This window comes from Corvus hawaiiensis, chromosome 14 (genome assembly GCF_020740725.1).
Source record: "Corvus hawaiiensis isolate bCorHaw1 chromosome 14, bCorHaw1.pri.cur, whole genome shotgun sequence".
Lineage (NCBI taxonomy): Eukaryota > Metazoa > Chordata > Aves > Passeriformes > Corvidae > Corvus > Corvus hawaiiensis.
In genome coordinates, this window is record NC_063226.1 from 6,506,356 (window position 1) to 6,577,987 (window position 71,632).

At 50.1% G+C, this 71,632-nt stretch overlaps 1 protein-coding gene across 1 annotated transcript; it reads right to left on the reverse strand.

Annotated features, from left to right (window-relative positions):
* Positions 1-5,361: 5,361 nt before the first annotated feature.
* Positions 5,362-42,718, reverse strand: AR (androgen receptor). Its single transcript, XM_048319137.1, has 8 exons — positions 41,602-42,718; positions 24,001-24,152; positions 15,573-15,689; positions 9,679-9,966; positions 7,430-7,574; positions 6,529-6,659; positions 6,170-6,327; positions 5,362-5,901 (listed from the first exon to the last, which is right to left on the reverse strand). Exons 1-8 carry the CDS (start codon positions 42,510-42,512, stop codon positions 5,746-5,748), a joined length of 2,058 nt encoding a protein of 685 aa, XP_048175094.1. The 5' UTR covers positions 42,513-42,718; the 3' UTR covers positions 5,362-5,745.
* Positions 42,719-71,632: the final 28,914 nt, after the last annotated feature.

The following is a 71,632-nucleotide window of genomic DNA, read 5'->3' on the forward strand; positions in this document are numbered from 1 at the left end:
AATCCGACTGTGAAAGAAAGCCTACAATGACCCAATGTACAACCTCATCTATTGGCAACTGACCCACTGATTCCCGGTGCCTTTGCTCGCTGGCAGCCGTCACACCCACAGCGATTTCATGCACAAAATTGACACAAAAGCCAAACGTAGGCGGAGGGTAGAGCTCCAGCAAACCGGATTCTGCATTTATTGGACTCAGAACAACAGCAGATTTTCAGGTTACAAAAAGAGCTGGACACCAAGCGTGAGGGGCCGCCCCGTGGCACGGCTGAGGGCTTGCGTGGGCCCCAGGCACGGCTGAAAGAGCCAAAAATGAGAATTTTCATTTACCCCCAGCGCAGTGTCATTGGTTTCTTTACCTGGGTGCCAGGCAGGCCCCTCTGTTCGGTTACACAAATAAACGTCCTTCAGTCCTGCACGGGGACTTGTGAGTTGCAGTTGTCCCTAGGGCACCCTGCACTGCACCCCGCTGGCCCCAGCAGCATCTGTCACCACAATCCAGCCGCCATGGTACCAGAACACTGTGGGGCTCTCTCTTCCTTATCCAATGCATTCAGTTCCAATTTAAAAAAACTAAAACAGCTGTGTCAGAAATCCACCTAATTCCTTCTCTGGGAGAATTTACCCTCCAGTAATGCTGTAATTTGGGCAAAGCACTGCGATTCCAAACTGAGCCAGACCGGGCTGTGTGTGCTACACCTGCATCACATGGTTTGTGGGGGCTCCAGGGTCACAGCCCCACCGAAACGGAGCCAAGGCATCCCCAGTATCATGCTCAGCCCTCACCTTGGAGCCAGGTCCCAGGAAGAAACCAGCATCGTACCCCAAAGTCTCTTGCCATTCCAAGGCTGCTGGCTCTTTTTCTTCTGGCAATCCTGTGCATTGGCTTCCCTCTTTCCCTCAGCTCTGGTGGAAGGAGCAATTGCAGACACTGGCCTTTGTTAGTCCCAGGAACACAGTTGTGGGCTGGGAGGCCCCCCAGGCAAAAAGGCACCAGCAATGAGCTTTTTGGCTTATTACAAAGAAAGTAAAATACTTATTATTCACTCTTATTATTACAGAGACATGTTAACAAAGAGAAACAGCATAAAATTGCCACAGAACACCAAACATCCAGCACAGAGAGCAGCTTTTATCCACTTGCTAAGGGTTCATGTGGGTGCAGAGATTTGCTCTGTGAGTCACAAGCACAGCGTCCCTCTGCTGCTGAAGGGAGTGAGTGCAGGGAGCAGGTGCCAGTGGGCAGGGGAGGCTCTGACCCACCCACAGGGGCTAGGACACCCTGCCCAAGGCCATCCGCAGTGTCCACAGGCAGCCCTGGGCCTGGAAACAGGTAGAACACAGACACCTCCCTGTAATCCCAGGATTCTGCCCAAATGTGTGAGGACACTTTGTGCAAGTGAAGGAGGGCAGAAACAAGGGACACTCTTGTTCCCCAAATGCATTGTCCCTATTGAACCTCAAGCAGCCACAGGAAAGCTGGAGAAGCTGATACCAACCCCAGCCTATGCCAGTGTATGCCCCGTGCATGCCATGAAACAGGGGACCTTTCCAAACTGGGCAGCACCAAGCCAAAAAAATAATTAAAAGTCTCCATTAAATTGGCATATTCTGACTCAGTACCTCAGTATGCAACCAGAGAGGACTCTTAGAGCATTCACTAAATAGATATCTTTAGCAATAGAATATGGGCCATGCCTTTATTTTATATAGAGACAGATATTTTGAGCATACATTATGTTATTGAAACATCCTGGACAAGAGCTCAGCAAGGGGAGGGACACCACGGGGACTGTGGGGCTGGCTTGTGATGGGAGGTGACTGTGGGGGCAGCAGCTCTCCGGCTGGCTGGGAGGAATATAACCCTTCAGGTACGCCTCCACATTCCCTACAGACCATGGGGACAACCCCACGGCCCAGAGCAAGGAGTGGTACCATGGGGAGGGTCCTGCCCCACGTCCACCTCCCTCACCGAGCACCCAGTTCCCTGAGCCAAGCACAAAGGGCCTCTTGGACATTATGGCAATGGCATGCGGATGCTGCCGGTTCTCCAGACTCATCCACAGCCTCTCCAAGCAGACAGCTGCTGCCCTGGCTCTTGCTCCTGCTGAGCTGAGCTCCCTGCTAAGGTAGGGGGTGATGGCAGGAGCCGGTCAGGCTCAGGTGGGCACAGGTGGACAAGAGTGGGCACAGGTCCGTGATCCCTGCCCTGGGAATGCTGCATTCCATTGCACCATTTGATCTGGCTCACTGCTTCTGGCATGACACAGGGCTGAGGAAAAGTCCCTCCTGCCCTCACTAAAGGCAGCGTCCTTTATCCCACACCCTCTGTTATGGAACAGTGGTCATCCATGCACAAACACTGCTCCCAGGGAGATACCAACATGTGTGTCCCATGTCCTCCATCTGCTGCCTTGGGCAGGAGCTGATGGGCTGAGCCATGAGCCAGACTGAGCCAGCTCAAAACCCCCCGCACCTCTGAGATGAGCCAGAGCAGAGCCAGTGAATCCACAGGGGAACATGGACATGATTGGCTCCCACCTGCGACACCCGGGGGTCCCCACTCCAGGGCTCAGCCAGCCCGAGGGGAGCCTCAGGGACAGCTTTTTTGGGACTGTGAACACGGTGAAATTCTTCTTGCTTTATTAAAGCAAAAGTAGGCAAGAAAACACAGAAGAAAACAAAAAGCAAAAAGATAAATGGCAGGAGTTGGACTTTGGTATTTTCTTAATTTGGTATTTCTCTTCTTCCCGGTTCCTGCAGCAGCTCATGAAAATCCACGTGGAAACAGCATTAATTCCCCCAGCAAATACACACACAGGTGCTGCGAGTCCTGGCTCCCACATCTCCAGGTAATTACATTGTAGGAACCCAACTTTGATGAACACATTCCAGAAGTTCACTGTGCTACTGAAGAGACAGAGAACATGACCTCAATGCCCCCAGCTGCCTCTCTGTCCTGGTCTGGGGGTGCTCCCCATGAGCTCCTGCCCCGCTCAACGCTCACTGTCCAGAGCAGCTTCACACCGGGTGACACACATGGGGCAGGCGATACACGGGCAGTATCCTTTCCCCACTCCCCCACTTCTCATTTGCATGGTGCTCCCACCAGCAAAGCAGGGTGGGTAAATCCCTGTTAGGTTTGGCCTCTTCCCGGTCTCCCAGCAGATGAACACCCAGCAGGACACTGCCACACTCATTAACCAACAAAACCTTCACTGACGGGAGCCTGTGTGAAGCACAAAGCTCTCTCAAATTGCTGCTCCAACTGCTTGGAGCCATCCTGAGCTGATAACAGGGATCGGGCATCACTACCCATCTGCTCACTGAGCTCTGCTGTGAAGAGCCAGGGAAAATTCCAGAAGACAGGGATGCACCAGCTGGAGTTTTTTACTGGTTCATTTGCAAATATCTGTAGCTCAGGCCAGCTCTGAAAATGCCAGCAGTTCCCATGCCACACCCTCTGGCATGGGGGAACCTCTGAGAGCAGCATCCCACTGGCTGCCAGCCAGAAAGTTCACCTATGGATTCTGTTGCTGCCTACATGAGAGGATTTAAGGAGGAGGAGTGGGATCAGAGCCATATCTAGCAGAGGAAGGAAAACCATTGCAAAGAAAGATCCTCCCCTTCAATTTGGGCTTTTTCCCTACTCCTTCATATAATGAAAAGCACATAAAAAGGTTGGAAAGTATCCAGAAATTGTTCATTTTACCGCAAGTATGCAAAGAAGCAGCTGCACCACGACGGCATTGCCTGGAGAGCTGGGCACAGCGTGGGCACAGGGCTCCAGGAGGGCACAGGGCTCCGGGTGGGCTCACTGCCCTGAGTGGGTGCACAGGTTGCTGTTTGCCTGTGCTGGCACAAGGATCCCTTGTAGATGTCTGGGTTGGTAATGCCAGACCATGTCACAGCCCATGATGGGATGTGTGACCCTGGCATGAGCCTGTGCATGTGGGGTCACTGACAGCCCTGACTGGGTCTGAGCAGGTGGTTTTGATGTACTCAGGATGTGCAGGAAGAGGGGAGCTAAAATACCACAGGGCACATAGGCTTGGCCGCTGTGTGTGTGCTGGGGGCAGACCGAGTGTGTGGGGCAATGCACATGGGATGGTGTGTGTGGGGTGGTGGGTGGGTGGGGTGTGTGGGGTGGTGTGTAAGGGATGGTGTGTGGGTGGGGTGTGAGTGTGTGGGGTGTGTGGATGGTGTGTAAGGGATGGTGTGTGGGTGGGGGGTGTGGGTGGGGTGTGTGGGGATGGGGTGTGTGGGTGGGGTGTGTGGGGATGGGGTGTGTGGGTGGGGTGTGTGGGTAGGGTGTGTGTGGATGGGGTGTGTGGGATGGTGTGTGTGGGGTGGGTGGGGTGGTGTGTAGGGATGGTGTGCGGGTAGGGTGTGTGTGGGTAGGGTGTGTGTGGATGGGGTGCGTGGAATGGTGTGTGTGGGGTGGTGTGTAAGGGATGGTGTGTGGGTGGGGTGTGTGGTGTGGTGTGTACAGGACCATGTATGTGGGACAGTGAGTGAATGATGGTGTCCCCCCAGGCTGCAATCAGCCACTGCCATCAGCAGGAGCTGTGTGTGCTGCTCCTGAGAGCAGGAGGTCTCTTGGAGCTTCCCTTCCAGCCCCGCAAAGTGCCGTGGTGGCACCAGCCAGTTCCCACAGCCACCTCCCCATGGACAGGATTCAGAGAGGAGTCCCATAGTCCCACAGGTCCCGTTGATCCTGGCCTTGGTCTTGACTCCACAACACTCATCTGCTGGCATTGCAAAAATAGTTGGGGACAAAATATTTGGGACAAATGAAGGGAAGGAGCATAGCTGGAATCCCGGGTCTGCAGAGCCACGGCGGGAGCAGAGCAGGTGCAGGACTGGGCAGGGGATGCAGGTGCCCCAGGGGAGCCAGGCAGGTGTGAGGTCCGAGGGCATCAGGCACTTTCAGAGGTGGGTTTGGCTTTGTCAGAGAGCATCAGCTGGTGAGGACAAGACTGTGACTGCTGAGAGCCTGGGGGTCTGCAGGGCAGACCAAGACCCACCTGGACAGGGCATAGGAAAAACATCCCAGGTGGAAAACAGGAGCCAGCTGCCGTTGGGGGATTTCCACGGTCATCTTCCTTAGCAGGCCTTCCACTGCAGCCTGTCTGCTCCATCACTCGTGCCTCGGCAGCACAGGCAGGTCCCAGGGCCAAGGTGACCAGAGCAGATCCCACAGTGGCTGCAGGGCCTGTGAACTCCTCAGCCACAAATTCGCCTCGTCCTCCAGCTCTGCTCTGCTTCTCTTCTGTAGTGTTTGAACTCATCTGCTTCCCAGCACCATAATGCAAACAAAACGTCCGGAAGGAGGCTGGCAACATAACTCACACCCAAATGTGGAGCTGCAACCTGCTTTGTGTTCTTTTAATAAAAATCACCCCAAACCCACCAACTGCTGGCACTTCTCCTGTTGGCCTGTGGCCCTGGGCCACCAGAGTCACAGTGACAGAGGAGAACACTCAGACATGGTGCCGCTGCCCCCGCCAGCCCCTGTCCAGCACCGTGAGCAGCCAGAGCCAAGCAGAGGCCAGCACCGGGGGTTTGGTTCAGAGGTACCTCAGAAAAATAGAAATCTCAGGAATCCCAGCAGGTCTGTCACTGCCTGTCCCCTTGGCCACGGCAGCAGAGGGATTCCCCAAGGCACTGCAGGACAGTAGTGCAGAAGTAACAGGCAGGAGATGGCTGGAATAGAGGTGGCAGCACGGGGATCCCTCCGAAAGATCACTGTGCGTGGAAGTAGATAGGCTTGACTTTTCCAGACAGGATCTTGGGAACCTGCACAGAGATGATCTCGGCCATCATTTCTGGGTAGTCCACGCTCACCATGTGTGCCTTGATTAGAAGATCAAATGTAAACTGATGCAGGTCCTTGGCAATCTGGGGAAGGAAGGGAGCTGGTTAAAAAGTCCCTGGGCAGCGCTTTCTCTGGGAAGACACACAACAGAGGTCCCACCTTCCCTGGGAAAGGGAACCTGGATGATACCATCCAGCACTCTCTCCAACTGCATCTGAACTCCTCCCATGATGGGGAGGTTGTTCCAGGGAATGATCATTCTCACTGTGAAAAGTTTCTTTCTTACATTGTTTCTTATGCATTTAGATGGACATGATGTGTATAGATGGACATTTCCCTGTCCTCTCTTACCGGATGCACGGAGTCCAGGACCTTGGTGAGCTGATAAAACCTCCGGGAGCAGGAGGTGGGGTTCTTCCTTTTGCAGGCAATGATACGGTCAAGTTCCTTAATGTAATTCATGCGGAGCTCATCGAAGAGCTTCTGATTCTTCAGGCCATCCACTGGAACTGGGTGGGATGGGAAGGAAACGGTGAGAGGAACCCAGAGAGTGACAACAACAGGAGAGGAGGAGGAAGGCTGAAGCAAGGGACATCCCCAGGCTCCTCCTGCTGATTCAAAGTCCAGGCACAAGAAAAGCACCAGATGCCTCAAGGGCAATGCAGCAGCAGGTGCTGGAGCTCTGTGGAGGAAAGGGTGTGGGTACTTACTGATACTGAAGAAGAGGAGAGCCTTCATACAGAGGAACTCCTGGGGTGTGATCTGAAGCCACCCAAATTCCTGGGAGAGGTGCCGCATCCTGATGCACTGGCTGTACATCCTGGATTTGTGCATGCGGTACCTGGCAGGGTGAGATGGGTATGGATGGCACGGAGACCAAAGTGCACATGTGTGATGGGGAGGGCACTCCCTGACCCAGCAAACCCCCCCTGCCTGGCACACCCTGCTGCCAAGGGCCTGAGCTCTGTCCTGGGGATGCCACATGCCAGAGTGGAGCATGATCCAAAATGCCTGTGTGTGATCCTCTCTGGACACAGGTGGCTACCAGGGACTTGCAGCGTTTGTCTGAAGAGCAACTGCAATGATTTCCCAAACATTTCTATCCGTGAGGGATATGAGGCCGAGCTGGAGCTCCCAGGAAGGTGGGGGTTTGCCTGCTGCTGTGCTTGGTTATTGGGTTCAGGCTCTTCCATCTGAGTGCCAGCAAACCCTCCCCAGCTCTAAGCTGATGGTACATCGAGGAGAGCCCACCAGGAACTTACAGTACATTTTGTCTCTGTCTTTGCTCACTCCAGCAGCCCAACAGAGCTGGAAGCTGGAATTCAAACTCCATAGCAGAAAGGCAGGTCTGTATGGAGCAGCTCCTCAGCCCACACCAGCTTCTGCTGCTGCCCCAGTGGGCATCAGCCCATGGCAAGGCTGAGGGAGCAGGCAGGACCCAGAGAGGCATCCCAGTGTCCTCACAGCTCCTGGAGGTCCCCATGGTCAGTGGCAGTGGGGAGCAGGCTGGGCTGGGCAGGGCTGGGTGGCTCAGAGTGACTGCTCTAAGTGTAGTTTGTCACCTGGGCTGACCCAAAGCCCAGTGTTAGACTCTGGTTGTTTTGCACTTACTCATTGAAGACCAGGTCTGGAGCGAAATAAAGCATCCTGGAATTGACATTGGTGAAGGATCTCCACCCCATAGCAAACACCATCAGGCCCATCCAAGAGTACTGGATTATTGACATCTGGTCATCCACATGCAGGTTGCGAAATCCTAATAAACAATGAGGGAGGGATATTACGAATTACTGTTGGGTTCCTGCAGTTCCCAGGGCTGCTTCCATGCAGACTCCAGCTCTCCTGCAGCGCTCCTCTTAGGACAAGGTGGTCAGTCCACAGCCCAAGCTCAGCATGTCCCAGGACATGAGCACACCGGCCATGACATGGAGCTCCCACCCTGACCGGGAATCAAGGATAGACAAGCACAAACCTGCTTGTGGGAAGAAAGGGGAAGAAAGGGGAAGAAAGGGGAAGAAAGGGGAAGAAAGGGGAAGAAAGGGAACTTTGGACACAAGGAGGGGAGAAAGTCCCATTGGGACTTCACCAAATTTAATTAAGTTAATTTAACTGCACCAAATTCCAGTTTCTGTCCCATACACACTGCATGGATCTAATGACTGTGGAAATGAGCACGGAAACCTCAGCTACATTGCAAGAGAAACAAAAATAGCACCTAAATTCAAATTAGCATCCCAGATGGTGGCTCAGAGTTAAACCCCAGGCATACTTAGACCACCTCCAACACTGCTTTTTTCTATATACTTGTGCATAGGCAAATATAAGTGAGTTTCAAGACAATCATGCATTATTTCAATCAAATATTAAAGCAATTTAACAGCTCCAGTGTATAATTACAACCCACTGAGGCAAGGATCTCTGTGGCTTGGAGAGCTCTTCAAGGCAAACAAGCTGGAGAATGAATCTTGCCCAGATGCTACCCTGGCACAGTCTGCGCCAGCCCCAGGGGGCAGCAGGGCAGCAACTGGCACCGCTGCACACTGAGAGGTCAGGCATCAGGTGCAGTTCAGGAGAGTAAAACCCTCTGATAAGGGGGTGATTATGACAGAAAACATTTTCCAAAGCACTTTTCATCGGCACTGCTGCAGTGGTACAGCCTCAGCCCCAGATGCCAAGTGGTTTTGGTGGTGTCTCTGTGTCTGAACTTGATGTCTGGTGTAGATAAGCCAAAGAGGAAGCAGGATTTGTCCCTGGTTTTACAAGCCAAGAGACTCAAGAACAGCAGAAACAGAATGTGCTACTCAGTACTTAAGGGTATTCAGACCAATGTCCTGCTGGGAGCACCAGTCCAGGGGGCTGCTAAACTCCTGGGAACATCAGACACCCGACCACAGTTCATCACCAGGGTTTGACAGAGAATGGCAAAACTACTGTGCCTCAGTCTCCTTGTCTGCTGTATCACCCCACACATACAAGGAGTGGGATCCTTCTTTTCTTTGTGTTCCCTGAGGAGTGGGCCCAGAATGGAGAAGGCAGCAGGAACTGGCCCCATGCTCCACTCTCCAGGATGCTGGGAGGTGAGCTGGGTCCAGCTGTGCCCAGACAGAGCTCAGCCCTCTGCCATCGCACTCACTCAGTTGCAGGATTACAATGTGGAACAGGCAGCATGTCACCAACCAGTGACCCCTTGCAGACCCAGCTCAATAAACACATCAGTCACTGGGATGCTCCATTTACTGCACCTGCTGACCAGCATCTGGAAAATTCCTGGCCTGTATTACCTCTCTGAAGGCATCATAAATATATCCCACTGGGTTGTCACATGGGCAACCTGAGTGACTGCCAGGAAAGAGCCTTTTGGGATTCTGTATTGCTCTTCTGCCATGTTGCGATTTACCCTTTTCATCACTTCAGGTGGGTCCTGGGACAGAGCTAATCTTTGTCTAGAGGGCCGTTCTGCAGGGCTGGCAGACATGGCCTGGAAGTGGAGCAAAACCTCCACGGAGAGAGGGGGAGAAGAGCAGGACCCCGAGGCCTGACCAGCAGCAGCCTTGTCATGGGGAGAAGTGCCCCGTGCCCACACTGTATCACCAGCCAGGGGCTATCTGAACCCAAGGTGTAAGTTCCAAAACACTCCATCACCCCTCAGTTCCCTCTCCCATCACCAGCCCCTCTAGACACAAGGCCCACACTGCTACAGGCTGCTTCCCAGGCAGGGGACACACACAGTGCCCATGGAGATGGTCCCCCAGGAGCTGTGTGATGGGACATGGGCTACAGACCACCCCCTTCACACCTGCCCCCAGCAGTGCAGATGGGGCTTTGGAACCGGGAGGGGATTTGTTTGTTTTCCTTCTCACCTGGCAGCGCCTTTGCCCATTTGACCACGTAGACCAGCTGCCGCTCTCCAAGCTCATTCAGGCTGGTCAGCAGGTTGGAGAAGGAGTCAGGCTGGCTGTTGTCATGGCCAGCACACACCACACCAGGCTCGATGGCCTCCAGAACGTTGAGGAAGATGGGCTGGCACTCGTAGCCATCGATGCGTGTCATCACCAGCTTGGGAGCTTGCTCCTCTGTGGGGCTGGATGAGCTGGCTCCCTCCATATCCTCCTGTGCCTTCAGGTTACCCAGCTTCTTCAGCTTGCGGGCTGAGGGAAGGACACAGTTTAAGGTGATGCTTTAAAATATACTAAAACAGAAAGTCAGGGCTTCTTGGCTCCACCATTTATAGTTATGAGGCAAGGAAAAGTGATGACCAAGCAGCAGCTCCTCCCTCAGTGGACACTGCCCAAGGAGCGCCCTGGCATTGCAGTTCTCACCTAAGGATGAGAGGAGAACACACTGCGTGACAAAATCCATTTGCTTGTTAATCTCACATGGAAAAGAACCAACATCATTTACATCCTCAGCCACAACCGGTCTCTAACTCCCACTTAGAAACAGAGAGGAAGATCCAGGGAAGAGAGAGAAGAAGTTTTGACTCGACTCAAACAACTGCTTTTGATGCAATCAAAAAGAGGAACAACACAAGATGATAAACTCAGTACACGGTCATGTTCCAGGGAAAAAAACCCTTGCACTTGGATGCCCAAGTGGGATTGTTCCATCCTAGACCAGGGTAGAAGAGGGATGCATCCGAGACAAAAGCCTTTTCCCTGCAATGCCTGCTGCCCCACAGCCAGGCTCTCGCAAACACTCTGCACATACTGCATTACAGAAAACACATTTGGGAAGCCAGCAGGTGGTTCCAGGGCTGTTTTCCTGGAGCCTCCCAGCCACCCCACCGAGGGGGAGCAGACCTGAGCAGGGTGGCCTCACTCTGCTGTGCAGCCTCACGAGCCCTGTCAGCAGTGCGGGCAGGCTGTGGGGGGACTGCAGCAGCCGGCGACTGCATCTGTGCCAACACAAAACGGTGTTTTCCCCACACACCTGGCTCCTAACCACAGCTGCTGGTCTGCCTGCAAGGCCCACCAGCACTCCAGAGGCACGATGCCAGAGGTCTTGGGGAGTCCATGTTCCCCTCATTGATACCAGCCTGACAGTGCTCAGCACAGGTGGGCTGCTACTGCCACCCCTCACCGACTCCAAACCGCCACTGATTAGAGAACAAAAGCCCATGGCTTCCTTCAAGCAGGGAATACAACATCAAACCAGTTGTCCTTGGGGTTTTGGCTCCTTCATTATATGATACTTATCTCGAATTTCCTTTCAGCTGTAATTAAAAAAATAAGCAGCAAAACATAAAAATGTCAAGCCAAAGTGCAGCTCTGTAAATTAACTCCAAACGTTGATCTTTAAGCATTGTACTCTGGATGATCTGCTGTACAGGCAACAAAGACAGGCTTCTCCATAAAAAGGGAGGAGAAAGGATTAATAAAAATAAAGGAGAGCTAGAGGAAAACAGTGCTGCAGCACAATGTGATGGCCTTTGGCCATCAGCTACTTGTTTGATACAGCCTCCTCTCCCTCGCCTCCAAAGTCACAGCCCTGCCAAGGCCATCACTAACCCATATCCCCAAGTGCCAAATCCACACATTTGTTAAATCCCCCCAAGGATGGTGACTCCACCACCGCCTTGGGCAGCCTCTGACAGAGTTTTGATTTAGAAATAACCAGTGACCCAGGTCATGTGTGTGAATGAAGCCAAATCCACATGTACGAAACACACACACGGTTTGGTTTAAATGTTTGGGGTTTTTTCCTTAATATTTAATTATCTAGTATTAAAAGGTCCTGAGTGAAGTGAGAAGACAGCAAGTACCTACCGAGCTTGCTCTGAGACTGCAACCACAAACAAGACTCCTCTGTGACAGTGGGTGATAACTGCGCTATGAGAGGGGGCTTGGGTTTGTGCATTTCAGGAGCAGCTGTCCCACAGGCCACTGCAATACTGACACATGTCCATACCAGGACATTTCTCAGGCTCAAGGCTGGCAGGATCCTTGCAGCACCTTCCCTGGCAGCAGGCACAGGTGCAGTGGGATGGTGGGCACAGGTGGAGAAAGAGGTAAAGACTTCAAGAGGTAAAGACTCGCTTCTACTCAGTCACCTGTGCCAAACCCCTTTGTGATGGTGGCTCCTACTCAGCAGGTAATATAAACAAAAATTTAAAAATTGGAATTAAAGACATCTGTAATGTTTTTACTCTAGGATGAGCTAAGCTGGGCAGAAGTCTACATTGCACTTCTTCAAACCAAGGTGGGAGGAACCTTAGGACGTGTGACCAATATTGGGATTTTCCTGCTTGGCTGTCAGCAGAGACGAGGGGCCCAGAGAGCCTCAAGGAGCAGCTGCAGCACAGCACTGCCCCAAGCCCTGCAAGCTGACCTGGGGGTCTCTGGGGAATTCCCAGATGGATTTGGAAAAAAGCTTAAAGGACACAATTATATGGTGTAACAATAAAATACTCACCAGCGCAAGAGCCCCCAGGAACACACTCAAGAGCGATGGCCAAAGTGATGCACATTTGAAGCACCTCCCTTACAGGCACTTCTAAAGCCCTGAGGAAGGAGCACTCTGGGCTCCAGCACCAATTTTCATGAGTGCCAGGACTCAGGGAAGTTACAGGGACCTGGAGGAAGCTGCTCTCACACTGGCTGCAATGGAGAGATCCTGCAGCCCCTGGCAGCACACGTCGAGCTCAGCTGCCAGCGGGACACTGAGGAGCTGAACAGGACTTGATTTATATCCTGTTGCCCTTTGAAGTTTTTATGAACTTCAGCATGTGGCTTGTCAAAACCTGAACCTGTCAAGCTATCAATCTTGTCTGGCACAATACTTTCAGTTGATAATATTACTGGTTGTAGCAGACACATTTAAGAGATCTGAGTCAGTCAGGTCCACATGAAAGAAAAGAACTTGAAGGATACAAGAGCAGACAGTATTGCTGAATGATTGCAACCCCCTTAGTGATACATCTCGAAGGCAATTATAAGTGTTGAAACAACATCAGACAGGTTTGTTTCTTATGAGGGTGGCTCATGGCCCTTTGCTAGTGAATGTTTACATTCACCCCAAAACCAGATTTAACCATTTTTACTCAACCAGCCTGTATGGCAATGTATGGATGGGAAAATAGGGATGAACAGTAAGAATGATCACTGAACAGATAGACTGAGGTCTGCAGGCAAGGCCTGACAGGTGTTGGCAAACTGCACAAGCAATGAGGACACTAAAGACGACAACATGCCTTGGAGCAAGGAGGTAAGGAATGTCACCTGGGTGGCTGTGTAGGAGGCAAAAGGGCTATTGAGTCACAGGTGACAAACACCCAGTGTGGGAAAGAAAATCAATAAAAGTAGGGGTTTTAATCATGCAAACAAAGTTGTAATAAAGATCCAATTGCTGTAAGTCAGGGACAGACAAGATGAAAAATAAGGTACACCCAACACAACACTGGTCATAACTACTGCAATGGCTCTGCAAAAAATGTGTCAGATTGCCCCTGGCTGGAATTGCTCACATCAACACCCACTGTGTCTGTGAGACATGAGCTCTGCTCTGCCCCCAGCAGCTAAACCTGATTGAGGACTAAACACAGCTATGCCTCAAGCCTGGGCTTTCACAAGCTTTTGGCTATTATTGCAGGAGATTTCTAGCCCTACCATCAACAAAATGAAAGGAATTACAAGTGTTTGGAGCTTTTGCTCCAGCCAGGACCCACAAGGTTGCAGCAGCCAGGCTGGAGGTGCCCTGATATCCTGCAGCTCAGGTGGCTACCAGCTCTGGCTGTGGGCACAGGAGCTTGGAGTTCCCCACAGAAACAGCCCCTGGCACCTCGCATGCTCCCTGGGCTCAAGGCTGGCAGGATCCCTGCAGCCGTGTCCATACCAGGACATTTCCCGGGCTCAGGGCTGGCAGGATCCCTGCAGCCGTGTCCATACCAGGACATTTCCCGGGCTCAGGGCTGGCAGGATCCCTGCAGCTGTGTCCATACCAGGACATTTCTCTGGCTCAAGGCTGGCAGGATCCTTGCAGCACCTTCCCTGGCAGCAGGCACAGGTGCAGTGGGATGGCGGGCACAGGCCAGCACAGCAGCAGGACCAAACAGACTAAAACAGCATTACCACCAGTTTTTTGGTCTTTTTCGTTTTTGTTTTCTTTGCCCTCTCTACAGTGTCTTTTCCCTCTCTACGAAGAGAAGATCCTGGTTAGTGGATACCAGCTTGCAGGTCACAGTGATCTCAATCAATAATGAAGTGCTTCAACACATTGCCATCCTGTTCCAGAGCAGAGCCTGCAGAAGGCATTCAGTGTGTCACCACCACCACCACCACCTCCACCTCCACCTCCTCCTTCTCCTCCCCCACAAGAGCCACAGGGCTGCCGGGATGTACCCCAGCAGTGACTGTAATTAACCACCAGTTAAAAACAACTGGCTGGAGTGATTTCAAATGCCCTGCCTCCACTGCGGGAGAAGTTACTGTGGGCAACCATGAGCTTGCCCGTTTGTAACAATTGCCTTTATACCGACATCCAAACCAAATGTAAAACAGACCTGGCAGAACAGGTCAGGGTGACCCAAAGAGCTGAAGAAAAAAGAAGGGAGCGGGGTATCCGTATTAGCATTAATTTTGTCAGTGTGTGCTGCAGAAGAGGGTTACACTGATGTATGTCTTCTCCTACTTAAGGAAACTTCAGCAGAAAAAAGCACTTTAATATAAGCTAAAAAAGGAGGGTTAGGACTGCACTGCCTTTCAGGACCTTTAGGGAGAAATAAAACTAAACCCTCTACTCCTCGGTGAGCCACAATTCAGAACCACTTCAGTAACAAGTCCTTCAAGACACTGTTGTTGCAGCCCAGCAGCTCTGGAGGCTCAGCCCATCCCAGCAATGGGGTCAGGATTTAACCCAAAATGCTGGCACCCCCAACCAGTCTGGGCTGCCCCTGTCCCCATATGCTGCGCCTGCCACTGCCAGGGCTCCTCTCTGCAACCCCAGAAGCCTCCTGAATCCAGGGCTTCCCAGCAGGGGTAGGTTTGTCAGTCCCCTTTTCCAGGGTATTTTCCTCCTCACTGTAACATCACAGAATCCCAGGATAGTTTGGGTTGGAAGGGGCCTTAAAGATCATCCTGTTCCACCCCCTGCCATAGGCAGAGACACCTTCCACTAGCCCAGGCTGCTCCAAGCCCCGTCCAACCTGGCCTTGGAAACTTCCAGGGATGGGGCAGCCACAGCTTCTCTGGGCAACCTGTGGCAGGGCCTCCCCACCCTCACAGGGAAGGATTTCATCAAATGAACTCAACAAGCAGACACCCAGTGATCAGCACTGCAGCTCATAGACTTTGAGCAGAAAACCTCATATTTTGGATACGGGCACTCTGTCAGTTTTGGAAGGGCTACACATTTGGGGACAGAGACAAACTGTGACAAGGACTCTCACCAGGGACACAGGAGCAGCTTCCAGCAAGCAAAGGAAAGCACTGAGGTTGTAATTTCACCAAGAAATTGTCCCTTTCTGCCTGGGAATAATTCCATCAAAAGAGGGGAGTGCTCTGCTCTGAGGCTCCAGGAGCCAGAACCAACTCACCCTGCTGTTTATAGTTTTTTTAGATTAACAAGGTTTGAAATCAGGGAAAAGTATCTTTCCTGAAACACAAACAAAAGCTACTGAAATTCACAGTTTTGGTTTAAGAACCCTGCAAATGTTTCCTGAGCATTTTATCACCCTCCATCAGCCTCGTTTTCCAGCCACTTACTGACTGTTCATACACAAAGTGACATGCAGGGACCCGGGAGGGGACCCTGGCCGTACCTCCGAGAGTCATCCCAGCCTCGTAGCACTTCCGCAGGCGGCAGGACGGACAGTTTTTCCTTCGGAACTTGTCAATGGTGCAGTCATTCCGGCTGGCACAGAGGTACTTCTGTTTACCTAAAACACCAGAGAAATGGACCATGGGTGCTGGGTAACAATGAAGACACAGGCTGGGCTCTTTCGGTATCACCAGAGACAGTGGCAAGAGAAGAAGAGAGGGGAGAGGAGGAGAGGGGAGGGGAGGGGAGGAAAATGGAGAAGGAGAAGGAGAGAAGGAGAAGGAGAGAAGGAGAGAAGGAGAAGGAGGAGGAGAAAAGGAGAAGGAGAGAAGGAGAAGGAGAAAAGGAGAAGGAGAGAAGGAGAGAAGGAGAGGAGAAAGGGAATGGGAAGGGGAAGGGGAAGGAGACGGAGGAGAAGAGGATGACTGGAGGAGAAGACTGTACCAGTGCTGGTTTTCCAGTGCACTCCCCAGGAGAAAACTTATGTTGAAAATGGGCATTTCTCAGGAAAACAGCACAGTCCTGCCTCTGGTGCTGCAGGAGTGGTTCATGGCCAGATACACATGTGTTGCGTGAGCGCCGGCTCCCCCAAAACACAGCTGGGTCACTGCTGTTCCACCACACTCCAGCACTCCTGCTCTGTGCCCACACATGGCAGAGGCTTTTAGACCAAAATACCCAGGAAGAGAAGCCCTTGGAGACTGGAAACCCAGGCACTCTGCACTGTGCAGCACAGCAGAGGGAGACAATAAACAACAATTAAAAAGTACTGAAATGTGGAGAGTTTGGTTCTCATTTTTTAAATGTCATCCATCTGTTGCATGGCTTTTGGTGGATTTCTCCCAGACCACCAAACCCCACAGTTTGATCTTTCTGCCACAATACTCACCTACCCTTTATAACCATGGCTCTGTACAGACCTTTTTGGGACTGAATTATTTTTTGTGCAACCCATTAATATCGGGCAGGTCTGTTGTCTCCAGGTTACAGATACTGGGGTTGGGGAGTGCTGCTCCACAGGTGGGTCTGATGCCACCCTGTCCCCTGGGCTGTACCTGCAGTCAGCCAGGAGGGAACTGGAACCAGCAACTCCCTGTACAGGGAATCTTGTGCAGTCATGGGTTTTGGAGATGTGCAGAAAATTCAGAAGTTATTTATGGTCAGAGTAACCCATACGCCCTCCACTTGCTCAGAGAGCAGCCCATGCAGCCCCAGGCCACAGCTCTTTTTTTTCACTTCCCCATTTGCTAGACAAGCCAAGAACGAAATTTTCTTCCTGAAGGATCACTTTTCCTGTCAAGACTGAGCACATTTACTGGATCAGGGTTTATCTGATGTTCTTCAGGCTGTTCCAAACCAAACTGGGCTCAGCACACAATAGAGAGGTGCTGCTTGTAGACCCATGGGCAGCCCACATGGGAAACCAGCCCATGGCCTTTATTTATCATCCTAGAAGGAGTTGCTTTCTGCATTCCTGTAGGAATAGGCCTTTGGAGTCATCAGAAATCTATTAACAGCATGAGGCTGAATCCAACCCTTTAATGTACCAGTTCTGACATGAGATGCACCAATTTTGGTGCACGGATTTAGCAACGCCCACACCTCCACCACTGCTGCCCTCGCTGCCACTGCCTGGTGCTTTCCTGGTGCCCTCCCGGGTGCCCCCCCCTTGTGCCCGACTGCAGCTTTGGCAGGACCAGCCACCACTGTCACCCCCACAGACCTCCCTGGCAGGGCTCACACCCAGCCCGCTCCTCTCACAGCGCCCAGGCACTGCACAAATACCCCGTATCTGACCTTCTCAGAACTGGCCCCTTCAAAGTGGATCATCACCCACCCCTGTGCCTCAGGCATCACCTGCATTACCCACCACACCTCACACCTGTTAAATCATTTTAACACTGTCCTCAGAACAGCTGTCACCCCCTCCCTGGCTCATTTTCCATGAGAAGGATACTCAGGCAAGCCTTGATGACACCTAAATCTCTAAAGACCCTAAAGAGAGCACAAGCACCATCCTCCCTTTCAGCAGTTCATTGAGAAGGAGGATGAGTAATAAACAACTTCGATGAAACTGGGTTACTTGGAATTATTTTTGTGCCAGGGGCACTGAGCACTGAGGCCACACTCCCTCCACCTTTGAGAAGGGACTCAAAAATGGGCGCCCTACTTTCTGGTGAAAGGGGAGCTGGAAGGAGATTTGGCTGCCTGAGCCCCCCAAGGATGTTCCAGGATCAGGCACAGCTCTTCCAAATTCCCCTGTGTCGAGAGCAGCACCCAGCAGCCCCAGTCCCCTCCTCATCCCTGGGATCTGGACAGATCCCAACATATGGGCTCATTTCCCCCTCTGCTCTGTCTCTGCTAGGCACCCACGGGAGGGGAGCACTGGGACAGATGAGGTTTGGTAGGGGGTCCAAGCCTTGCTCAATGAGGCCACTGTGCTATTTCCCATCTGCTCCTCAGCAGCATCTCCCAGCTCCAGAACCGCTGAGAAGGGGCATGGAGAGGGAGCCTCTCCCACGAGCCGGGAGCAGGCGGAGTGCCCCAGAGGACAAACAGGGCATGTTGGAGGAGGCTGCAGCATGACCGTGCCACCCCAGAGCACCATGGGCTGGGAGCTGCAGCCAGCAGCTGTCCCCACGGTCACGGTACAGTGACATTGATGAGGTGGCCAGGGCAGCTTCATGGTTCATGGACAGGCTCTTTGGGGCAGGAAGCTGTTCTCTGTTGCCTGGGCCTGCACAAGTGAGCCCTGTTCAGTAACAAAAAGAGAACCAAACAGCCACAGCTGGTCATGGTGCTGCTGCTGCTGCTCAGCGTGAGAATGAGCCGAGCTCACCTCGCCCTAATTCCTGGGGATGCAGAGATTTCTCTTTAACCACCAGAGAAGGAACCACCTGCTCTAAAAGGCGGGAGAACAGGGAAGGGTGGCTGGAACATGGATGAGTTCCTTCCATCTGAAGTAACTTCTCACACACAGAGACCTGTTTCTAATTTCAGGGTAATTCACTCTCTTCATTTCAGAGCCAGGTGAGATATTTGCAATCAGCTGCTCTTTATTGAAAGATAAATGCGCTGGTTTTCCTTCTCTGGAGTTTAACACTGAAATTACTATTTTGTTCTCCTTTCCTCCGCTGCAGAGACTCTTGCTTTGCACATCTGTACATACAGATCCAAACCTTACACCCACTCTCTGGTGTTCCCCAGCAGTCCCACTCTTTGCAAGGCCCATCACCCAGCCTGTCCTTCTCCCAGGGTGTTGGCAAGGTGCCAACCCATAGACCACTGCCCAGCTGAGGACACTGCAGATGTCACCCAGAGAAGCCCCTGCTCCTCCCCTGCTGCCCAGGTCCTGTTTGACATGTGCACAGGTGAGGAGGGAAGTCACACCCAGCACCCTCTGCTTTCCCAGACCAGCAGAGGCACCCCAAGAGAGCATCTGTGCACAGGCCTCACCATGAACACACTGCAGTGCCAGTGTCCCCTCTGCCAGGAATGCCTCTGTCACTTTGGGCCCCTCCTGGGCCACCTCACACCAGGCAGAAAGATGCTTCCGCCACCTCCAAGCTCTCCCACTCATCTCCTGGGACCACAGCACACACTGGGAGCCAAGGGGAAGAACTGCTCGCTAGTTCTTCTTGATTAAAAACAACGATTTATGGAGGTGAGTTGCTCAATCCAGAGGAATCATCTAACAGCCTGTTGCCACATGAGCTGTTGTGCCCAGCCTAACTTTCTCCTCCAGACAGCAAAGTAATCTGTGCAAACATCTGGAGCAAGATATACGACTGTAAATGTGAAAAACCAGTAAATGCCTTTTGGAAGAGAAGATCCTTGTACTTCAGGGCATAAACTGAATTTTAACAGCTGGGGGATAAGGCCAAGCTTTTGGTGAAAGCGACTCCCCTGGGTCTTGTGTAACCATGGAGACTCCAGCACTCTCCTGGGAAGCCTCTGGGCCTTGGGGCTGTCACCAGCAGGGCCATGCCCCGAGCTGAGCCTGTGGGTTTGGTGCTGGCACCCTTCCCATGTGATGCTCCTATTAATAATTCAAGAGGGCTCAGCCACAAGGCTCCCGGGAGCCAGCACTGAGACACTGCTCATGAACTACCTTTGCAAAGTTGTTTTCTGAATAGTCCTCTGTACTGACCAGATGGCTACAGCGAGCATAGGGAAAGCACCCAGAGTTTTATCTATGATCTGGTCCTCCCACCTTTTGCTCTCCCCATGGCTTTTTAAGGCAAATAGCACCCAGTCGTGAGGAACCCACTACTGGAGCATAGTGGTGCTGCAGCACCACTGAATCCTCTGCAGACTCAATTTCTGTGCATGTCAGATCAACCTGGGAAGGAGGAGAAAGCATTTGATAACAGCAAGGATCTTTGCAAACGTTCACTTTAACTTGGTGTCACCTTGAAATCTGGCAAGAAACTGTTGAGTTGGCCCAGAGATACCACTCTGGTATAAGGCTAATCCTCAGCAGGTCAGAACATAGAACACTGATCCATGTGGAGAATGATTGAGGCAATCAGAGCAGCCTGCACAGCAGCCTGGCTGAGTGCCTGATAGGAAAATTGCCAAATACTGTGTTATTTTTTTCATTTAGCTCTCTGCTATTTAAAGGCAGCCCCATCAGGAACACAGCCCAAAGCATCCCAATCCTACGCTGCCAGGAATGCTGTGCAGAGGGAGCTCTGGGCTGGCCAAGGTGGCCACCAGATCTGAGCAACCTCAGAGGGACAAGGAAGGTCTGCTTCTCTCCAGGGATATATGCAGAGACACAATGATTCCCCTCCTGGACGGAATGGGATAGCAGGAACCCCTGGGCCACTAATTGAGACAGGAACTGCCTTGTTTGAAGCATTTTTCTGTTTCAGGGACAAGGGTGGCATCACAAGGACTGAACTCTCATGTCTTCATCCCACCCCAGCCATCCTAACCATGCCAAGAGGTGTCCTGCCTACTCATGTAGGGAAAGACAACACCTGTGCTGAGCAGGATGAGCTTTTTGCTCACCAAATGAGGAGGAGGAGCCCTCCTTTGTGGGCAGCGAAGGAGCAGCAGCCCTGCTCACAGGGCAGCCACCCAGCCCTCTGGACTCTCCCTGCTGGGACCCTGGGGCAGGTGACTGCAAGGGAGAGCCCAGTGCTGGGCTTGGTCATAAAACAGGGGTGGTGACCCTGCAGGCGAGGCGTGGGGAATCTGCAGGGTGTGCTTCAGTACTGGCCTGGACACAGCCTGCACATCTTGAGAGAGTCTGAGAGCTGGCAAAACGAGATCAGGACAACATTCCTGTCTTTTCTATTAACTCTTCCAGCATCTTTCTGGAAAAAGCAGTTGAACCTGAGCTTGTGAAACCCCTCAAATCTGTCAAATATTTCATCAAAGCAGGGGTGACTTGTTCCTGCCCATAAACCCCTCAGTGTGTCCAAAGGAAAGAAGAATCAGTGTCACTTTTTTTTTCAATCTTTCCCTTTCTCACCCCTTAGAAGCCAGCGCATGTCTATAAAACCTCGTTAAATATCCCTGAATACCTGCCAGGTAAGTTCACTATTATCTCAGAAGAATATAATAAAAAGGAAATTATGTGCCCAGCTATTTCCTTCCCCTCCAAGGTGCTGTTTGTGCTGCTCCAGTCCCAGCTCTCTGCTGCTCCCTCCACCGAAGGCTGTGGCTTGACACCAGCACCAGGAAGGTAATACGTTTCTTTTCTCATGGGGAAGCATTTTGATCTACTGTTGTATAGTCTCCAAGGGTGACCTAAAGTTTTCTGAGAGGCATTTTATGGACTTTAAAACATGAGAACATGCTGAAATATCAGCTTTCAGTAATGCTCCTCAGCTTTAAGAAGGAAGAGATCTGTCTGGAAACTCACCAAAAATTAGAAGAGAAATCATGATCTGCCATCCCTGCATTCAGTACCTATAAAGGAGCACGATTTATTTTGACTTCCCCAAAATAAAGACTTATCCATGTACCTCGGGGTAACTTAACATGAAACCTCACACTTTGGCAGCACTCCCTGCCCCTCCCTGGATACACATACGGCTCCTCAGGAAAGGCAAAGGGCTGCCACCCAATCCCAACATGATCAAACACTGCTGACCCTCTGCCACACTGCGAGGCTGAAGAGCCAGGAAGAGACATAAATACCATTTAAATTAATGATATAACATGATCAGGAGAGGGAACAACTCCACGCACGTGCCTCAGAGCAGCGTGAGCAGCCCGGGCTGCCCCTCTGCCCATGGGCACCTCCAGTGGCTGTCACCCCCAGGACAGAGCCCACACCGGTGCCAGGGGAGCACGGCTCCCACACCCACCCGCAGACACAGGCGTTCCAGCAGCAGTTTATCTGACTGAGAGCCAGGACACCACTTACTATAAATCAACAATAACTTGCTGACTTAAACAAGCATCTGTTATTTACTCTGGCGGCACAAGCCAACCCACTTGGCTTGACACAGAGCTGGTGTGCAGCAGAGACAGATCTGCAAATTATTTAATTGGGAGAAATAGGCAACATTTATTAACTGTTATTTGACTGCCCTTTTTGGCAACAGGACACTGATGTCCCCTGTGGCATAGCCCCTATCCTTCCCTGAACCAGCTTGCCAGCTGGCTCCTGGCACAGAGGAACGAGGGAAACATGACTCCAAAAAGAGGCTGGATAATGATAACTGATCTAGAAGCAGCATTCTGACAATAGCAGGTGAGCACCCCTAGCCTGGGACCTCTGCTCATAGAAGGGAGAGGTTGGGCACAGGGGAAGGTCATGGTGAGACAGAAGCTCCGTCCCCATCTCTGCTGCCAGCCCTCTCCCAGGGACACCATGGCCACTGCCACCAGCTGCCAACAACGTGCCTGTGCACCACATAAACTCTGTTAGCACTGAGGAAAAGTAATGGCTTGTGCTGGTTCATCTCTCCTGACAACAAGCCTGATGAGTGACTACAGGCACGTTACATTGCCAGACAGTTCATCTTCCACAACAGAGACTCTCACTGCTGCCCAAGACTCTGAAGTGCAGGTAGAAACCACACATTCCTGAGGCACAGCCTAAAGAAACAGCTGGGCTAGGTGCTTCTGCATGTTCATTCCCAAGGACAGATGGTACAAAGACCTTGCTGCTGAGAGGGAACATTTAGGCTCACACTTATCCCTGGAGAGCCTGACACTACAGAGCTGGACATGAAGGAGAAGTTGCTTTCTCAAGGGCTGGGGAGGAGGATCATGGACTCCAAGCTCAGAGCATGGCTCCTGATGGACAGATGGTTGTGCTGTTTTGTGGGTAGTCACAGAAGTGACCCTCTGGAAGGGGTGCAGGAGAGGAAAAGCCTCCCCTGAACAGGGAGTTGTGCATCTGAGATCGCAGTCGGGCTGATGGGAGCTTAAAGCACTCTGGAGAGTCAAGAAGAGAAGCAGGAACTGACTGCTCCACGGTCACACCAGGTCACTAAGTGTCAGGCTTTTGTGTGCTAGCTCAAAGAGAGCCCGGAGGTGTAGCCACAACCCGACTGCACTCCGGCAGGCACAGACACACACAGAACTGCAGGCAGACCGGGTGCGCTCCTCACCTGACGGAGCCGTCCCTGAACAGCGTGTGAAGGCACGCAGGCAGAGGCAAAGAAGGGAGAGAGAGGGGACTCTCCGTGTAATTTCTACGCAGAAGGTTTACTGAGGGAAGACAATACGGGAAGGAGATGGAGAGCCGAGGATCTGATAAGGGTCCAGGGATTTTATAGTGGGGATAGGAAAGGCGGGGATAAGGGATACAGCAAATGGGATACTTGACAGGAAGTGGGGTTGAGTGCAAGAGAACCAATGGAAATAACACAAAGGAGGGATTTAGGGAAGGAACCAATGGGACACCGAGGATCAAAGAACTTTCTAGAACTGATACATATTAAACTTGGGAAATGAATATACACAGCCTCATACATAAAGCAAGAAGGGAAATACATTAACCAATCAGGGGAAAACGTGCAAACAGCAGAACAAAGGAATCATGGGTTCTCACCATGACTGCAAATTACATGCTAAACTTGGGTGGCTGACCACCACAGCTGGTTGTCTGAGTTCTCCTCAGGAGACAGAGCAGCTGGAGCCACCTGCACCACCACAGCTAAGATAATCATGGAATCAGAGAAAGGTTTGGGTTGGAAGGGTTGGGTTGAGAGACCATCTTGTTCCACATCCCTGCCATGGCAGGGACACCTTCCAAGAGACAAGGTTGCTCAATGCTACTGAAAAGAATTGTATTTTGGCAAACTGGTTTGGCTCCTTTTTGAGGGCAATCTGTAAAGTGAAATGACAAATGCAGGACAGAGAAATCAATTTATCCTTGATTTTTCTCGTTCCAGGTTTAAGACATCTTAGATTACCACCACAGAGGGGCATTGACCTTCCCTCCTCTCTGTCCCCATTACCTTCAGCTGCCCGTTTGAAGAAAACTTTGCAGCTCCCACATGTGAGGGCTCCATAATGGCACCCGGACGCTTCATCTCCACAGATCAGGCAGGTCTTCTGAGGCGGGAAGTAATAGTCAATGGGCAGGACATGCTCATGGCCAGTCTCCAACCTGCAGCATAAAACAGAGAGAACAAGGGAAGGGTCAGCAAACATGGTCAGGACAAGCTGTGGGGAGCATGGTCATGGCAAACCCAGAACTGCAGTGATGGATCAGCCAAGCACCAAGCAGCAAGCAGGTGAGCATCAACTGAGCCAAACCTGGCCCTGACCATGCAGAGACCGTGCTGGGTGCCCCTCCTGACACTGCCCACTGCGTGCAGTGTGTGACAAAGTGTGACAAAGTACAGTGACAGCACGGCCTAGGGAGAGAAGGTGACTGAGACTGGCTGTTGCAGTGCTCATGGAATTTTGGCTTCAATAATGAAGCTTGTGCAGCCAACAAGGCAGAGTGCAGTGCTGCCAACCAGCTGATGCCACATTAGCCACCAAGCCAAGACATTCTGAGAGCCTGACTCCCCTTCTCCTCCCTTCCACACACCCAGATTCTCCCCTCCCAGATGGTACCGTCCCCTCCCCAACCTGATCTGATCTGTTTGATCAGATCCATGGAGAAATTGTTTTTCCAGAGGGCATGGCAGAAGGAGAGGGGCTTATCCAAATCAGGAGCCAACATGTCCAGGCAGTTTGGAGAACAACAGCACATTGAGTTAATTACTAGAACTCACTTTTCTGCAACCACTGGATGAGGCAATTAGCTTTTAACAGTCTGCAGGTCACCGCAACTTTTGGGTAAAAATTAGATCCCCTTTAATTTCTGGCATTGTTTGTTGCTTGCAGGTGAGCTCTGAGAAATCGGGTTACATCAACAGTGAGTGTGACAAAGATGGGACTTCTTAGAAAAAACCTTTATACACAGAAAAGCCCCACTGTCCTTGCCTGTCCCTCACCTGGGAGCTGTGCAGATCCCCACCTCAGTTTAAGGTCAGTAACTGGAGCAGCAATTTCATTTTGAGTGATTTCTCATCTCTTTAGCAGGAGCAATCAGTGACTCATCTGTAGATGCAGCTCAACCACCCTTTCCCAACCATCTCCATGTCCAAGGCTTTTCTCAAATTACTGATAAAATGGAGGAGACCCAGTTGGCTGCACCATGCCTCCCATAGTCAAGTCCTGATGCAACCAGCATGTTCCTTTCTTGGCTTTCGTGGCATCCTGCTTGTCCTCCTGGTGTGATCCCACTGCCCCATCTCAGGGCAGTCCTATATCCCCCCATGCCATGTGGCACAGAGCCCTAGCACTGGGTGTGAGGGGCTGCTGGAGAGCAGACCCTGCTGAGGAATACCAGCAGCACATAGAAAAGCTTGGCTAAAAATGTCTTATTTATCCAGCATGTTTTAGATTCACACAGAACAGGCCTTTCTGCTGATGACCCAACACCTCTTTCCTCCTCTCTGTGCTATCAGAAAAGCGACAGTGCTCATTTCCCTGTTTCCATAAGGCTTCCACTCTGTCTCCCCCATGCTCAGCACTGTGTGTGCCATGAGCAGCAGGGCCTCTCACAGCAGGTGTTGTGACAACAGACACAGGACGCCCAGAGGACCCTGGGGTGGTTTTGAGGATTAATTATCTAAAACTGCAAAGCAGGTTCGCAACTGAGTGGCTTCTGAAATAGCTTTTAAAGAGCTGTTCCTGTACGGGAAGAGTTGTGCAAGTACAGAAACACCTTCCAGCAGGTGAGTACTGAGAGTACCCCATACACGTGCCCCTGGGCAGGCCTCCCCACATGCCCCTCTGTGCTCAGCCACCCTTGGCCCCACTGCCACTGACAGATGGAGACTGGAGGACACTGGCTGACATGGAAGGTGATTCCTGGCTGTGGGACAGGCTTCTCCTGGGGTAAGGCTTGGTGGGGTATGCACCGCCCCAGCACCCAGAGGGGCAGGAGATGGCGTTAAGGCAGGTGGGGAGCAGCTCGACCACAGGCCCCGCAACACCAATGTGGTTCTCTGCCAGCAGCCACTGCCCAGAGCTGAAGCATCTGCCCAGGAATGCCCTTGACTTTCAAACAATGCCAATTTGCCTTTTCTTTTTTATTTTTAGAGAGAGAATTGCAAGAAAAACATAATGTAAAATTTTCTAGCAACTCAGAGCAAGCTATGCTAATGGTTCCCCTAACGATCCATATTCCTGATGCCAAGGGACATTTACAGGGTGTTCTCAAAACATGCAGGTAATATATAACACTGACCAATGAGCCAAAGAGGTGCCTGGAGAAGCTGCAGGGCTGTGGGACAGGCAGCGCTCTGGGCAGAGCCCCAGGTGCCACCTGCCCCAGGGTGCCAGTGCGCAGCAGTGCCACAGCCCCTCGCCCCTGTTCAGGGCACAGGAGGGACACACACAGGAGGGACACGAGGGGTGGCTCAACGGCCAGCTCACCACTGGCAGCTCTGAACTTCCCTCTGGGTGTAAGTTTGTACTCTGTGGGGCTGTGCTGGTGCTCAGGTGTCCTGGGTTGCAGTGTATTCTATTACCATCCTCAGGAGCCGTTGAAACCAGGTGGGGCAGTGTTTCCTTGCCTCCTCTCCCCAGACTATCTTTCTGTTAATTGCCCATCATTGTCCTGCCGCCTGACTCAGAGATAACTCCCTCCGGACTATCTCCTGTTAATGAGCCTAATCAACACTTGGCCTCATGACTCGTTACCCCATTGTGAGATGCTCCGCCCAGAGGGAGGAACCAAGCATCCCATCGTGAATATAATCTGAGGCTGAACACCAGAGACACCGGCTTCCCACTGGATTTCCAGAGGACAGGAGCTACACAGCCACCATTGGACTTCCTGAGGAAGAGCAGACTGTTTTACTACAGGATCACTGCTTCAGAGGACTGCAGCCACCATTCTACCAGACTGCTACCACCACCCTGCCTAACAGGGTGTCAGGTTGTACCTTGACTCTGTCAGTTTGACAGTGTTTTCTTTTACCTTTTTTTTCCCCTTTTCTTTAATTTCCATTAAATTGTTATTCTGACTTAGTGCCTCCCACTGGTTTGTTTTCAAACTAGTACATCAGGTCAGACCAAAACAAGCCCCGTGCGCGCTGTGGGGGGCTCGCAGTTGGTACAATCTATGGCAAGTGTCAGCCCCGCTGCAGAGCGCAAAGCAGGGCAATAGTGCACTGGGGCAGACACAACTGGGACGCGGTGACGGTGGCAGCGATGCCAGACCCAGCACAGGCCCTGAAGGCCAAGGTCGCAGCTGTCACAAAGGAGCTTGGTGGCTTTGAGGGGCAGGGACAAACAACCGCAGTATCTCTCCTACAGCTCTAGGATGAGTTTTACTCTCATTTCAGAAAGGTTCTGTAATGAAATGGAGGGTTTACTGAGCTCCTGTCACATGCAACTATTTCTGGAGAGTAGAAACTATCATTTTGCAATGCAAGCAGTTGTTTGTCATTAGTTAAATTTCACTAAACAGCCACGTTCTACAATACCCCCAGAAAGCCAAGAGCAAGCACTGGTAAGAGAGGAACCAACCACTTCTCCTGATCCACAAAGGAAGTTTCCATCTCAGCAACAGCCAGCACAGGCTGCCCAAAAGGAGCCAGGGAACAATTGCCCCGTCACCCGTGACTTCCCACCCCTAAGCCAGACCAGGACAAAGTGATGGTGGCTGCCACACACCCCCAGCTCATCCCACATGGGAATGCCAGAGCAGAGCACCCTGGTCCCATATTCCCTGAGGAAAGGGGGTTTGCACCTTCACCATGCTGTGCCCAAAACCTGCACATCTGTGATGCTCAGGAGGATGCTGAGCCAGAACTGAGCCAGCACTCACACGTGAACTCAGGTGACACAGAACCCTATCCAGTCATTTCAAGTACTGTCATTTCTGAGACATTTTGATGTTTTCAGGAGGAATCTCTGCTTTTAAAACAGCATCACTTGTGCATGACATTCTCTAATGCAATATTAAATTTAATTGGCTTCCCCTCAGTGCAGCTGTGGGGCTCTTGCCTGGATGAAGTTCTGTGACTCTCACCAAGGGGCCAGACCCATGCTCAGCGAAGAGCATGACTGCTCACTTCAGGCACATCCTTGTGTTCCCTTGCACTGTTATTTGGCTGCCAGAGGCTCCAGCCGGAGCTGAGCCAAGCCTGCGCTCACAGCCACCACATCACACTCATCCAGATAACAAGGCCTGCACATAAACTTTAAGGCATTTATCTGTTAAAATGCTTTGAGCCATTTAATCTATAAATGTGCAGCCTTGTACACTGAATTCATGTCCTTTCTTCTAAATAGTCTTGAGGATGTTTCCAATGTGTCCATGCCTTGTTTTCATGTGCGATGGCAGCAGAGGCACGATAGCGTCTGAGAGCAGAGCAGGGTGCAGCATGAGCCCCAGGCCTGGTAAACACACATAGGAACTGGATTGTCACCAGATTTAAATAAATATTAGAAGATGACAATGTGTTTTCCAAGCATTCCAGCAGTGCAGGCTGGAAGGAAGAGCACACCTCAGAGAAAGCAAAGGTCCTCCCACCAGCAACTCCCATGAGCAGGCTCAGCTCTCCGGCCCTGGCACTGCCTCCCAGCCCCAGGGGCACAAACAGCTTCCACAGGCACAGCTGCACAAATCCCTTCTCAAATCTCCAAATTAAACTCTGGTTTTTGTTTTCAGACACTCTGTTTACTTATTTTGACAGCTTATTTTTCACACAGCAGGTCTCCACTGCAGCTGAAGCCCCCTCAACCCCAGCACCTGGCTCTTTTCTTTCCTGTGCTCCTCTGTGGTGCATGAAGGCTGCTCCAGGCCTGGAGCTGCATGGACCCAGCCTCTGTTTGTCCCTGCACTCAGGAGACAGCCCCAACCTGCCACCTGACCAGCCAAGGCACTGCACACCCGTAAATGGGACAGGCGGCACAGCCACGGCATAACCAAGACTCCTGGGGAGTCCCCCCATTTAATGGCCATCCTGGGCTCTCACCTTCCAGTCATCCATAAGGAAGAAGCAGAAAAAAAGGTGAAAGGTGGCAGGTTTGCTACACGTGGAATACAAAGCCTGGGCAAAGCCACCCTGCAGCCTCTGCACCTCACCAGTGGCCACAGCGGAGGCTGCTGCCTGCATTTGGTACAGCTGACACCAAAACTTCTGCCTCAAAGCCTGATGTCCAGCCAGGGGCTCAGGGAGCAGCTTAAATGAATCAGCTCAGAAAAGATGGAACACTTGATTCCCCCAGCCGGAGCAGGTGCCTACAAAAAGAGACAGCACGAGCGCATCACAAGGTCGCTTCAGATGGGAACTCACCTGACTACGAAGCACAAAGGGGACAAAAAGCAAAGGAGGAGCAGCAAGGCTGCAGGCAGGCCGCAGCCTTGAGGAGCACCCCCGAGGTCATCAGAGCCCTACACTGTATCCTCCTGATGACTGCAAAGTCACCTGCAGTTACCAAGGACAGGACCTTGGTATCCTTGTTGCATGGAGAACCCTACTTATTTCCCAAGGAAACACTCCGTCCTGACTGATATTTATGCAGTAGTTTAAGCCACACCATAATCTTCCATCTTCAAATCCATCTCCTCTGCTGAGAAAAAGAAAATGTGCCTGTAAAGAAAATCACAAATAATGAGACACACTTGATACATATATTTCATGCTCCAAGAGACACTACCATGATGCCAGATGTGGGTACAGGCTTACAGCTCCCAGGAAAGCATCCAGGGTACAGACTTGTAGTGCCACATACCAACATCTTCACCTGCAGGAGAACTTTTACCTTTCCCCTCTTCCAAAACCAAGTGATGCTTATGAAATGCTCTGGAAGAGGGGATGTGAGTTCTTGGTGGCTTTTCTCACAGCCGGTTTGCCAGGAGGATCTCCAGAGGAACAGAACACTGTGCCAGCATCCAGCCATGGGGCACAGCACCTTGGGTGAACCGGCCATGTGGCCCCCAAGACCACCATGGTCCCCCAGCTAACCACAGCATCTGGTACGGTGCTATCAAGAGAAACCCAAGGAAGAACAATTCCAATCAGTTTCATGTGGACTCCAAATGTATTTGGAATTTTACTGGGCAACAAGGATCAAGTTGTGCTGGTGGCTGGCTCCCAGCTGGGCTGCTGAGGGACGCCAGGATTCATTCCCAGACTCAGATATTTAAAACATGAAATATTTTCCCCACTTCCTTCAGAATTATTGCTAAGGAAACCAGTGCTGCAAATTCTGCGTTTTTATTTCTCCATTGGAGGAAGCACTAGGCAAAAACAGTCGGCAACAAGGGTGGGACCTGGTGTAGAAACATGAGGAGACCACAAATACCATGGATTTGGCACCTGACTGGGGAGGCACACGGCATGAGCCAGCACCCTCCCCCTGGCACAGCACGGAGCCCTGGGGATGGACGGGGACCGGAGCAAGAAGCAGAACCCCCCATCTCGGGTAGCAGCCCCCCTCCCGCCCCCTTGCAGTGGGGAACGCCAAGGATCACTGCAGTGGTGCTGCAGCGCTGGTCCCACAACTTACCAGCAGAACTGGGTTATTTTTAGGCACGTTTCTATCAAGACCAAACCTTTGCAGAGACAGGGCTGCAGGGGCATAAAAATCCTTTGCCTTATTACGCCTGGGAGTGGATACAAGCTCTATCTGCAGAATTTCCCTTCAGCTCTGCTGGCAAAGCACTGAGTTTCTAGAGGAGACTTCATGAGTTGTGCAATAGTATCGTATTCCCGTGTCCTCCAAGCGGATCATGCTGTGAGTCATCTCAGCCAGAAACACACTAATTGTAAGGAAGGTTTCACATATTTAGTGTCTGGTCTCCCTGCCACTCTTAGCCCCAGTCTCAGCAGAATAGGCAACACAGGAGCAAATCCCCCAGCAACCCACAGCCATTGGCTGACAACCACCAATCCCTCCTGCTCCCTGGCCCAGCCGTCCTGGCGTGCCTGCGGCTCACAGCTGCCTACACCTGCCAGCTGCACAGGGATTGGGGCAGGAGCAGGGCAGGACCAGCCCCTCAACAAGGCTTGGATGGTGGGGATGGATGGATGGATGGATGGATGGATGGATGGGCAGGCAGCTGCACCAGTACCAACCTCAATGACAACTGAGGGCAGCCCAGCCAGGCATGGACTAGGAAACAGTGCTTTGATGCCAGTTTGCTCTTTTAATGACATATGGGAGGGACAGCCAGACCTGTCGTTTTGGGGGCTAAGAGCATTCCCGGGAAAACAGAGAGCAGAGCCCCACAGCCCTGCAGCAGTGCAACCAGCTGACTCCAGGGACCTGTGGGCATGGGGGGTCCTCCTGGTATCACAGACCCACGCTGGAGTTTGGGCTGGCCCTGCTGGGCAGTGATGTCCAGAGAGAGCTGTGGCACGCTGGGGATCAAAGCCCTGCCCCCTACCCCTTGGCCATGCTTTTCCAAGCAGGAGAGGAATGAAAGAAGCCAGTAATCATTTTCTTTCAAGCCCACCTGCAAACTAAAACACAGATGCCACGTGTAATTTTAGGCCTCACAGCCTTGAGAGTGTTCTCCCGAGCCTCTTTGAGTGAGCAGTGAGAGAGTCACCTTAGGACACACTGCAGCCACAGCGGCTGCGCACCCGCCTTGACCCCAACTCTGAAACAATAGGAGGGCAGGGGCATAGCAGGAGGGCACAGCATGGCCAGGAGTTAACAGATCCCCACTGGTCCCAGGGGATCCTGCAGGACACACTGAGCCCCCTCCATTAATTGCAATCACATGCAGAGGGACTGGCCAGCCACCCTGCTAACTCCAGGCTGCCACCTTCTCCCTGCTGGACATGACAACTGCTTCAACTCGGGCCATAATCCAAGGGTTTAAGCACCCACGTGGCAAAAGGGAGAGTGAACCTAACAAGAAGAGAAGAGCTGCCCCCCGGAACCTCAGCTCCCATCTCAGCTCAGCTCTGTCCAACCCTCAGCACAGCTCCAGTGGGATGTTCCGTCCTGCAGGCTCCCCAGCGCTGTGCTCTGCCCCCTCTTCAAACCACCCCCAACAAGGCCCAGAATCAAGGACCCGGCACTTGGCACAGGCTGTGCTCTAAACAAGAAAGGGAAAAAGTCCCTGTGCTGCTACTGTTTTTCTAACCATTTAAAGAGGCTCCAGGGGACTGGGGAGCAGACTGGGAAGTAGTAGATTTCTTCATAAGGGGAAGATCCTATTATCAGACAAAAGACTTTTTGACCACAGGGGACATGTGAAAACAAAGCAAATTACGGAGAGCTAGAAAAACTAAATCCATGTGAACAGGCTGAGTTCACTGGGACGATGTCACATGTTCTGGAGCACAGGAGCATGCACAGGGACAAAGCCCAGAGCCAGCCAAGGGGGTCACGGTCCACACTGCACCCATGGCCCCAGACACGTGTCCCCCAGCCCTGCCCTGCTAACAGAGCTGGCACTGCCAGCCAGCAGGAAAGGGAGTGGGGGTGACGTGGGGGGCTGGTTCTCAGTGTCTGAGCGGGGAGAAGCAGCAGTGCCAATTCCACACCGAGCCCTGTGCCACCCACAGAGGCTCACAGAGCTCCAGCCACCTCTCCTCCTGCAGGTGGCACAGGGCACGGTGCCTGCCCTCCAGGGACATGTCTGCAGAGGAAATGCTGCAGGCCGCGGGGTGAGGGGTGGGGATATTCCTCATACAGAAGAGAACACACATACCATCTGGGTGTGGTGTTCACAGGAGGATGATGAACATCCACAAATGTGCACAGGCACACACTATTCAAGAGAAACAGTAAATCCGAGCTCTTTTCCAGTTAACACACCTCATTTATTCCCAGATGAAAGCTATTAACCCCATCAGCACAAAAACTCCTTCCCTGTGTTTCCCTTTCAAGAGGACTGGAAATAGGAATCCAGGCGTCCCAACAGCAGGTTGGGAGATGTGCAGACGCTGCTCTGATGGTTGGCACGAGGGGGAGGAGGCAGGAGCCTTCATGAGGAAATTTGTGATACAGAAACTTGTGCCTGGGCTCTGTTCTCAGCACACAAGCCAAGGTCAAAGCGGTTTTTTCTGCCATTTCTAACCAGCAAGGAAGCAAACACAGCTAAAATATGTAACAGGAGCCAAAATGCTGAGGGCTGGTAAAAACACCAGAGAAAGAAGTGTCATGTCATTTTGGGAGAGACAAGAAGCCTCCTCCATTCATCCCCAGGCAGAGAGAGCACAAGGGGAAGGAAGCAATCTCCAGGGTTTTCCCACCTCATCCCAGGGACTGAACACATCCTCTGTAAAATGTATTCTGGAGATCTGCAGCGTCCCCTCTGGCATTTGTATGGATTGCTCCTGCTGGCAGCAATTCCAGAAGCACTCAGCAGGATGGGGGTCCGGAAGATGAAGATGCTGCCGTAACACAGAAGGATTTGCCCCAAGGTTCTTCCCAAAGCCACTGTCTGCAGCCAACCCATGTCTAGTCCCTTCTGGAGCATATTGGTGTGGAGGGAGAGGGCACCCACCAGAATGCACCACCCATCCTAAGGCCACAAAGCCAGGCAGGACACGGCTTGGGGCAACATGGTCTAGTGGGAGGTGTCCCTGCCCATAGAGGGGAGTGGAATGAAAGGGCCCTTCCAACCCAAACCATTTCCTCAGTCTATGACCAGACTCCCCCGGCTCCAGCAAGAGCTGGATCAGGCAGCCAGCACCCAAGACATCCCCCCAGCAGTGCCTGTCACAGACACCTGGCTGCAGACATGAAAGGCAAATCGTTACAACTGCTCCATGCCCAGCGCATGAGGGGTGGCTGGGACTCTGCATGGAGCTCTTGGGCAGCTCTCCTGCTCTGCACAGCCTGAGCAGGGCTCTGCCAGCCCAGGCACACCCCAAATGTGTCCCAGGAGCACCCAGATTTCAGGGCAGACACATCAAACGGTAAATGTGCCTGTGCCTGACTGCTTGCCCCAGCTAAGGCTGCCCACAGTGCTCCATCCCCACACCAAGGGCATCCTGGGCCAGCACTGTCAGTGTCCCAGCATTGGTGGTTCTGCACTGACTCTCCTATCCTGACTTAAGTCGTATCTTTTGCCCCCAGAGGTTTTTGGGAAGTGACAGCTGCCTTGCCTGTCACGCGGTGCTCAGCATGGTCCACCAAGCCCCCAGCAGCCCCACGCACCAGGCAACATGATGGACCCCTCAGCAGAAACACGGGCTCATCCCATGAATCATTATTCATTCATATTCCTCATCCTGGGAATCATTATTAACTTATTAGGGTGGACTCCCTTTCCCTTTGGATGGCACAGGGAAGCCACCAGGACACCTGTGGAAAGCACGGGTGTAATCCACTGCTGTGGACACCTGAGCTGCTTGGAGTGGCCTGGGAAAAGGGCAGCAGCTATAAATACCTGGGGAACTGGCTTACACTTTTAAGAGTACTTCTACTACTGCAAATCACTTAATCTGAGGTCTGTGAAACCAATCCCACCACTTCTGAGGACGTGTCAGCACCTGTGTTCTCACTATTTGCAGAGGCGTCCCCGGGTGGGGGCTGGGGAGCTCTGAGCCAGAGCGCAGCGGGTGACCTTGCTCTTTCTGGCCTCTGTTCAGACTGCACTAACCAGGGACCAAGCAGCACCATGACAGCAGCTGAGCCAAGCTGACCCAAGACGACCCAAGCCAAACCGAGCCTGCCCTCCTGTCCCGTGGCATCCTGCAGATGTCCCTGGGGAGAGCGGCGGCTCCGGCGCAATCCCGAGGCACGATGCTGCACTCCCGCAACCCCTCTCTGCAAACACTGCCGCGGGGGCTGGACAGGGGCACTGGGGCAGCGGAGGTGAACGGGCCAATGGATGGGGCACAAAGTCCAGCACGCTGCTGCAGGACGGTCCCCAGCACCTGGCACAAAGCCAGCACAGCCCCCTGGGACCCCAGCGCTGAGCTGCCAGGGCTGCGGCCACTCACACGCACCAAGGGGCTGCTGACAAACCTCAGCCCCTGCCTGCAGAAGAGGGACAATTTCTTTCTCCTCAGTTGCCAGGAGGCTGAATGAATCACTGCTCATGAGTGCTTCAGCAGTAAAGTACTACTACTGGGAGTATTTTTATTACTGTTAGAGGATACTTTGAATGTCACTTAAAAACACTGGCAGGAAGAATCAGGGTTGCGATGACTAGATTTAAAGCAGAAAAAAGCACAAGCACACACCTCAGTACGAGGCAGACAGCAGTGGTAACAGCAAGAGAGAATATGGATGGAGAACCCCCGTCACACGTCTTTGCCATGACAACTGGGCCAGTTCCTTTTCATTACAATGAGCTCCCTCATTCCACTATTGCTGTTAACAAACAGGGCTGGTTCTGGTCCCCACAGTGCGCAGCCACGGTCGATACCAGGGCCACCAGCCACTGCCAAGGCCACCACTGGGCAAGCCTGCACTGGCCAGTGATGTGACCGTACCTGCCTCTTAATTGTTTACCAGGCATAAATGCTCTGCTACAACAGGAGATGGGACATCTGCCTCCTGTGTGCTGGATCTCTGGAGGAAAAGAAAGAGCTAGAAAGGATCCAGTATCCCCACAGGAAGCGCTGCCATTGCTGTTCTCCTATGAACATGGTGTAGAGCTGGGCTCATCCAAGGTGAGAGCAGATCATTCTGGTCAATGCTCACCTCTTACACAATGATGACCCCAAAGGGAGGTACCTGTGCCCCCTGTGCCACATCACTACATGCACGTGGTGTCACCAAGCTGCCCTCCCCAGCTGGCCCAGGCTGTCCATGATGGCATTGTGGCACTTGCTTTGCATCCGTCTGAGGTGCAGATGTGTCTTTTGCAGAAAATCTTCCAAAAAGAAAATTAACTTGCACAAAGTAATAGGCTGAGCAGCTGTGCAAGGGGGAATCTTCACTTTTCCTATATATTTCCAATGTTCCAGAGCCATCCACAGCTGCATGGATCTCTGGGATCTACCAGGGTGGCTCTCAGAAACAAACAGTTTTTACTAGAAGTCATAGAAAGCCTCCCACTGAATAGTTTTCTTTCAGTAAACACTCATTTGATAAATTTTATATGTTCCACAGGACAATAAAATAAATACAATTTCTTTCTTTTGTAATTTTAGTCCACAATCACTAGCAGAAAGTATCCACTGCAAACACCAACCCAGCAGCCTCCAGTGAGTGCTCCAAGTCTAGACAGCAACTGGCAATTGAGAACTGGCAAACTGGGACAGGCACCTTCAAACAAGCAATTTATAAAATATGAATGAACGTCCGTGCCAAGAGTGGAATTCATGGGAATGACAGAAAATCACAAAGAACTGAGCAACTGCTCTCTAGTACAACTTGTTCTTAACCCTGTGTAATTAAACTGTTTTCATCACACCAAAACGACTGCAAAATATGACTACAAAATTTTCAATATTTTAGGAAATTTTGTGGTTTCTTCCTGCAATACATGGCACTGTTTCCAGCTTTCCTCCCGGCTGAGGAGCACGCCCCTCTCGCCATGCACAGACTCTGACTTCTGATCTGCTCCAGTTCCGCTGTGCCTGTTCCTCCCACTGCCCATCCGCAATCCTCCTTTAGCTCCCATTGGGACTCAGAGGTGACCCCTGGCACGGACACAGAGCAGGCTCTTGTCTCTGCTGGAGCCCAGCGCGGCCTTGGAGGGTCCTGGTGCAGGGAGCTGGCTTTGCCCCTTGGATGCCGCTCACATTTGCTGCCTCGCTACAGTGTTTCTGCTTTGATTCTTCCCAGGACTGTCCCACACCTTCCTCGCTCTGAGAAAGGGGCCAGAGGCAGCGACTTCCAGGAATCGTGGGCTCTGTGCCATGGGGACAAATCCCAACTCCAGCACCCACTGATGCCTGTCCCCACGGTGGGGATCCTGCCCCAGCGGCTGGAACCTGCACCCATGGTAGGGATCTTGTCACAGGGAGAAAACCTCATCTCTGCAGTGAGAATCCTGATCTGGGAGTGACTCTTGTCCCCTGGGCTACGAAACATACAAATCAGTATTTTGACACACTCTTCTGTCCTCAGAAGCAGCACCAAAGCACTTCCCATTGTTAACTGGCTCTCAGTCTGGAATTAAGTTCTCCTAGGAGGAAAACCAATGGTTATGCCAGAGACTGGCTGCAAGGAGTGGTGCAAAGCACAGCTCATCTGTGCAATGGAAAATGAGGGAATCTGTAAACAGCAGGAAGAATGTAAAAGCTGCAGAAGCTGGAGAAGAGCTGCCATGAGTAGATCCTGTGCAGCTTCCAGCCCTGAAGCCTCGGGAGAACATACAAAATACTTGTGTGACTCTGACCCATTGACAGCTTTTTGTGGATTGTTTCTTTGGCAAAATTTTCTGATTTCTCAGCCATTGCTTCCAACCCCAAGTGCCACATAAAGCCTGTCCTTCCACTGCAACCAACACTTGAGAGGAACCAGGGTGGAATAATCACTGCCGATACCAAGCACAAGACTGTGGAATCAGCTTCCAGAGGGTGTAAGAGCTCAAAAATTCAAGACGTGTGGAGAAGAGGATGGGAAAGCCCAGAGGAGGATGGGGCAAAGTCTACCTTTGAGCAGTGAAGAGGCAAAGAGACGCTGTTGTACCCTTAGAGCAGCTGGATAGGTCTCACACAGACACCCTACATATCTGCCCTCCACAGCCCAACACCTGACAGGTGATCTATCTCCCTTTCCCAGTGGTAAGGGAGAGCTGGAGCACAGGAGAGCAGGGAAGAGAGGGAGAGACAGACAGAGGAGGGAGGGGAAAAGGAGGAGACCATTTTATGATATTTGATATATGCTCAGGAGCGAGGAAAAGGAGCCGCCAGTGCCATGCTCCAGCACAGCGCTGAGCAGTGCCCACCTGGCTGCTCCCCCAGTCCTGAGGGGTTCTCCTTGCTGAGCGCAGCTCCAACATCTCTGCAGCTCCAGTTACCCAGCCTCAGTGTATCACTCGTTTCACAACCTCAGCTCCAGCCATGACAGACATGCACCCTGCCATGGTATCATGCCAGCTCACATTCAACCAACCCCTGAGTTCTCTAATCCAGCTCCAGATGGATTATCACAGCCATGCTGTGTCTCTGAGCAGGGAAAGGGTGAGAGGTGATGAGGAAGAAATTTGTTTATCTTTTCTCCATTTATCAGAAACCAACAACAAGCTTTAGCACATCCCCAATTCTCCTGGCCACCAGAGGTTCCCTGTCCATGTGTCCGTAGGGGCCAAAGAGACCAGCTGCCCACACAAGGTTCTGCCATGGTCCTCTCGTCTTCAAAGAAATATTTACATCCTATGGCCAATTGCCAGAGCAGAAAGGTCACGCTGACAACAGCAGATGGGAGGGTCAGCCCTTTCCCAAGGGCTTTGGAGTTCTGCTGGTGCAGCGCTGGGGGTCCCCAGAGCCCTTCTGGGACTGGGATGCCAGAGCAGCTGCTGCTGGGCACAGACTGGAGTGCGGACAACCCTGAAAACGACCTCCTGCCTCTTGGCGTAACAGCTGCCCTTCATCTCTTTGTCAATCTTATCTCCTTCCACAGGCAGGAATTACTGCAGGTGTTATCTGTAAGCCTATCACAATTACAGAGCTGAAACGATTACAGAGCCATCGAGCCAGGTGATGAATGAACACATGGCACTGGCCCAAAATGACCACAGCCAGACTGGGGAAAGGAACCAAAGGTAGATGTAACCAACAAACAACAGGATTGTAACCAGTATGGCACCAGGTAACAGCAGTGATCGCAAATGCCACTTAAAACCATCTGAAGCTACATGGACAGCAGGTTTTCCTGAGCCAAAAGCCCCTTATATCCTTTCCTCTCCTTGGATTTATTCTGACAGTGCTGCATCTTGCTCCTGAAACAGGTTATTTAGTCACCTCAAAGACTGCTGGTAGTAATGATGCAATAAGCGGAGCACAAAGAGAAACATCTCTAAATCCACAGGGTAACAAAGCCTGAGGTTAATTTGCTAATTACCTGTAAGCCTGACTGGTGCAGTCAGGGACGCTGTAGCAACAGCTTTAAATTAAACCAAATCGTGTTAATACCCATAGTGTTTCTGAGATGTGCCAGCGCCCCTAAACCCTGGCACCCCCCCCAAATATTAAGAACTGCTCACGCTTTAGTGTTGTATGAAGGGTGTTTAACTCAAAAAATACTTACCCATACCTGGTCCCAACTGCAGCAGGATAGAGATGGGGCTTGGGAGAACTTCATCTGTGAGAGAAGAGCCATGATCCTGCTGGCAGACAGCAGGACCATTCAGAGAGGAAAGAAAGTAGGAGCAACACACCTTGAAACACTCCTTATTCTCCAAAGCAGAGGGGGCTGTCTGTGCCTCTTCCCCCAGCAGCACCCCCAAGCACAGGGCACTGAGGTGCCCATTGCCCCGGGCTTGTAAAGCCCCAGAAGTGTCCCTCACCATCCTCACAGAACACTGAGGCTGCATCCTCTGAGGCTACGAGGGGAAAGCTCTACGTGCAAGGTCAAGTAGGGCAGGAAATCAGACCTAGCACCAGACAGCAGAGGGGTGCAGGTCCAAAAGCCAATCATCCTTCCATCAGGGAATTTTACTACAGAGCCTCTCAGCTCCCACGAACCTTTCTTCCCACAGTCACTGCTGCCTGGGATGCTGGTACATGACCTGCTGTTCCAGCTCCAGCAGCAGCAGAGGCTGTTCCTGCGCTGGCACCCACAGATCCAGGAGAAAATGCAAAGCTGCAGGAAGGGGCCAGCAGCACGCTGTAAAGCTAATGGAGACTTTGCTAGGACGAAATGTAAACCTGGCAGCGATTAACACATATGGTTGAGCCAGACCATGACAAGTGTTCCGCTTTCCTTACGGTGTTTGAAAATTACATCTGAACACAGAGACACGATGCCAGCCCATTACACCTCTGCAGCAGCAGGGTAGCGCTGTACAAGCCTTGGAGCTCAAAGGACAAGATACTGGTGGTGTAAAGGTTGCTGTGCCAGCTCCGACCCTGCTGATCCCACAGAAGTCTGCCAGGGGAAACAGGCACAGCACATCAAACGGAGCTGCAAGGAAGAGGACTATACAGCACTTCCCACCAGGAATGAGGGAAATGTCGTTTATCTCTAAGGCAAGACCCGGGCAAAATGTACCTGCTGCTGCCTAGTCCAGCCCCCAAGACTGCCTGCAGACCTCCATGGGAGTCCGCACCTGCTCTCCTCAGTGCAACATTCCCTGTCTGTGCAGGATCCCACTGCACAGGCTCTGCAGGCAGAACAGCCACACGGAATAAACCTGCACCACCATCACCAGCATCTGAACGCTGAACTTTTCCAACTCGATTCCTCCCTGCCCCCTCTGCACTGATTCCAGCAGAGATTTACCCAGACTCCAGAGGCACATTCGGAGCTTTGCCACGTACAAAGCTCACAGCTGGATGATGCTCACAGCTGCACTCTTTCTGACCTGTCACTACCTTTATTCTTTTTTCTTTTGCCAAGCCCTTGACATCTCTGTACAATCCCCCAGTAAATCACTGTGTGGGTGGAATTTGCCCCAATACCCAAATGAAGCTGTAAGCATTTAAAACACAAACAAGCCCAGAGGCAGTACACTCACCCAGTGCTAATTTAGAGGTAAAATCTAATTGTTCATTTCAGCCTTTGCTCCCAGCATCCCAAGCATCACAGAGTGAGTGTGTGGATGCAGGACTCCCACGATGCAAACCCCAGCTAAGGTCTCACATACTCTTGGATGGGGCTGCTTCTGAGCCAGCAGAAAATCCCTTGGACAGCCCATTCTCCCTCCCATTTCCATCAGCTTGGCCACGTTTTTCTGTGACAGGTGAGCATGCAGGTGCCCATTGGTTTAGATGCTGTACAGCTATTTTACAGAGATGGCTCATCTTCTTTGAGGTTAATCAAAATTATTTTTGATTGAATCCTACTTCTCAAACGAATCTCCCCTCCCCTGGTGCATTCCCAAAACCTGTTCTAGCTCTACTTTAAAACGCATTTTCTACCTGTACTTAAAATAGCCCTGAAGCACAGGTGATGTTTCTCTTCCACTACATTCGGGGTTCCCTGCTCTGCACAGTGCATTCCCGGCAGGCAGTTCTCGGCGGGACAAGTTGCCAGGAGGATTTTAACTCGATGTCACGATCCGTCCGTGCTTCGCGGCACAGCGTCCCGATCTCGCCCGCTCCCAGCGGCCGGGAAAGCGGGATAACAGATGCGTGAGGAAACGACATAAACACAACGACCTCACGGGACGGCGGGGACACCGGGCGTGCACCGCGGTATTCCTGGCACGATCTCGCCTCGTCAGTCCCAAATGTCAGCATCCCGGCAAAAGGGAAGGTTCTGCAGCGGAGAGGTACACCAAGGCGGGAACAGCCAGGACATAGCGGGGTTGGGCCCGTGGTGAGCGCGGGGCAGCTGCGGCAGGCGGCGGGGCGGCTGGGGGAGCGCGGAGTGCCGGTGGGCTGCGAGGTGCAGAAGGTGGCATGAGGGGTGCGGGCACAGGATGCCGGTGCTGGAGGGAGGTGGGATGCAGGATGCCGGCGGGAAGCACAGTGCAACGTGCGCATGCCGGTGGGCTGCGGGACGCGGGTACTCACCGGAGATCGCCGTAAGCGCCGGCGTAGCCCTCGACCCAGGGCTCCAGCTCGCTCTTGATGCCGGCGGCGGAGGCGGCGAAAGGCGCCCGGCCCGGTGGGTACCAAGCATCGGCAGGGCAGTCGGCCGGCCCGGCGGGCGGCTCGGGGCACGGCCCGTAGAGCTGCCCCTCCTCGGCGAAGAAGGTGGGCCAAGGGGGCGCGGGGCCCGGTGGGACCAGCTCGGCCCCGAAGCGGCACGGGCCACCCCAGCCGCCGCCCGCCGCCGGCCCCGCCGCGCTCTCCAGCTTGACGCGGCCGAAGCCGCGGGGCAGCCCCGGCCCGGCGGGCGGCTCGGCGGCCAGAGCGGCCTCGAAGGCGGGCGAGGGGTCGCGGACGGGCGGGCGCGGGGCGCGGGGCGGCCCGGCGGGCACGGCGAACATGCAGTCCTCGCGGGGCAGCGGCTCGGCCGGCATCTCCAGCGCCTCCAGCGCCAGCCCCATGGAGGCGGACACGGCGCGGCACAGCTGCCGGGCACTGTCGCCCAGCGGGTCTTCCTTGTCCGCGGGCTCGGTCTCGGGCGGCGGCAGCAGCGGCGGCATCGCGCCCGCCTCGCCCAGCAGTTCCCTCAGCTCTCCGGCGCAGGGAAAAGACGAGCCCATGGCGGGGCCGGCGGCCGGCAGCGCCTTAGCGGGGGCACGGGGCTCAGGGGGCGGCAGGCAGCCGGGCGGGGATGGCAGGCAGGCGGGGGAGTCCGGCGGCGGCCGGGGGGGAGTCGGCGGGCAGGGCGCGCTTGGCGGCGGCTGCCCGGCGCCCGGTTCCTCCCGCGGCTGGAAAGCGTCGCAGACGCTCTGGAAGAAGCTCCGAAAAGCCCCGCGGAAGGTCCTGCCCGGCGGTCGCGGGTAGACGCGACCGACCCCCAGCTGCACCTCCATGCTCGCCGAGCGCGGGGCAGCGATCGCTGCAGCGGCGGCGGAGCGAGGCGAGGGCGGAGAGCCCTGGCAGCGCTCCCGGGCCGACCCCCGCGGGCCGCCTACGCGTGGCGCTGCCCCGCGGTGCCCATGGCAGTGGCCGCCGGGCACGAAGCTCGGTGCGCGCAACAGGCAGGGAAAGTTGTCGGCCGGGCTGCGGGCAGGTGCGGCGGCAGAGCGAGGGGCGGGCGGGGGAGGCCGCGGGGAGGGAGGCGCGGCGGGGAGACCGCCCCGCGCCGCGGCTCCGCCGAGATTAACCCTGTGACGGCCGAGGCGGCAGCGGCGCCCGCCTGGCCCCGGGCTCGGCGCGGCCCCACCGGCGGCCCTGGAGCAGCGCGGACGCGAAGCCGCAGCCCCGCCGCGGTGTCCGGGCTTGGCGCCTCAGAGGGCGGATCGGAGAGGGATGAGGCTGCCCGGCCCGGCCCGCTGGGGACATCGCGTGTCACCGCGGCCCCCGGGCGAGCGTCCGACCCGGACCCCGCGCCCCGGCTGGGCAGGACGGGGCGGGGATGGGGGCGCGGCGGCGGCTGTCCCGGTTCCCAGCTGCTGCTGATGGAGCGGGTCCGTGCGGACCACCCGCCCCGGGCCGGCTCGGCTGCTCCCCCGCTCTCCCCCCCGCTGACAGCTGGCGCAGCCGGGCGGACTTGGTCAGAAAAATGCTCCTTTTCGCGTTGGCGTGTCGGCGCTCAGCAGCTCCCCACCCCCGGCCGGGCTCGAGCCGACCCCCGCACCTCTTCGTTCGCTTTTTTCCTGAAGACCGACCGCCCTCTTCCACCTCCCACTGCCCCGCGTCGTGCCACAGCCCCCGCCCGCCAAAGCACGAACCATCCCGCGGGCATCCCCGCGCGGGTCACGCACCGGGATGAAAAATACCTCGCTAGCAGAGAAATTAGTGCAGGACCTACCGTACACAAAGCTTGAGCTCCCCTTGCTGGTCCTGCGATAACAATCCTAAAGCAACTTCTGGGAGGCACCATCCCCAAGCAACCTAGGAATGGAATAATTTTCATTCGAGGGAGCTTAAACAAGCCCGTTACTTGGAGCCCCTTTGAAGACAAAGGGAAAAAAGCCATAAATAAGCGGAGCCCATGGGGAAAACAGAGAGACATATCCCATCTTTTAAAAGCCTTTTTACAAGCTGTAGAAGATAAAAATAAAAACCGAAGTCCAGCCAAGCAAAATTTGGCAATGTCCTCCTCCATCCTGCCTGCGTGATCAGAGCAGCTGGAGGAGGGGGAGGAGGGTTGGTGCACGGGCAGGGACGGGGTCACTGCTGCTGGCTGCTGCAGCAAAGGACAGATGCTGGCAGGGGCTGCCACCCCCCAGGCCGTGGCGGGCTGAGGACTCTGCCCAGCTCTCCCTGGCCACCAGTGAGCATTTGTGGAGAAACTTCCTCAACCCTTGCATGTGGGTGAAACACCAAGATGGGCTCTAATGCCAAGTCCCACAGCCCCTAAAGCACTGAAGGCAGCTCAGCTAACACCTGAGATGGTAAAAACCAAGGGAGACGCAATAAGATATGTTCTGCCAAGTGGATTTGGGTTCCAGCATCTTTGTTGTTCCAGCCTCTCAGAGTTGACAGGCCTCTGGAGTGAAATATACAGACGCTGGAAAACATCTAGAGGATGATTCTCACAATCAGCCTCAAGAACTGTATTGAGAAGGGCTGAGGGCTAGAGCTGCAGGATGGTATCGCTGCGGGAACAAGGGCCTCTGCACCTCAAACAAGACATGGGTTCTGACCAGAGCTTTGTTTGATCCCACCATTCCCACAGGGAGGAAACATCCTAAGCCAGTACACCCTGAAACACCACAGCCTGCAAAGACCTTGGCACAATTCAGACTTTTGACTTTCAAACCACCTTTTCTGTCTGGGATGGGACCTGTTTGAGCCTCAGCTCCTATCTCTGGAGCTTTGGCTTTGGTCCTGTTTGTGTTCCCTTGCCCTTTCTCTCTCTGCAGTGTTGCAGTGGGGATTCTTGCAACACGTATATCAGACAATGAAGCCCGTGGAAATGGACTGATTCTGGTAGATATTTTCAGAGATGTTTGTTTTTCCAGCCGCCTGGCCGGCGACCTGCCCAAGAACTGAACAATCACGGGACCAGAGGGTCCTTCCAGGCAGGGGAACACAAACAACCAGTGGGGAACGAGGTTGACCAGGGAACAGGGAAACCCCATAGGCCCTGCCTCTACCCCAGGGCCCCTCTCCCAGGACCACATGGCAGGCGGGAGGAACCCCAACGCTGCAGCATCTACAGGGCCCCAGATTTTCCCCTAGTCTGAATGTTGCTGTGGGGTTTTTGGAATGTCGATCACTGCAGAGGTGCAGAAAGTGAGACTGCAAAATGGTTTGTGTACTTCAGCCTGCAGAGCCAACACTTCAGTTCTGACTTATGATCTGTGGTAGATATTTTTAATTTATTTCTTGAACAGGCATCTTGCAAGAGTTTTTTTACTTGGTCCTCATGTCTCATTTAAAACTGATGGAATGTTAGTGGATTTTCTGGCTGTATACGTGCACGACAGCACATGCTCTGCTTAAAGGCTCTATGTATTTTAATCTTTATACTTGGTTGCCGAAGTCATCACGGAGAGTTCTAGAGATGTCCTTTTCTCAACTTGAATTTGATATGAATTTCAGTTATACTTTCCCATTCTCCCAGCAACACGTATTCAGGTAGTTTGTATCTGTTAATGGTTATTAAAGTGTGAATTTAACATCCCATACAGGTATTGATAAGACCTTCTCCATAGGCTGAGGTCTGAGCTGTGTGTGTCACCAACAGTTTGGTCTTTCAGTTCAAAGCCAATTTAAATGCACGAGGAAGTAAAAAAATGAGGATGATGGACTCAACTGTGAGTCATAGAACAGACACTTTGCCTGGCCTCATCGGAAGCAGAGTGAGCTCCAGTTTGGGCAGGGGGAGATGCTGAGGAAACCTAATCCAGCAAAACACATCAACACATCTTCGTCTTGAAGTGTATAAATAGTCCCACTGAAATCTAGGAAATACTCCTGTGCTTAAGGTTAAGGATTCCCTTAAGTGCTTTGCTGGATCAGTACCAAGACAATTATTTACGAAGTGCTGTCAAAAACATGGACACCAAGAAAAAACTTTTTCTAATAAAATCCTTTGGCTCAGAATGTCCTATGTGACTGCTCAGCAAACACCATTTGTCAGAGAGATAGGGGCCATTCCATTAAAAAATTTCCCTCTAGACCCAAGAGCAACAGGTGGTCCTTTGTTTTGTCGCCTGAAAAAATATTCAATGCCAGGTGATCTCGAAGAACTCAAATCTACAGCCACAGAGAGCTCAAATGTTATCATCACAATCCTACAAAACTTGCCAGGAACAGAACCAATAATTTTTCACCATTAATCTTTAGTAAAATGAGGCCAGTAACACAGAGTCTGACAGTTCTGCTTCCATTCCTTGAAGATAGTTTCAGGCATTACCCATCAGCCAGTCGCTTACCGAATTACCCTGATTTCACTCCTCCTTTTGTACCATCCCAGCTGTGAGGAGATGTCAACAGCTGTGAACCTCTCCATGGTACACCTGCCCTGTCAGTGTCCCCTAAATGCTGAACTAATGGAGGTCTTTCCAGCTGCATCAGCCTGCATGAGAAAAAGAGGAGTAGTTTGTTTCTGTGGAGCATTTCAAATAATGGCAGATATTCAGAAAGAATCACAAGCACAAGCGCGATATTCCACTCCCCGCTGAGGCAGAGGCAGCTGGATGAGCTAGAGGTGCTTTGAGCCTCAGTGTGCCTGTGCAGGGTGGCCCATGTCTCTGCTCTCACCCAGTTGCCACTCGGCAAGGAAGACACGGTAATTTAGGGGAAAGCGACATGCAAGCAGGCAAGAGAGGCTGGTTTGTACTCTCCTGGATGCTGGATCCAGGGTGTGAGCCCATTGGGGCTAGAGAAGCAGCCAGCCCAGCCCTCCCACCAGCCCCCACCTGTGGGAAGCAACCAGGCAGGAGCCTGTAGAACACCAGGCTCATTAATGCTGCCTCTGATAGCTTTTCCTCATTATTCTGTCCACTCTGTTATTCTTAGACTGCCTAGCACTACACAACAATACAGTTCTCTTGAGATTTTAAATATTTTAGCCATTTGTGTCAATTTGGGACTGCTAACTGCCTTGTCTCATCAGACAGATATGTGAGTTCACATGAGTGAGTTAAGAGGCTTTAAAATTTACCCTTGCAGGAAGGTGCAGACAATGTTTTCACTTTCATCTGTTTTAATTCTGAACATTAAGAATGTCTCCCATCTCCCATAGCTTGCACCTTTCTGATTTAGGGCCACAGGTTGCTTAACTCTTCCTTGCACCTCTCATTAGTGGCCAACACTGATGCTGCTTTTACTTAAGAAAGCCCAAAGCTCAGGTGCCCCTGGGGCAGGAATCATCTGCCTCCTCACTGCTCCCCTCAGGGACAGATCAGTGGGAGGATCTTGCTCTGGTCATGTCACCCTGCAAGCCTTCTGTCAGCAAGGAGGGATTGATTGAGCATTGTCACCTCTCAAAAAGCAGGAGAAGAAGAGTTTGACCAAGGCCTGGCTCACAGCAGGATTCCCTGGCTGGACCCTGCCCAGGGGTGGCATCAGCCTGGCATCAGCCCAGAGGCATCAGAGAGAGGCAGACCTGCACAGTGCCTCTCAAATGGCTCTGTTCATGTCTTGGAACAAATCTTGCTTCAAATACAGGGCTAAGCGATGTCTTAGGTAACACTTCTGGAACAGTTACAATCACCTGAAGTGTTATTCTTCTCCTTGCCCAAATTCATCCCTGTCACCTGTCACCACAGAATCACCAGCATGTTTTTCTCTGACAGCTTGGAGGCCAATTTTCAGAACAGCCTGTTCATGCAACTTAGTGAGATGACTAAGGTGCTTGGTCCATTTGATCAATCCTTGCAGTGCTGAGAACATCACAACTCTTCACTCCTAATGAAACACACATTTGTACCACTTCCCATGTCTTACACAATTGCCTTTTGGGCAGAGTTTGAAGTTTCTCAGGAGCCAGGGAAGTGATACACAAGTTTGTGACTTCTGAGTTCCAATATGAAATCTTGTCCAAGGCAACAACACTGGAGATCCATTTTCCCAGCCTGCAGCTGGAAGAAGACTGGGATAAGCCCACTTCCATTGCTTGGCAGGTATGCCCACCTAAAGTGAGATGCCAGAGGCTGATGGAGGTTCAATGACTTCACTGAAGCCCGTGGGCACTTTGGGCTGCCTTCAGCAGGCCAGGACTCATTCAAGCTTCAATGTGGAGTTGATGTTTGGTTACTGCTGTGAATTTGAATACTGTGAAGATCTCAAGAAGCATCAGAATGTTTTCCTTTATCTGCCATTTCTAATGCTGCTGATCTTTGTTCCAGCTCAGCAGGCACAGCTCTTCCCCAGCACAGCTCAGAGGTCACTGTATGTTCCAATTTCCAACACTGCTGTTTAAAGGCCCTGTAACACATCTAAAGAATATCAGAGAGGGAAAGTGTCTCAGGGCTCAGCTGAGAGTGACTGAGAGGATGAGGTTGTGTTGATCAAATGTAAGAGCTGCTGTGGGAGGGAAATTGCCCATTGGAAACTTCAATAAAACAACACACCTCTTTCATGTTTTTACAGCACAGCTCACAAAAACTCTGATGCAATGTCCTAGAGGTGAAAGACTGCATCATTTACTTCATAGGTGTATTTTTACCGGTACTTGGATACTGAGGTGTCCATTCTTTCATCAGGAAAACCTCCCATGCCCTTTAAAGTCGTTATTCTTGTACCTTGAGTTCTGTCTACATTCTCCCCACCTACTGACTCTGAGCTTGTTGCCTCCCTTCATGAGGAAGGAAGAGCATGAGGGAGAAAGAGCGTGGAGCTCTTCCTGCAGAGTGTGGCATGGGCTGGTGTGACAAGCACTTCTTGTTGCCTGTAGAGCCAAGCAAGCTTCTGAGAGTGTCCATCTCTCCTGTTCTCCTCTATATGCAGTCCTTTGCTGCATAACACACACCCTGGGGCACTCGGAGGCAAGTCCTGAGATGCTGCCATTGCATCCCACACTGCAGACTGCACAGCATCCTGGGATAACATGTAAGGTGGATCAGGGGTGTCCTTGGGCTCACCCCTGGAGAGGTAAATCCAGGCCTGGCTGGTGTTCACTGCTTCTTTCACTTTCCGAAGCACTTCCCTGCCCCTCTGGTATAAGGAGGAAGCGTGGTTGGTTAATAAATTAAAGGAAAATCTAGAATAGTGCATCCCCAAAAGAGACAGTAGAGATGCATGCCTCACTTAGATGACCTGGAAGAAAAGTCATAAATATGGGTAGTGTAGTGTCTCCAAAGTGCCTCCAGTGAATCAAAATAAAGAAACCCTCAAGCACAGGAGTCTGAAGTCACCAGGACAGCTGCAACACAGAGGTGAGAATAATTTACAGAGAACCCAGAGAGGCCATATGGGTTTGTGTTCCCCACGTGTTCTCCTGCAGCACACAAGTAACCTGCTGGTGGAACAGGTTTTCAGTGATTTATCTCCTGCTGCCTTTCAATTAGTGTTGAAAATTTTTGACTTATAGTATAAAGACCTGCTAGTGACATCATTCCAGGGCAGTAAATCTTGGCATAAAGAGGCCACAGAGACTCCCAGCTCTCTGCACCTTGGGCAGAGGTGTAATTTCTGTAATGCTGCTGCCAAGGGCAATGATATGGGGTGTTTATTCCTTAATAAGGCTTTGTCTTTGCTGCTCCAACTCCAGCCTCAGCAGCACACACTGGTGCACACACGAGGGTGTGCACACAGACACAGACACCTCAGTCTGCTCCCATACTGGGAACAGAGGCTACACCAGTGGTTGCAGCCCTTCTCTGACACTTCGGGGCACTGACCAGAGACCAGACCAAGCTACCAATCTGAGTGTTGGTCTGGGCCTTTCTCAGACAACAACCAACATTTATTGACTTTACAAATTTAAATTTGTAGCTGGAACCATATTGCCCAAAGCCTCCTTTGTAGAACTCATCATTGTTTCTCATGTGATGTTCTCTGGGTACTTTCATAAACTGTTGCACATTTCCTTGGGAAGTCTCTGCAGTTGTAAATCATCAGCAGATGTCTCATTTTTCTGAAACATCAAGAAACTGGCAGCTTTACTAACAGAAAAATAAGGGAGAACATTTTTCTTGTTGTTATGTAGCTCCCTATTAAGGTCTGCACTTCCTGTGCGTATTTGTATTTTGTTGTCCAGTCTTGCCCCCAAGGGTCCCATCCCTCTGATATCTAGCCCTATTTTGAAGCAGAGACTAGAAATGCCATTTCTGTGCCATCAGGTTTCGCAATCCTGACAGATCCCCAGGGCTAGCCTGGCATCCACCCTGCCCAGTGCCTCAATGCCTTTGTGGTTCTTATAAGACCAGTGAGTCCTGAAGAGCTCTCCTGGTGCCAGCAGCCCAGCTGCTGTCCCTGTGCTCACATGTGGCAGATACCTTTGTCCCCAGCCACAGACATCCATCATCTCATGCCGTGTCCAACGGGACTTGGAAGATCCTCCAGCACTGGAACTCAGTTGTCATAGAACAACAATGCAATGAGAAACTGATTTGAACAAACAAGAATGGGTCTGGTTTTTATGTAAATAATTCTGTTAGACACGGAACACAAACACATTGAGCATTGGGTCAATAAGCCACGAGACAAACAGCAAGGAAATGTGAATTGGCTGTTTCACACCCCAGTGTAACCAAAATGCAGAAAGGCCACAGAGGCCAGGGAGGGGATCTGAGAGTGGGATTTCTGCATGTCCTTGAGCATCCACAATCTTTTAGGCCCTGATGTAAATGTAGAATCCAAACTATCTGTAGTTTTTGGTGGAATTTAACAAGGCGTGAGGAATCCCAGAAGAATCAGAGAGCTGATTCAAAGAAGGAGAGATCAGACTGTGTTGCACTGCTGCAGAGAAGGTTGGAGTCTTATTTGTAATCCTCTAGGAAAAAAGATTTAAGAATTCAGAAAAACAGAATCTGTTGTTTTTACCAGTAAAAGAGCAAATATTTAAAATTCCATTGAAAAGCTGCAGTGTGTCTCAGAGGTATGGAGTGGGCCAATTGATTGTATTTCCAATTTGTCTTTTTCTCTGCAGAGGAAGGGTCTTTTCAACGGATTAGCTGCTCTTGTCCCGGACCTCAATAATAAGTGCAAACCCATGTGAGCTGCCTGTTGGGTAACTGGGACATGCTGTCTCTGTGCTGCCTCATCTGCCTGTCTGTCTGCAAGAAGGTGCCAGGTCCTGCCTTGTGTTTACTGATTGCTGCCTTTGTTGTGTTGACTAATTTGGCAAAGTGAAATACAACTTCTTATCCAGCTCTGTCTTCTCCTCAGCCACGAAAGAAGGTTTTGCATGCAATCAGTTACATGGAATGCTTCCAGTCACTTTTAAGGGTGGGACCTGACTGCTTTTGGAAGAAATTGTAAATTTTGAGAGGAAAATGGAGTCCCAAGAGCTGCACAGGCTACTACATAATGGTAAATAAAGTAAAAGATGTTGAGGAAAGAATCACCTTTTATGTCATCTCTCCCTTTCCTTACGATGGTTAGTGGGCTGCTATATTGGAAAAGCTGTTTTTCAAGGAGAAAGAAAACTCCTTTTCCTCTGTGTAAGGCCCCTGGCATGAAAGACAGAGTTCCTTCTGTGAATCTGTCCCTCTGAGTGGGCCAGCCCTTCTGCCTCTGTCCACAGCCCTTTCCCATGCCTCAGCTTTGTTCAGTGCTGCTTTATATGTTTGTTTATTCTTTCACTCGTCGGATCACCTCTGCTTCTGCCACTGCTGGAACTGGAGGGCATTCCATGGCATTCCTTGCTCATCCATCTCCCAGTCCCCAGGGGTGGGAGCAGCTCACAGCCGCATGGTGAGGAAATAAGGTGAGATACATTTTTGCAGACTGTGTTCAATAGAAACACCCCTAAACTTGTCTGTTGGGTCTGTTGGGTTCCTTGAAAGAGAGGGTTCAAAAAGTCACATTTGAACTGATCTCATAGGAAGGAAGTATTTGGAATGGCAAAGGGGCATATTAAGGTTAATCATAATTAGGAGTTGGGTATAAAGCAAGAATGATGCCTCTTAAGGCACACAGGTAGAGAGAAGGTCCAAGGTAAACCAGAATGGTCTCTGATTCCCTCTAGTGTTTTGCCATAATTACAACTCACCTGTGGGAGGTACAGAGTCTGCTGGACCCTCCTCTGCTGCTGCAGAGACACAGTTCTTGGTGAGAAGGACTCTCAGCATGGTCCCAGGCAGGTGCACACTCTTTAAACCACTGCAGTCACCTTGCATTGATGGAGAATAGGAATCTGAGTATGAGGTACGTGGGAAAGGGAAAAGGACAGGACTCATATGTTTCCTCCACCCTCTGATCTCCATCAAGGATCACAACTTAGGAACCTGATAGGATCTGAGCAACCTCTTGTTTCAGAAGAATTCCAGGAAGCATTTGCATAAACCAGCCGAGGAGTTTCTCATTCTCTATGAGACTCTGTGACTCCAATATCCATCCTGTGCCACTATGTATAAAGTTACTTTCATTACCCAGTTTTTCTTCTCATCCAAACATCTATTCAGTGACTATTTCCGAGGACCACTAGATTGATGTCAATCTTATTTTCATTTTTCACTCCTCCCTGAGGCATAATTAAGGTCACTCCCTACTGCTCACTTTCAATCCAGATCCCAGTATTGGGCAGTGGCTGCCCAGTGCCCCTGGGAGTCCATTTGGTAACTGCCAGTCACCTTTAGGAATTCTCGCTGTCTGTGGTGGAAGTGAGTCAAGGCTGTCACTCCTCGACAGCCTCATGGCCTGAGAGATGGTATTTAGTTGGTTTTCTACACCATTCCCATTCCTTTCTTGTATCTGAAACATTTCTGTTGCTCCCACTGAATTTGCAGCAAATATTTTAAAACTTTCTCAGTTTATCTGTGGCTGTTTGTAAATGTTATCAGGTGTATGTCCTGGCACCTTTCACATGCAGAGCACTAGGAAATACACCCTAATTAACCTGCCAAGCATCCTTGTAAGGTGGGTGAGCTTTCTGATCCTCCATCTATCCATGCTGAAGTTGTCTGGTTTCTCCAAACTCATAATTCAGCCAATGTCAGAATCGAGGTTAAACTCAGAAATCCTTAGCTCCTGTTGCTGGGATCTGACCTTGCTGCTCCCACAGAAACCTCCCCATTCGGTTTGCAACTGACACATTGCATATTGCACATTGCAGTCCATCCCATCAGCGACCACCGGCAGGCTTTAGCCCCTTCCTGTCCCCCCAATGTCGGGAAAGGCTGCAGGTATGTGCAGGGATAGGTACAGACAGGTCCTCCTGCCTAAGAACAGTTCAGGGAGTTTTCCCCAAATGTCAGAGGGAGCCTTTCAGCTTAGTGTGAGATGTCCATGTCCAATTTTACATGCCCTGGACTGGGCATCTCCTATTTGCACTAAAAGTCACAGTAATTACTTTCCCTGTAAACAATGAGTTTAATACGCTGAGGGGAAATCACTTAACTCAAGCCATGGCAGATTTATAGTTATTAAATGGAATGCCAGGAGGTTGTTAGCACTTTGGGAATCCTGGTCTGTTATTTCATAATCACATATTTATGGTTCCCACGGCACATTGTTTTTGCCTTGCCGTTCATTTATGGCAGGTCTATTAAACTGCCACTGCTAAGCTTCCAGGCCCTGGGCTGTAACTCTCTCCAGCACTAGTGTGATTGCATTTTCATTCTTCTGGGACTGCTGTGATGGAGATCGATGCCAGTACCTTGAAGAATATAGAGGGAGCATGTTCTACCCTGTGAAGCAGGCACAAAATGAAGCCTGTGAATGATCTATCATCTGGGGAACTCTCTCCTCACTAGAAGGATTCATGATCTGTCAGCCCAGGTGTTGGCTCTTGGAGTGAGTGTGGATAGACTGAGACCACAATCTCCAGACTGAACGCTGGGTGTGCTGCTGGGCTGTGAGGGGAGGGAGCAGCCCCCTCACGCAGAAGCTTCACAGGCTGTCCTGCCCCAGCACTGCCAGCACACGTCCACACCCACACCTCTACCTTCTCCAGACCTTTTTAGGTTTTTCAGTAAACTTGCAAACCTCCATGGTTCTCATTTTTGTCTGCTGGTAATTTACCTCTCTCCGCCCTTCTCTTCTCCTCCCTCTTCATTTCCATGGAAGCCTGGGGTGTTTGTGAAGCTTTGCCAGAACACCCAACCCCATGACACCTGTCGCATTTATGGAGGAGAAGGACTAGAGCCCAATAGTGCTACACAAAAGTTAGAAAATCAGGTGAATTTCAGCAAGAATTTCTTCACAGAAAAGGCTGTCAAGTATTGGAAAGGGCTTTCCAGGGAGATGGTGGAGTCCTCATCCCTGGAGGTATCCAAGGAATGCCTGGACATGGCACTCAGTGCTCTGGTCTGGTGCCAAGGTGGGGATCGGTCACAGGTTGGACTTGATGATCTTGGAAGTCTTTTCCAGCCTCAGCGATTCTGGGATTCTATGAAATGAGATGCATTTGTAAAGAGCTGGTATTTCCAGGCACCTTAGAGAGGGGGTCTTATGGCAAAGGCAATTCTAGTTCTAGAACTGTCTCAAATTCAGGCCACCAATGTGCAACTGCTCATCAGGGAGGGCAGTGTTTAGGGCAGAGCTACAGTACACTGCAACACAGAGAATTCATCCCTCCAACAAAGGTTTTTTTCTTCACTTTTTTTTCTTTTGTAGTAAGAAATTCAGATGATGCACTGAAAATCCTTGTCCAAATAGCAGTTTATTTCAGAAACTTTTTAAAGACAGGATCTTGTGCTATGCAATAGTTGGAGTTGATTCATTCTCACACAGGGAATAACTTGAGAGTGCTCTTTTGTTTTCCTCCTTCATACCTCTGCCTCTTCTTTAGAAAAACACAGATTTTAATTTAATAGATAATCAGAATGCTACAGCTTTTCAGTCAAGTTTAAAAAGCACATTCCAAAATAAACCCAAAGTTTCCACTTTGTACCCAAAACAGTAAAAAAAAAGCAAATCAGTGCATGAGGGTTTTAATTCAGCAGCCAAATCACTGACTGCATGTTCCCAAGGACAAGCAGGCATCACTGAGCCTGTGGGAGCTGTCAGAGCAGCTCCCAGAGACCCCTGAGCTCAGGGAATCTGTGGCAATAAGAGATTGTAACTGCAGCAAAGTAAAATAACAAAAGACATATAATGCAACTTAGGAGTCATTTGGACCATTTAAAAAATGGAGAATGGGCCAAAGCAGCAGGAAATAGATCAGGAGGAGTCTGAGGTTTATTCAGTTGTCACTGAAGAGAGTTCCTGAACAGCAGTGGAACCAGGGCCAGAATCCTGGGCCGCGTGAACTCAGCTGTGCTCCTGTCCTTGAGACTATCAACCCAGTTTGTTTTCTCTGCGAATTTTGCCTTCATTTCTAGGAAAAGAAATCAGCAGGAACAGTGGGAGCTGTTCTCTTTTACGTATAACCAGCAAGGTTAGTACCTAAGCAGTGATGTGGTCCTCTCTTCCAGGCTTGATGCCCCCAGGCCAGGAAATAATTGCAAGTATATCAGTCATAAAGCCAGTAATAGCGGAATAAGGCAAGTGCCATCACTGTCCTGCCTGGAGCACACACTTGCACTGAGGTGAGATGTCACTCAGCAGAACCAGCACCACTGGCAGCACTTCAGACATCAACACAGATGCTGTTTGATTTTCAATTCTGCAGTGCCTCAGCTCCTTGGGCTGCATCAGTTAGTCCTGCCCACAGCCAAACTCACACGTCCAAAGGAAGTTTCCAGTCAAATGAGGATTCGTCCTAGCCGGAAGGTAGCTGAGAGAGGTGGAACTTTCCCCTCGTTAGACTGCAGGATCTGCATTAAGCATCTATTGCCTGCCAGTATTTTGGCTGGGATTGGAGTGAGTGACCCTGGCGGACAGACAGAGGCAGAGCAGCGGGGGGAGCTCAGGCGCGCTCGGCCTCCCCAGCGCTGCTGCAGCAGCAACAATTCTCATACCTCACAGTCTGCGGTGGGTGGCTTCAGCTTTTTGGCCGGCATCCAGCAGACAGCAAGGATATCAGCTCTTGTTATTCCAGCTCGTTTCCCTGTCTGCCTTCTGATTCCTTTGTGGTGTAAATGCAGAAACTGCTGCGTATGTGTGTAAACCACAACACTCCATTCAGACACTTAAAAAAGGTTTAAAACTATTTTTTATGCTTAAAAAACTAACAGATGCAACTGAAATTCTGCTCAAGGATCCAACTGAATAGAGGAAGCAATGAGTATTTGCATGGAGGGAGGGTAACGAATAACAGAGTGGTTAGCAATTACTGCTTTCCATTTTCAGTATTTTTAGTTTTTATCCACTCTGGACATTTCTCAGTGAGACCTGGATTTTCTAAAGAGACTTTTTGGTGCAGCAAATCCGCATTACCAGAGCTGCCCACTGTACCTGTCCCTTACCATGCTGTGATTGGGATCTTTTCTGTCTGACACTAATGGATGGGAAGTTTTTCATTGGTATTTCTAGCATCAAGCAAAGCATTTCTTACTGATGCTGGTCAGTTCTGAGCTCTCATTAGACAGGCATGGCCTTGCCCCAGTCCTCCCGTAGTGCCTAGGCCAGCCCCAGGTTCTGTCAGCGTGTGCTGGGATGGCTGCAGTGTTCCTGGCAGGTGACTCACTCTAGCCAGCCCCATCTCAGGCTGAATGTGCTTCAGCTCCTTCCTATCTCCAAACATCACCCTCACCTTGGCCTTTCACAAAGCTGCCCCTCATCAAACCCAAAGGGAGCCCCTGGGAGCTCCCACAACCCCTGTTCACCTCTGCATTCTTTTCAGTCAGCTAAAGCAGCCTGATTTCCCTGTGCCGAGGTCAGTGCTGGGTTGATGGATTTGGTACTTCAGCCAACTTGCACATTACTGGCACCCAAACAGCTCGTCCCTGTCCCCAGCAGTCTCACCTACCACAGGGATGTGCCCAATATGGTCCAGTCAGCACTGAAGAACAGAAGTAAGGAAAGCACCTGGAATGCAGAGATATGAGAGCACCTGGGATAGAGTGCTTCTCATTAGCAAGGAACATTCTCCAACCATCCTGCCAGGGCACAGGGGCTTCTTCTCTCCCTCCCTCCACACTTACAGGCTCACAGCTGTGCAGACTGTTTGTACTGAATCCATCTGCATGGAATTTGCTGGACTTAACTGCCAACAAATTTATCAGGAATCATTTTTTGCATAGCTATCACCAAATGTAGTTCTAGATTTAGAAGAGCAATTTTCAGGTCCAGTAATCACAGTGTGTTTGGAAACAGGGCACACACACTGAAGTCAGTGTTGTTAGAACAGAGAATGGACAATCTCATGCTGAATCACAAAATGATGGAATTGTTCAGACTGGAAAAGATCTTTAAGACCATGAAGCCCAACCATCAATCCAGCATCACCACCATGTTCACCAGTAAACCCTGTCCTCAAGGGCCACACCCACAGGGATGAATCAGGATTCTGAAAGCAAGCTTCATCTTTCAGCAGAGGTTCCAGCCGTGTCTATGCAGTAGGATTGAACTGTTTCAATCGTTTAGACATTCAAATATTGCAAGTTTTCAAACAAGTCCAAGGTTCACTCTGAGTGGGGCTGGTTCTAGAGTAGAATAAAAGATAAGGAGACACTGAGTCATATCCCAAAGTCTAGTCAGCCCTCAGTAAATAATCACCCAGCATGTCACAAGCCTCAATTTAGGAGCATTTAAAAGCAAAGTCATGCACATAATCAGTCCAACCACTAAGTCACAGCAAAGCTAATGGTAAAAACAGCTCTTGTACCTCAACTTGTGCATGCAGTTGAGAAAACTATCTATTTCAGGGGAGTCCCAGCTCTGGGAGGTATTGTGACTGTACAACTGTAACTTTGTCCCTCAGTGATGTGCACACTCACGTTTATGGATTGCCTGGGATGAATTTGTGTCTCATAAATCACATCAGCATGGGAGGAAAGCTGATTCTGCCAGGGATATTCACAAATTCCACCTCAGCAAGGTGCAAGAGTACAGACATTTCACCAGGGAGTGGTGACGCAGCAGTTCTCAGTCCCATTGTTCAGATCCTGCTCCAGAGTTAGGAATTACTTGTCTATCGCAAAATATCTCTCTTGAGCACATAAAAATCTGAAATTGGCAGCATCATTGGCAACGCTTTTTAGGCTGATTTAAATCCTTTTCTGACCAAATCCATCTGCTATGTCTGAGTCTGCCATTTCCCACCTCCCTGAAAGGAAGACTTGGTGAACCAGAGGGGACTGTCACAGCACCCAAACAAGGCACAATGCCTGATTTTCCCTGGTTGAGAGCCCATGAAATCTACTGTACTCTAAGTAGATGTTGACCTCTTTCACAGTAACTGGTATTTTTAAACATCCTGATTTGTCAGGACCTTTCTGAACTGATGAAATATTCATCCAAATCCCTCTGTGTGGGGAAAGGAACTCGATACCTGTGCTCAGACCCTTCTCCTGCCCAGGCTCATCAGTTTGCACAGCCCACACTGAGGGGCAGGATCACAATTCTGAGTTCTGTTTCCAGTTAAAATAAACAAGTGTTCTGTTATGTACACTTTGGTTCATATCTCAGCTTCTTGTGCTAGGCTTGACACCCAGCATGAAAATGTTACCAATATGTACAGAGTTTTCTTATTTTGAACCCAGGTCAATATATTATGCCCAATTAATATAAATTTAGGAAAGGTTGTTAGTTTAACAGGAACCATAACTCTGTTCTGGGCTCTGTCACTGGCCTGGGAAAATCTGCTTTCTGTTGCTCCCTAATCTCCAGTTCGTGACCTTTCCCGTGCCTGAGTGCCAGCTCTTCTGGATAAATGCTGTCTGCAGGTACAGTGCCTGGGGAGGGCTGATCTGGGTGAGGCTCTCCTCGAACACTAACACAACACCCCACTCAATGCCACACTATCTGTGTTGCAGTCTGCTGTGTTCTGGTGCACCGTGAAGGGAGGAAAAACCCAACCCACAGTTTCTTTGCAAGTGCTCTGGGAAGGAGTGACTTGGGATTTCTGAGATAGCCACTGCCCTGACTATCTTGGTAGCAGGGATAGACATGTGGTAGACATGCCTATATTCAAAGCAGAAAAATCCTTATTGTCTACTACATTGCTCAATTATTCAGAAGTTCCTGCTTTCCCTGTAAAAAGCTGAGAGGAGATGCTAAACAAGGTAGGAATATCAAAGGTCTTTTCCCCCGAACACCACTTGTGGGGGGCAGCAGTTGCTTTATGATCCCTCCATTCCCACAAGAGAATTCAGAAAGCAGAAACCTTGTCTAAATAAAGACAACCTTGGCAAAGCACATCATTCCAGCCAGAGATTTCTGTCAAGGCAGCCCGCAGTCACTGCAAGGCCATGAGGCAGTAACAGGGAGCGAAGGAGCGAGAAAGACTATTTTATGGAAATAAACAAGAGAAGGAGCAGCTGATGGTGAGAGATGCATGTGAGTGCTGGGGATGCCTCCATGGATACTGTACAAGGGAACACTCCAAGAATGGTAATCTCCTGACAGGCTCTCTCCTGAGCAGGATTTCCAGCCTTTACACCCTTCCTTAATCCCTGGTCTAATTCCCAACAGCCAATGTAAGCAGGAGAAAGCAGCACATACTACACACACTACACACATCACAGACCTTAATATGTCACATGTATGTGTTAACCCTAACCCTTCTTAGATGTTCATTTTCTTATAGGATCTGAATTTCCCTTGAAAATTTGGTATTCCTTCAGGATCTCAAAAGAAGTTGGATTTCAGCTTCATGGACCTCAGGGAGAACAGAGAGTGAGCACAGACAGAGATTACCCCCAGGGATGGCTTGGTACAGCAGCAGCTTCGGTCAGCCCCAATGTAAGTTCTACCAAGGATGATGGACTCGGGCACACGAGCCTTCTCTCTGACCCAGCCAGGTGGCTGCACACAGACCTGAGACTAATTTACTTCCCTAAGTCAGGACCCTATGCAGAAATGTCACTGCTGTTTAAATATAGTCTTAGATCAACTCTAACTGCAGTTCAACCAACTGCGGAGCTCACAATAATTGGGATGAAAACAGGATTGGCAGGGAAATGTTCTGAGATGCCCTCAGCAGAAATTGGAAATAAGAGTGAAGAGCTGAGCAGCTCCTGTCATGCTTTGGCAGGAGCTGACGGTGCCAGGAGTAGGCAGAAAAGTTTATCAGATATTTGAATGCTCATTCTTCTCCAGACACATGGTTTCTTCTACCTACATCGAGGGAAGAGAACTGTAAGTGAGCTGGTCCCAACTGACCCCAGCAGCCTCTGCAGGAGACAGAACCCTGTGAGAACTCCTGTCTTCTCTCACAGCTCCCCAAACACCCAAAGGGCCTCCAGCCTGCTCCAGGAACTTGTTTCCCTCTCCAGTTATGCCCAAGCTTCTGCAAATGTAGTTGTCCACCTGCAAGAAACAAGAAAGTGCTAATATTGAATTAAGTAATGTGAAATATTGGGACTCTGAATATTCTGCTCTCATAATGATAAACCATAAAATCCTAATCTTTAAGGGATATTCTATATATCCTATTGAGCTCAACAAATCATATTTGAGGAAAAGACCTTACATTGTCAAGTTCAACCCATGGTCCAGAAAGAAACCTAGTGAGAATGTGGCACCAAGAATGAAAGACTGGTTCTTTGTTGGGATGTCTGTTCCAGGGTTTAATCACTTTGCTGTTAAAAATGAGTCCATGTTTCCTATTTCATGTTGTCTGACTCCGGAGTGAATTCCAGCCAATGCCTTTTTTCCCCTGTCAAACCAGGCAGGAGTGGGCCACATATGCTACACAAATATGTGATTATGGATTTTTTTTTCTCCTTCCTCTGTTGTCTTTTTGCTTAAGAAATTAAGTGAATGCAAGTTTAAGGCCATGTTCCTTTGCAAAGGCAGTATGTTTCAAAATCCTCTTGACTTTGGAGCATTTCTAAAACTCTCTGCTGTCCAGCAGTTTTGCTAAGCTCAGAGCTGGTGACACACTCCTGAATTCTTATAGAAGGCACATGTGACAAACCAACAGTAGGAAAGAGATGTTTGACAATACAGTGTAGGTCAAGCAGGCCTTCTACTCCCTCCACCAGTGCAGCATCATTACTTCTGTATCACATAGATGCTCTGAAGACAAAAGCCTCAGGTTTTTGATCCTCAGATGCCTGACCCAGCACTGGAATTCAAATGCTGACCAAAAAAGCAAGGTACCAAGGTCATGTACTCCATGCTCTCCTGTCAGGAGTCAGAACACGGTTCTCCAGGGTCCTGTGAGGTACATGCAATTACAGAGGCAAACAGAAGACCTTTCTGGTCAGACCCTTAACTGAAAAATACTAGTGTGGTCGGGGAAATGATGTATATGGAATCCAGATTCTAATTTTGTACTGGATTCCCACTTAAACTTCTGAAAGAAACAGCAGAAAATATCCATCCCAGGGTCAGGAATGAAGTCAAATAAATAAATATGTAAATACTGCAATTTGTCTGGGTTGCAGTCACTGCAAAATGGCCACTAAATTCAACAGGGTGAGTAAAACTTTAGAGTTTGGTTGTTATTTTGGAACACTGACAACAGATATAATCTTGCAAAGAAGAGTGATTCATCCAAGTGCTTAGAGGATGGGAGCCCTGGACAGGTTCTGAGGCTGATGACCAACATAAACAGGCTGTAAATTCAGTAGGTAATAGTGCAAGTCAAAGGAAAAGAGGGAGAGAAAGGAAAACAGATGGCCAGAGTTGGAGAAGTAGATCAAAGTTTGAACAGTGAAAACAAATCCAGAAATTCCGATAGGGAAATATTTGCTGCTGCCTAAGCACATACAGCAAATCCTGCTGAGGAGATTATGCGGGACATCGTTCACAGAGCCTCAAATGGAAACTGAACTCACACACCTCTGAACTAATCCATATTGAGAACCAAGGAAGCCCTTGACTTGAACTCCGGAGGAGTCCAATTGCAAATTCTGTGGCTCTGACCCTTTCTAAGAAACACCACCTCCGTGTGTTCTGCAGCAGCTGCGCTGTCTGGTGACAGCTGACACAGCTCAGAAATTACACATTGATTTTAAAATGTGAACTGAAGGATTTTTTTCAAGAGCTTCACCAACACTGAGACATAAAAGAGGTTGTGAAGCAATGTAGAAACATGAGTGATGTTCCCCTAGAGCTGACAGTGGCTGGTACCGTGTACAGGTGGCTTCATGGCTTCATCTCTCCCAGGTAGGCAGCAGGTTATAGAAACCATTTTATTGTTTGCATGTTACATGGTGAGCTGTGACTTCTCTGCAGAGGAGTTTGCACATCAACATAATTTATTTCTGGCCTTGACAACTTCTAACTTCTGTGGTGAGTGAGAGCATTTGTCAAAACCCACTCAGATGTAGGTAAAGACATCGCTCTTAATGGCTGAACATAGCCAGCACTGGTAACTAATCTCAGTTATCTTTGAGATCTCATGACAAAAATAATTATGCGTGAGTGTGTGTTATTGCCACAGACCTCAACAACACCGGGCAGGTTGTGCACAATGACACAGGTCCCTCTGTGCAAAACGACACAGCATTATGAACTGTTTCCTCTCAGGGAAGGATTTAGTGAGGAAATTGACGTGGACTGAGGTGGAGTATTGATCCTGCACAGTAAGGACATACCTTGTGCATCACCACACCTCTAGTTTGTGTCCCTTGCCTTTCAGGAAAGCTATACTGGACACTCTCTTCCTGTGCTCTCCAACCAAGCCATGCCCAGTTCTGAGCACTCTTTGCAAACAAGGAGGCAGTGGGGCTGCTGGGGCAGCTGTCACCAGAAACAAGAGTCATACTGTGTTCCTTCACATACTGTCCCAGCTCCGGCTCCTCAGGCAGCACAGTGAAAGCCCCCGGGGATGCTGAAAAGAAGGAACCAGTCTGGATCTGCAAACCCCATCTGGACTTGGAGGGAAAGAAGCGTTTAATGCACCACAGGGATGTACAAACAGCTAAACCCCAGGTAGGCAGAGCGGCAGTTGAGGTTGGAATTTGGGAGAGAACTGATGCTGGCAGAAGATAAGAAGGTATCAGAGTAGTGAATTTAGCTTGGAGTAAGTTTTTCTTGGGAAGAACTATCTGTGTTTGCCAGCACTGTGTGTATTGACAGTCTGCAGCTGTGGACAACAGCTGAGTGTAGATCTACCTCCTGCCTTGAGCAGAAATCATAGGATTGGAAAGTACTTGTTCTGGCAAGCAAGTATAGAGAGCTGGGTGACACAGGCACAAACACAACCCAGAACCCACAGTTAATTGTTGGTGAAGATTTACCCTTTGTCCTTATTAGCTTGCCTTTAAACAGACATGATAAATGCTGTTCATTACTCAAATGTATTCTAAGGAGTCTAAACTTCCCCAGCTCACTCTTTAATCATCCTCTGGCTTACATGTTTGTCTTTCCTTCCAAGATGCTGGTAATAAATAAAGCTGTTTAAATGATCACAGTGCTGTGGCAAGCCCGCAAGCCCATACATCTTGTCTTTGGGTTGTTGGTGTTTTTTAACTGCTTCTATATTTCCTAATTTCAAAGACTTGAGAAGTTCAGTACTCCTCTGCTTGTTTTCTGCCTCATGTCTGGTGAAATGTCTGCTGACATCTTGTCTCTAGGGTTAGTGGCAGTGGCAGGCTAATAAGCAGAATAAGAGAGCAGCTGCCTGGTGTCTGGGCCACAGCACAGGGATAAGGGATAAGAGAGAAGTGCTGCTCATTTGTCTCCATCTTGTCCTCCATGACTGGACATGGAGAGAAGGTGTAAGCTTGTATCTGATGTACATTTATACCTAAGTAAAAGCTCTTTTACTTTAAGGATAATCAAACACTGGAACAACTTGCCATGAGAGGCTGTGGAAGCTCCATCCTTGGAGATACTATGGCCTTTATAATATAAAGAAAATCAGCAAGACTGAATATTCACTCCGCTGCAAAGCAAGAAACAGTGCTGGCATCAAAACCATGTTGGAGTGAAACAGGAGCCGACGTCTCAGCAGCAACAGGAGATAACAACACCCATCTATCTCCAAGATTTTTGTCAGTTTGGAAAACTGGAGGCTGGAAAGATGGCCAAAATCACCTAGGATAATCTCAGGCAAAGTACAGAAAAAATTAATTAATAACCTCCTCCTTGAACCTCTGGAATGACAGATCCGTGGCTGATTAATTGTGGCAGTGAGTTGCCCAGGATGGATCATGTCAGCTGTACTGCTTTCCATGGAGGGAGTTCAATCATTGGCTTGGGAAAGTGTTGGTAGAGAAGTTCTATGATGAAAGGGAATTTGAGTTTTAAGATATTTGGACCATTAGGAAAAAGTTATTGTGTGTAGCTTTGATTCATCAACTTGTGCTTTTAAGTTAATGAACTCTGTTTGGCAATTGCAATCTCTCCTTTTTCTGGGCTGCAAGCAGTAATCAATCAAAACCCAGCACTGAAGTGACTAGAGAAGTACCAACAGCAAACTGTGCCCTTGGCGAGGATCTGGATATTCACTGGAACCTGCAAAGAGCTCCGGCTGTCTAAGGAAACTTCCCATCTTACACACTGCTGAATCACCACCTTGGGGTTGTTCCGAGATAGACAAGAAGAATGGGCAGAACATTACCTGTCAGAGAGCTGACAAGCACTGCAGAGAAAGGAATTTCTTTACTGGGATTTTTCTGGCAAAAATCTCAAAGCTCAAGGCGCTCACCAAGTATTGGACAAGTCTTCACATGAATAGCAAATCCAAAAGCCTGAGAACTGCAAGGTCCCAGCATATGCTCTAATTATTTTCCAAGCATTCACCAGAGTTAAAACTTCTCATGAAGTTTCTCCACAGTCTTCCTTGGTCAAGCTGTAAATCAGGGATAAAATTTACCGAATGACTCCTAAACACATTAATGGAAGTATCCCAGCTATGCCACATGACTGCAGTTCCCAGGTCCTGGGCCTGGAGCTGAGTTCCAGTGGTCTGTTCCTGCCTGGCAGTATGTTTCCATGAGCACTCAAAGCTGCACTCAGACAATCCTTTATATAGTCAAGTTGGAAAAGATTTTAATTCTTGAAAGAAAAATACCAGAACCAGCATCACCCCGAGGTATCATAGGAGAGCTTCCTGGAATTCCTTATGGATGGAAAGAAGCCTTGACAACTAACTTTTATTGATTTCTTCTTAAGGCTGGGAAAAGAGAACATTAAGTGGAGGAAAATGTTAGTTTGACTGAAAACAAAAGCAAAACTTGTTCTAAAGCCAGGACTGAGCTGGCATTTCTTTCTGCTGTCTGCAAAGGATAATAAAACGAAGCACCAGGAAAATATCACATCTCACAATCATGAGTGTGATTACACCAGACTTTCTAAATACAGCTTGATGTGCAATAAATACGTGCAATAAATACAGAAATAAACACAGGAAAAAAAATCAAAAGTCATGTGAGTTTAGGTAGTACAACTCTAAAAACCATTTGTTTTGTGCATCAACTCTTCTGCAGAGATTTTCCAACCAGAATGACAAAGTACTTCACAAACTTGAACCAGCTCCTCATCCTCTGAATGATTTGATATTTCCCTTGGAATGTGGCAGATAATTGAGTCGTGGAAATGAGCAGAGGTGAAGGAGTGATCCGGTGGCACAGGTAGGGAAGGCCTCCTCTCCTTCCTACTCAGGATGAAGGTGCACTGGCATCGAACTGCAGCAAAGCAGGCATGAGCCAGTGCTTGGATCTGCTGCAGGCACTGACCAACCTGATAAACCAATTTTGGTTTTGCCTTAGTAAAATCCCTTATTCAGGTCAGCACCACTGTTTAGGAAAGATACATCAGTGCAGGTGTGGGAACCTGTGGACATGAATTCGAGATGGTTCACTGGAATGTTTTAGGATGCTGTGAACACTCTGCCTCTGGTGGAAGTGGTGCTGGGTCTTCCCCCCAAAGCAGTAAGGGCTGAAATCCTGAGTTCAGAAACAAATTCCTGGAAGCATCTCCAGTTTGACTCACCTGGACCCCTGCAAATGCAAACATTCCTCAGTCTCAGGGAAGGACATAGAAATCACATACACATTTAGATCTCGTGCTGAATTCACTCTGTCTTAACCCCTGTCATGGCTGAGGAAGTGCTTTCTAACACATTTTCCAGACAATGCTGTTACCAACTACATGGCACTCTTCAGTTTGATTTTACTCTGGTAATAAGCCACACAACAACATCAGAGACCCTCCCGATGCTGCTCATGGCTGACCTCCTCTCTGTGAGATCTGCAAATAACCATCCACATCACCCAAAACCAACATGGCCTGTTGATCCTGACTGCTGTACCTGTCCCAGGCTACCTGGTTTCTACTGCTTTTGGCTCTGTCTTCCTCTTCCCGTTGATCCCTGCAGCTGTTCCTGGAGCATTTTATCAAGAGACAGCTCAACTTCCAAGAACACAAAGTAAATAAACCATTAACGGCACCTGTACCAAATTAAAACCTCTCTAATCTTTGTACTTCTATCTTTATTTATTCTACTAATTTCATGGCTGGAACAAGTCTAAATATAAACAAAACGTTCTCCACTGTCCATCCACACACCCCAGGGATGTGGCTCCAAGGAAATGTGCTGACACCATTAAAGGAAACCCACAGGAGCAAAATCCAGCAGTTTTCAACCTTTCCTAAATGACCACTCAAATGTTGTGAACTGGGATGGAATCATGAATCTTCAGCCCATTAAATAACATAGAAAATGGAGCATGTTCATCATTGTCTGACACCTCTTCCCACCTCTGAGGGCTTTCAGAGGGCTTCTCCTGAGCCTCTCTCAGGGCAAGAACACAGGCAATTGGTGTTTCCTGGCCACTGTGCACTGAAATTAACACAGTGGATGGAAGACTAATTTCTTCTCTTCTAGACAAGACTGTCAAGATGGAATATCTAGAAACTCTTCATAGCAATGTGTTTTTAAGACGGTGGAGTTATCTCTTATTGAAAGTGGTTGAAAAATCCATCCAGCAACCTTTCAGAAGTGAACATCACAATGTTATGTATGGATAGGCAGATGGAAGAATGGATGATTTCAAAGGTTCTTTGTATTTCCAAATACTGTAACTCTGCTGCCTTCCCTGTCCCTGCTCAACATCAGCCAGCCCACACTCCAAGCGCAGCCACAGAGGAAATGCATCAAGGCTGGAGTTCTTAACAGTCACTGAAAAATGAGTTCTAAAAATGGACAAATGCTTGCAGTGATCTAGACAGTAAAATACTGGGAAATACTTTTTTTCTTCTTGTACAAACAGCTTTTGAGAATGACTAATACACTATTTCCACTGGCTCCAAAACATGCAGGTACAAATTGTTGCATGAGATAAGGGCAACATCTGTTCTTCCCCAGCCTATTGCCTTAAGACTGTGAGGTTTGAAATCCCCAATTTCTATATGTTAAGGACCCATGCATGTGGTTGGTTGACCAACCATGCCTGGCCACAGAGAGGAAAGTTTCTGTTGCGAAGTTTCTTTCTTCTAACACTGCATGAAGAAGTTTAAGTCATCTGGATCATCATGGTCCTCTTGAGGCTCCTCAGACAATCATCAAATTCAGTCTCCTTAGCAAATAGTAAAACACAAAGTAAATGTCATCGAAGTGGCAGAGCTTGTACAAAAAGCATTGTGGGTAGGAATGTTTCAGTATCCTGCCATTGTAATTTTCTGTGTCTATGACACTGTAAGCTGCTTCCACACTGCTTAATTAACACAGTCATTAACATCCTGTTACAGGAACCAGAATATGTAGCAAGTGTTCCATGGGGTTTTGCTAACTGGCTTTATTTATTCACACAGTGATGGTGAATCCACGATCACATTCCCTGAACATGTCCCATAAGGGTGGTGAAAATCTGTCTGCGGTAAGAGGATGGACCTTGCCTAAACAAGCAGACTTTTGCATCTTGCCTCTCCCACACCCCTCCTGTATCCTTCAAGGCTAACGGAGGCCACTGCCAGGATCTAGTTTGATCCCTGAAATGCAAGCCATGGCAATTTGGCCCAGTAACACCTGCACTGAATGATATTAGGATACAGGCTGCCTTGCGGTGCTAATAAACTCTCTTCAAGTTTGACAACTGCTCATGGAACTAGAAATCTTTCATAAAAGCTTCCCATTCTAATTTACTTATCTGAAGTGCTGAAAAATTTACAGCCTTTCTCTTGAGAGCCCGTTGCATCGGCTGCTCACCCCACCTTTAAAAACCCGTGCTATGTTCCTTAATTGCAGTTTTGTAACTCGAGGTTTCAGCCCTGGCATTTCATTATGCCTCTGCTGGGCATCGGGGATGGAACAGGCTGTTCTCTCCAGGATTCTCTCTAGCGATGTAGCTCTGAGATAGGAGTTTTGGTTGCTTCAGGCCAAAGCTCTGGTGAACCACAGACCTGCACTGGATATGCAGATGTGAGCTGCAGCTTGGTATCAGTCCCCCTTTAGCAGGTGCCTGCTGCACACACACAGACACTCGTGGCTCCCACAGGCCCGCTGCTGTTGTACGCGAGTCTCCCGCTCCTAGCACTGCCTTGCTCAGAGTTATCCTGTAACAGATGTGCCTCTGTCCCAGGGCCAATCCACCCAAGCCCATCCACTCCCAGCTCTGGCTACTCAGATAATGTATCCTCCAGCTTCTGCTCATTCTTTTGGGGAAGCAATAATTGCCTGAAAAGTGAACTGAAAACACAAACCTGTTTATCTGGGGGATGGAGTGAGGTGTTGTGGCAGGACAGCAGGAGCTCCCTTCCCTTTGCAGTCCCCTTGCAGTGCATCTGTGTGACTCTGCCCCTCTGCCTGTGCTTTCATACCACTCTGTGGGGCAGAGCTGACAGGGTTGGTGACTGGGTACTTCCACTTCTTTTCCATTAGATGAGTTGGGCTTTGACCCTCTGACCTCATCAGGGATCAGGTGCTGCTCCCTAAACTCCTTGTACTGGAGAAAGCATTCCCTGTTGTCAGCCAGCAAGAGTGTCTCTCAGGATAGTATATGTCTCTTACACACATACACAGAGGTTCATTCCTCCACCTGCACAGTATTCCATACTTATTTTTTCCCTCTGTTTCCTCTCCCCATACTAAAAGATAAAAAACCATCACCTCCCTTCTGGTTGTGAGTACACTCAGAGATTAAAGCCAGCATGTCAGAGAGCTCAGTTTCCTGACATGCTCAGAGAGTCACAAGGCTATCTGAGAGCAAGAAGTATTATTTTCCCTGCCACGCTCACCCAGATATTCCCTTCCCACATACAATTCTCGCTAGCTTTTGCAGCTGTACGGGGTAAAATTTTTTCCAGTGGTACAAGGGTGGAAGGTGGTGACAATGAGGGACTACTGAATCTTTCAGACAAGTTGGCCTGATCTTACAGAGAATCCTATTAGCATGTTTTTTCTTGATAAAAAGCAAAACTACAAGTGAAAACTCCCAGGACACCAGTGTCAGAGTGAGATATTCATGTTTCTCTTCCTGCAGAGCCCCCATTCCTGCCCACCAGGTATATACTAGAACAGAAACTCCAGCATCATCACTGTCTTGTGGAACTGCCTCAATTACTTTATGCCTTTTAAAAGTGCACAGTCCTTGCTCCAAGGCTTTCCAGTCTAGAATAAAAGCACAGACTGCTTATTCAAACTCCCAGGAAGAGAAAATGCAAGAGATATCACAAGTCATTAGGAACAGTTCTTTGCAATTTCCACCACCATTTCATACAACCCCGATAAAAAATTCATCCAACACCACCACAGAAAAGGATTGGGTTGTTTTCTCCCCTCCTTTCTATTCCTACTGCAAGAGGCACAGGGCACATTTCTGCACAAAGAGGTTTCTTTCTTTTAGCCCTCAAACTACAGAGTTTAAAGATAACTCAGATACCTCTGGCCCCTATGGCAGCCTGCACTTTGGATGTAGCTCTGTTGTTTGACCTCCCTGACATGCCAAGATTCTTTTCCAACACCTTCCCCGGTTTGAATTTTAATTACTAAATCTACTTCTAAGATAAACATGTTGGAACAATGGCCCAAGACAGAGTTATGACACCATTTAATGCCATTTCTAATCTTGTTTCTTATACAAATCAGTATTACCTAACACCCACTAAAAAGTTCTCATATGGGACATACGAAAGTCAAATCCCACAATTATAAGAAAAAGACACTGTGGGGAAAATACGCAAAAGCAGAACCCAGATAGCCATCTACTTTTTTTCTCCTAGGCTTCTAGGGCTGCAAAGTTATCAGTTTCCATCAGATCTCACCAAACAAATCCATCCAGTCTGAGGCTGTAACATTGCTTTCTGCTGAGACCACAGGGGCAAACAAAAGCTTTGATCAACTAACCACTGCAAACTTTTATTTATTTTTAATTTCCTTTTTACATAGCAGACATGGTTTGCAACAAAAGGTCATTTCAAAAAGCAATTTGGCCAGTGCACAGAGCAGCAATGATTTCCACAGCACACTCGGCTCGGCTGTGTCGGTGCTAGAAGGGCCTGTCCTAGGGCTACCAGGGGGTTTATGGTCATTATTGTCATTCAGATTTTTGGCTATGCTGATTTTTTCTTCAGCTTTTCAAATGGCATGGGATAGGATGGGTTGACATGGAATAAACCTCTGCCTGGGAAGTCTGGTAGGTGCCTTTCAGATGCTTTCTTGGTGCCTGCTTCACTGGCCACACTACAGAGTTCATTCTGTCCCATTTCTTACATTTCAATTTCAAATCCATGAGCAAACAAGTGAATTCCTAGGGACAGTGGAAGGCAACAGACCGAGTGGTGCAGCTGAGATTGGAGACAGGTCTGCCAAAGGCTTCTATCCAAGCCAGTACCATAGCACCTGGATTAACCTTGTGGCCTGACAGAAGAACAGAGTGAGTTTCTTTTCCTCTTCTCATTTTTTCTTGTTCTTCCACCTTTCAACAGTGATCTGTTATGCACTTCCATCCTTGTGCTACCGATCTGCCTCACTTGCTTCTTTGAAGGGAAATAAGAACGTGACTTTTCTCTGTCCTGGTCAGCAAATCAAAGGATTAGAGAATAAGGTGAGCTGTCCCTCGGTGTGCACATCACTCAGTATTGCAACCAAGTGACTGAGGCAAAACCATCTAATTATTTCCCCCAAAGCAGCTCCCATTTGTTGAGAATGAATATTATTATATCATCATCAAGAAGAAACCTGTACAGGGTCCAGCCAGTCTGTACTGACTGTACAGAACACACAACAGCCCCTGACAAAGTTAAGAAGGGTGCCCCTAAGAAATGTGTAACAACCAGGAAGATCACAGGAAGTATTCTGACAGCACTGCCCCACAGAGGGAGTGCGATTTAGGATGCATCAGGATTTCAAAGGAGACAAAAAACCTGACAAGACCATTCAAGAAAATGAATAATGACATTTGCTAGCAATTGCAGAGAAAGGCAAAAACATGCATGATTTTGAGGTTTCATAGAAACATCTAAGGTAATCTGTTGCAGTGGGGATCCTGCAACATGCATATACCAAACCAGGCGTCCCGTGGAAAGGAAATATATATGGACAGACAGATTCTTGATAGCTGTTTCAGAGATGTTTATTTCTCCAGCCGCATGGCCGGAGCTCTGCCCAGGAACTGTTCCAGTCACGGGACCAAGGGTCCTTCTGCCCGCGCAGGGAACACAAACCAACCAATGGGAACGAGGCTGAGCAGGGGCAGGGAAGCCCCGTGTCTGTCCCCTCAGGGCCCCTCTCCCAGGGCTACACGGCGGGGGAGGGACCCCAACAGTAATCTATTTCTGTTGGGTCTGGAACATCTCATGCATGAGATCCTTGATGACTTCATTGGAAATTCCTCAGACTCCATTCTCAGAGAGTTTGTAAACAATGAAAATTCACCCTTGCAGCATTTGCTACACCACAGTGGTTGGAAGAGTGAGTTCGCACTCCTTGCTGAGCCTCCTGCAGCACACCAAGAGCATGGGACACAAGACTCCAGTCCTGGAAGATAAA

Coding starts and splice junctions, on each gene's coding strand:
- AR (XM_048319137.1), bottom strand. CDS start 42,512: ATGGAGGTGCAGCTGGGGGTCGGTCGCGTCTACCCGCGACCGCCGGGC. Junction 24,153..41,601: donor GGCGCTTACGGCGATCTCCG/GTGAGTACCCGC, acceptor TTTATGCTGCAG/GTTGGAGACTGGCCATGAGC. Junction 7,575..9,678: donor ATGGGCAAAGGCGCTGCCAG/GTGAGAAGGAAA, acceptor ATTGTTTATTAG/GATTTCGCAACCTGCATGTG.